The sequence below is a fragment of the Saccopteryx bilineata genome, chromosome 5 (genome assembly GCF_036850765.1).
Source record: "Saccopteryx bilineata isolate mSacBil1 chromosome 5, mSacBil1_pri_phased_curated, whole genome shotgun sequence".
In the NCBI taxonomy this organism is placed as follows: Eukaryota; Metazoa; Chordata; class Mammalia; order Chiroptera; family Emballonuridae; genus Saccopteryx; species Saccopteryx bilineata.
The window spans coordinates 180,488,720-180,560,808 of record NC_089494.1 but is presented as its reverse complement, the minus strand read 5'-3'; positions in this window follow the sequence as shown (position 1 = coordinate 180,560,808).

Genomic DNA, 72,089 nt, shown 5'->3' with positions numbered 1-72,089 from the left:
TCTTCTGAGGATAACTTAGTCTCATTATTAAAGTATGACTATTTTGAGGAAATATCTAATGCCTTGTGTAATATGAGGTCTCTCTACTCTTGCTGGTAGAAACACAAACCAGTCCCACTGTCAACTCAAAAAATTGTTCTACTTCTTTTGGTTGTGTTTCCCCAGCTTTTGGACAATTTTACCCCACACAAATACAGATAAGCACAAAGATTCAGTAAATCCCTTCTGCAGATGCCGAAAACTGTCTATGTAAGTAGCTCTTCGTTTTTGGTACTCTGCCCCATAAATTCCATGTACATTGGTTTCTCCAAACTCTGATTTCTCTTTCTCCAGTTCATTGAGACCACTAGTCTCTTTTTCAAATCTGCCTTCTTGCTCCTGGGCCTGGATGCTGCCTCCAAGACATAAGCTTATGCAGTCACAGGACTCACCTATTTTATTTCTCCTCTCTTTTAGATTACTATCTGGACTGCCCATTATCCAGTATCTGAAAACTCATGTTTCCTAAATTTTATTGATTATTATAGTTGTTATAGCAAGAAGGCAATTCTCATAGCAATTAATCCTTCTCAGAAAAGAGCAAAAGGGGAAATATGCAATTATGCTGTCTTTTGTATTTAGATACATAATAAATGTTATGCTCTTTGTTTTTCCATATAGATTTGAATTACTGTCTGATGTCACTAGCTTTCTGCAGAAGCATTCCCTGTAATATATTTTAAATCAGGTTCTCTAGAAACAAATTCTCAAAGTTTTCACTTATCTGAGAATATCTACTTTGCCTACATTTTTGAAACAAAGTTTTGTTGCAAAAATATTCTTGGTTGACAGTTTTTAGATTTAGCATTTTGAATGTGTCATCCTACTGCTGTCCAGTCTTCACTGTTTCTGATGAAAAGTCAGCAATTGGTTTTATCAGGGTTTCCTGATATGTATTGAGTCATTATTTTTTTTCTTACCTTTTTCACTATTTTCTCTTTATTTTTTGGCTTTCAACATTTTTTACAATGATGTATTGTTGCAGGAGAGCAAAACCTCAGAGGATTGACACTCAGACAACTTATAAGAGGAAAAAAGAGAATTTATTAAGCTGGCATAGCATGCTGGGCTATAGCTCCAAAGACACGAGCTCTCCGAAATTAGATTTCTGACATCGTATATACCCTCTGCAGAACATAAATTCACATTCATGGCTCTCATGATTCCTTTGTTGTTAATTACATGATTTCAGGATGGGAGGGGGCTTACAGGATGCCAGAGGATAATGATTTGTAAATCGCCCATTAAAGAGAAAGAAAGGGGAGAGGAAAGAGCTACTCAAGTCTCCCTCCCCCCTCCTCTATTCCTGGCAGTTTTACCTTCTTTCACCCAGGTGTACAGAAGGGAGGGGGCCAAGCTTCCTTCCTCCTTCCATTCAAAACCTTCTAAGTATGAAAACCTCTTCATTTACATTATAACCACCCTTCCTAAGCAGAAAAATTATCAGCTATCTTGAGATTTTGTAAATTACACACAAAAATCATATTTTCAAAATCTCTCTGAACACTTGGCCTAAATAATAAAATATTCTTGAAGCCTCTTATTTCAAGGAGAGTGGTCTCCTTCCTCGGTATTTGACTATAGATCTCTTTCAGTCTATTCTATTTTAAATTTGTTGAGTTCCTTGGATGCATTGATTAAGGTTTATCATTGAATTTAGCAAGATTTTGTTATTATTTAAATATATATATATTTTTTTCTTTTCCAATTACACATTTGTTGGTGCATTTAATAATGCCCCACATGTCTCTCAATTTGTGTTCATTTTTCTTCATCCTCTTTTTTCTTTGTTTCTCAAATTGTATAATCTTTATTGGTCAGTCTTTAAGATTACTGAATCTTTCTTCTGTCAGTTTACAACTATCATTGAGAGCTTTACCAGTTATTGCACTATTTGACTCCAGAAATTCTACTTAGTTCTTTTTAATAATTATCTCCTTGTTGATATTTTCTATTTGAGGAAACCTTATCATAACTCATTTTAACTCTTATTTTTTTAATTGAGAGGTGAGGAGGCAGAGACAGACTCCCGCATGTGCCCCAACTGGGATCTATCTACCCAACAAGTCCCCTACCAGAAAATGCTCTGCCCATATGGAGCTACTGCTCCGTTGCTTGGCAACTGAACATCTCAGCGCCCAGGGCCAACTTTGTTTAAACTATTTGAGCCATGGCTGCTAGAGGGGAAGAGAAAGGGGGCAAGGGGTAAAAAAAGCAGATGGTTGCGTTTCCTATGTGCTTTGACCAGGAATCAAACCCAGGACTTCCACACACTGGGTCAACGCTTTCCGCTTTACCATTTTAGAAAGTATATTGTAGCAAGTCTAGGTACTAATTCTTCTAAATTTAGGCATTATTACTGTTTGCTTGATGGTTTGTTTAGTGACTTGGTTCAACTAGTTTTGAGGAGTCTGTTTTGCCTGTAGTTTCTGATGTCCTTGCTCAGATTTTTCCACCTGGCTACCTAGGGATGAACTTGGATTGGCTTAAGCCACTTTTTGATCAAAGGTTGTGCTTAAGCCCTTTAATCACTTATATCTTTACCCTTTACCATTGAATATGTGTGTGGCTTGAAGGCTGCTATTATAGTTTAGGGATTTTTATGGGTTTATGGGTTTAAGCAAGGAGTAGAAGACTGGAGGTTTTCTTTCTGATCCATGCTAAGAGGGTACAGCCTTGGGCATGCAACAGTCTTTGAAACTAAATGTTATTAATTATTATAGTTGCTGAGGATAAAAGTAATTTTATTTTTAAATCTGGCTTTCTAGGAGTTGCCCTTAGGTTAAAGTAGTTAATTGTGCAGTTAGCATTTAGTTTGAGGTTCTGTTTAAGCCCCTTGCTTTAGTAAGGCTCTTACTCTGTGTTAATGGGCAGTTACTTTGTGCAGTTTGGGAAGTGTGCTCAAGTCTGCTCCTTACCCCTCTTTGATTGCTTTTGAGTGCAGGTGCATAGTCTTTGCAAGCCCCAGATGTGGCTAGGGTCACAGGACGAATTATTTTAGCTGTCTCTTTCCCTGGTTCTTCTATTAAAGTTTTGGCAGTTCTGCCAATTTGCTTATATCATGAAATTACTAGCTTCCTCTTACTTGTTCTCTGCCAAGATGTCCATTGTTTGCAACAATATCTTAGGCATGTTTTTCTCCGTTTTCCATCTATAGTCAGTTGCTTCAAGCAGAACTTTAGAGTTTTTGTCTTTATGGCATGACTTCCTCACTGGGAAAGACACCTATGCAGCACTGCACAAACCTGTGGGCAAGGACCTGATTTTCCTAAAGTCAGCCCCCTACTCTATGAATGAACACTGGGGGAGTGGCCGCCCCAGGCCTTCTCAGCTTATTCCTCCTGTTGTGGAACCTCCACACCACAAGTGATCTGGTGCAGGGGTGATCTGAGTGTGAGTGCCCGCAGGCTGCCAAACCTAAGGTTAGTAGTTCATCCTAAGAAGAGAAGTTAGGTGGGAGAGAGGAAACCTAGCTGTCTCAGCTGTGCTTACCTAGAATAAAGCTCCAGTAACAGGGGACTAAGGTGAGGGTTGGGGTGGGGGGAACACAGCTACCCTTCCATGGGTAAAACGGTAGCCCAGGAATGGGACTATGAGGAATCTTTCTCTGATACTTTTATATTTTGCACAAGACCTGAAATTGTTTCTCTACCTTCAACTTGTGAAGCTATTTCTCTCTCTCTGTAACTTTAACTCATCTTCTTCCCTTCTTCCTACTTCTTTATATCAGATGATATTTTTATTTCAAGGTAAGTATCTTTATTTTACAATAGTATTTTTAAAAAATATATTAGTATTTAACTTGTCTTTTTTAAATGGTGCTAGTAATTTTATTAGGATTATTATTGTCTGTATTGAAGTTCTTTTTATAAAACTGTAAATCTCTGGAGTAGACTACCTCAATCCTCTTTCTCCCATAAGACCTGTTACTGTCCGTGCATGAAGATGCATAATGTTTATTTCTATTGCACACTTATATGGGACCTTACATTGCCTCTAATCTGTATTTGCTCACATATTCCTTGATATTTATAGGAGTGAATTTTCTGGGAAATACATTATATGAGTATTTAATTTAAGTACACATGAGAGATTTTTTTCCCTTCAGAATCACTGTATCAGTTTGTATTTTCACCACTGTTTTCTCCCTATCATGGTTTTTAACAACTAAATAGTATTCTATCTGATGGAAGGAGGCATTAAAATTTATTTTATAGCCCTAGCTGGATAGCTTGGTTGGTTAGAGCGTCATTCTGGAACATGGAGGTTGCCAGTTCGATCCCCGATCAGAGCTCATATAGGAGCAGCTCAATGTTCCTGTCTCTCTTTCTCTCCCTCTTCCTCTCTCTCTCCCTGCCTCTCTCTCTCAAAAGAAAATATTTCACTATTCCTTGGCTTTTAGACTTCATTGTTATTTTCTACTCTTTGATATATTAAAACTCATAGATATAAATCCTTCTGTATAAATCTTTGTTCAATGTTTTGACTATTTTTTTTTTATACTTTTCTGAAGTTGGAAACAGGGAGACAGTCAGACAGACTCCCGCATGCGCCCGACCGGGATCCACCTGGCATGCCCACCAGGGGGTGATGCTCTGCCCATCTGGCGCATTGCTCTGCTGCAACCAGAGCCATTCTAGTGCCTGAGGCCGAGGCCATGGAGCCGTTCTCAGCACCCAGGCCAACTTTGCTCTAGTGGAGCCTTGGCTGCAGGAGGGGAAGAGAAAGACAGAGAGGAAGGAGAGGGGGAGGGATGGAGAAGCAGATGGATGCTTTTCCTGTGTGCCCTGGCCGGGAATCGAACTCGGAATTCCTGCTCACCAGGACGACGCTCTACCACTGAGCAAAGTTTTGATTATTTTTTAAAGATAATTTCTTAAAAGTATAGAAATAGTGGGGAATAAAAAAATTTATAATTTTTTTAATGCATGTTACCAAATTGCTTTCCAGAAAGTGTACAAATTACAGTTCTTGTTGGAAATCCCACATATGTTCATTCACAAAATATTTTTTTAAGTTCCTGGTATTTTTCAGGTACTGTTGGGCTCACAGAAACTTAAATAAAAAACTGAATCTCAATTTCCTGGGGGGAATGAAAGAGGAAGGAAGTTAAGGAAGAATATGATCTCAGTTGGGAACTAGTTTCAGACTGTCCCTATAGGAAGCTCTGGTACAGAAATTGCAGCAAAGTATTAGTGCCCCTTTCAGGCATGAGGTTAGGCCATCTGTAATCCATGTTTGCTGAGGTAGAAGATAAGGACTAGGGTGATGGGCAAAGAGGCCGCCATTTGTCCAAAAAAAATTTCCATCAAAGGGAGCGTCTGTGCAACATGAACAACCGCCACACACAGAGGTGGGGGCCTCTGCCAGTGAAGGGCAGCTGGGTGAGGTACTACTTTTCTATGAGCAAGAACTTGGCAAAGGCAAAGACCTCAACATTTTTTTAATCTTATTTTTATTAATTTTAATGCAGTGACATTGATAAATCAGGGTACATATGTTCCGAGAAAACATCTCCAGATTATTTTGACCTTTGATTATGCCGCATACCCCTCACCCAAAGTCAAATTGTCTTGGGTCACCTTCTATCTGGTTTTCTTTGTGCCCCTCCCCTCCCCCTACCCACTCCCTCTCCTTCCTCGCCCCCTCCCCACCCCTCCACTCCACTCCCTGTTATCATCACATTCTTGTCCATGTCTCTGAGTCTCATTTTTGTGTCCCATCTATGCATGGCTTCATATAGTTCTTAGTTTTTTCTGATTTACTTATTTCACTTCGTATAATGTTATTAAGGTCCATCCATGTTATTGTAAATGATCTGATGTCATCATTTCTTATGGCTGAGTAGTATTCCATAGTATATATGTACCAAAGCTTTTTAATCCACTTGAACTCTAACGGACACTTGGGCTGTTTCCAGATCTTCACTATTGTGACCAATGCTGCTATAAACATGGGGGGTGCATTTCTCCTTCTGGAACCGTTCTGTGGTGTTCTTGGGGTATATTCCTAAAAGTGGGATGGCTGGGTCAAAAGGCAGTTTGATTTTCAATTTTTTGAGGAATTTCCATACTGTTTTCCACAGAGGCTGCACCACTCTGCATTCCCACCAGCAGTGTAGGAAGATTCCCTTTTCTCCACATCCTCGCCAGCACTTATTCTGTGTTGTTTTGTTGATGAGTGCCATTCTGACTGGTGTGAGATAATATCTCATTGTGGTTTCAATTTGCATTTTTCTAATGATTAGTGATGTTAAGCATTTTTTCATATGCCTATTGGCCATCTGTATATCCTCTTTGGAGAAGTGTCTATTCATTTCTTCTGACCATTTTTGATTGGATTATTTGTCTTTCTGGTGTTGAGATTTACAAGTTCTTTATAAATTTTGGTTATTAACTCCTTATTAGACATACTGTCAAATATGTTCTGCCATTGGGTAGTTTGTCTTTTTATTCTGTTCTTATTGTCTTTGGCTGTGCAAAAGCTTTTTAGTTTGATATAGTCCCATTTGTTTATCCTGTCTTTTATTTCCCTTGCCCGTGGAGATAAATCAGAAAATATATTGCTGCAAGATATGTCGGAGAGCATACTACCTATGTGTTCTTCTAAGATGCTTACGGTTTCATGCCTTACATATAAGTCTTTTATCCATTTTGAGTTTATTTTTGTGAATGGTGTAAGTTGGTGGTCTCGTTTCATTTTTTTTGCAGGTTGCTGTCCAATTTTCTCAATACCATTTGTTGAAGAGGCTGTCTTTACTCCATTGTATGCCCTTACCTCCTTTGTCAAATATTAGTTGTCCATAAAAGTGTGGGTTTATTTCTGGGTTCTCCGTTCTGTTCTATTGATCTATGTGCCTGCTCTTATGCCAGTACCAGGCTGTTTTGAGTACAATGGCCTTGTAGTATAGCTTGATATCAGGAAGTGTGATACCTCCCTTTTATTCTTCTTTTTTAAGATTGCTGAGGCTATTTGTGTTCTTTTTTGGTTCCATATAAATTTTTGGAATATGTGACCTATATCTTTAAAGTATGTCATTAGTATTTTAATTGGTATTGCATTGAATTTATAAATTACTTTGGGTAATATAGACATTTTAATGATGTTTATTCTTCCTAACCATGAGCATGGTATATGCTTCCACTTGTTTGTATCTTGTTTGATTTCTTTTATCAATGTTTTATAATTTTCCAAGTACAAGTGTTTAGTCTCTTTGGTTAATTGTACTCCTAGGTACTTTATTTTTTTGGTTGTAATAGTGAAGGGGATTGTTTCCTTAATTTCTCTTTCTGACTGTTCATTGTTGGTGTATAAAAATGCCTCTGATTTCTGAGTATTGATTTTATATCCTGCCACTTTGCTGAATTCATTTATCAGGTCCAGTAGTTTTTTGACTGAGACTTTAGGATTTTCTTTATACAATATCATATCATCTGCAAATAATGATAGCTTTACTTTTTATTTTCCAACTTGAATGCCTTTTATTTCTTCTTCTTGTCTGATTGCTGTGGCTAGGACTTCCAGGACTTTGTTGAATAAGAGTGGTGAAAGGGGCAACCCTGCCTTGTTCCTGATCTTAAGGGTATTGCTTTTAATTTTTGCCCATTGAGTATGATGTTGGCTGTGGGTTTGTCATAGATGGCATTTATCATGTTGATGTATGTTCCCTGTATTCCCACTTTGTTGTGAGTTTTGATCATGAATGGGTGCTGGATTTTATCAAATGCTTTTTCTGCATCTATTGAAATTATCATGTGGTTTTTCTCCTTCCTTTTGTTTATGTGATGAATCACATTGATAGTTTTGCAAATAGTGTACCAGCCTTGCCTCTCCAGAATAAATCCCACTTGATCATGGTGTATGATTTTTTCCATATATTGTTGGATCCGGTTTGCTAATATTTTGTTGAGGATTTTAGCATCTATATTCAGCAGAGATATTGGCCTATACTTTTCTTTCTTTCTGTTGTCTTTGCCTGGTTTGGGAATCAGAATTATGCTCGCCACATAAAAGGAGCTTGGAAGTCTTCCTTCCTCTTGAATTTTTTGAAATAGCTTGAGAAGGACAAGAGTTAGTTCTTCTTTGAATATTTGGTAGAATTCACTTGTGAAGTCTTCTGGCCCAGGACGTTTCTTTGTTGGGAGTTTTTGATAACTGTTTTGATCTCATTTGTTGTAATCTGTCTGTTTAGGTTTTCTGATTCTTTCAGATTGATTTTTGGAAGATTGTATGTTTCACGGAAATTGTCCATTTCATCTAGGTTGTCTAGTTTTGTGCCATACAGGTCTTCATAGTCTTTTCTTACAATCTTTTGTATTTCTGTTGTGTCAGTTGTTATTTCACCCCCTCTCATTTCTAATTTTATTTATTTGAGTCCTCTCTCTCTTTTTCTTGGTGAGTCTAGTTAAAGGTTCATCAATCTTGTTTACCTTTTCAAAAAACCAGCTCCTAGTTTCATTGATTCTCTGTATTCGTTCTTTAGTCTCTATGTCATTTATTTCTGCTCTGATCTTTATTATTTCCTTCCTTCTACTACATTTAGGCTTTTCTTGCTGTTCTTTTTCTAATTCTTTTAGATGCAGGGTCAAGTTGTTTATTTGAGCTTTTTCTAGATTTTTAAAGTGTGCCTGTAGTGCTATAAACTTCTCTCTCAGTACTGCTTTTGCTGTGTCCCATAAATTTTGAGTTGTTTTATGCTCATTATCATTTGTTTCTAGGAATTTTTTATTTCTTCTTTGATCTCATTCTTTATCCATTTGTTATTTAACAACCTGCTATTTAGTTTCCATGTGTTTGAGAATTTTTGAGCTTTTCTGTTGTGGTTGATTTCTGGTTTCATGCCATTGTGATCAGAGAAAGTGCTTGATATGATTAAAATCTTCTTAAATTTGTTGAGACTGCTTTTGTGTCCTAACATGTAGTCTATCCTAGAGAATGTACCATGAGCACTTGAAAAGAATGTATATTCTGCTGCTTTATGATGAAAGTTTCTGAAGATATATATTAAATCGAGTTGATCTAGTGTGTCCTTTAAGTCTGCTGTTTCTTTGTTAATTTTCTTTCTTGAGGATTTATCTAGTGATGTTAGTGAGGTTTTAAAATCCTCTATTATTATAGTGTTGCTGTTGATCTCGTTCTTTTTTTTTTTTTTTTTTCTGAAGCTGGAAACGGGGATAGACAGTCAGACAGACTCCCGCATGCGCACGACGGGGATCCACCCGGCACGCCCACCGGGGGTGACGCTTTGCCCACCAGGGGGCGATGCTCTGCCCCTCCGGGCATTGCTCTGTTGCGACCAGAGCCACTCTAGCGCCTGGGGCAGAGGCCAAGGAGCCATCCCCAGCGCCCGGGCCATCTTTGCTCCAATGGAGCCTTGGCTGCGGGAGGGAAAGAGAGAGACAGAGAGGAAGGATAGGGGGAGGGGTGGAGAAGCAGATGGGTGCTTCTCCTGTGTGCCCTGGTCGGGAATCAAACCCGGGACTTCTGCACGCCAGGCTGATGCTCTACCACTGAGCCAACTGGCCAGGGCCGATCTCGCTCTTTATATTCATCAAAGTCTGCTTTATATATTTAGGTGCTCCTATATTAGGTGCGTAGATATTTATAATAGTTATATTTTTCTGTTGGATTGTTCCTTTTATCATTTGTAGTGGCCTTCTCTATCTCTTACTATAGTCTTTGTTTTAAAGTCCAGTTTGTGTGATATAAGCATTGCTACTCCAGCTTTTTTTTCATTTCCATTTGCATGAAATGTTTTTTCCATCCTTTTACCTTCAACCTATGTGCATCTTTTGTTTTAAGGTGTGTCTCTTGTAGACAGCATATGTACGGGTCCTGTTTTCTTATCCATGCAGCTACCCTATGTCTTTTGATTGGATCATTTAATCCATTTACATTTAAGGTTATTATTGATATGTAATTGTTTATTGCCATTTTATTCTTTAAAGCTGTATTTCTCTTTTACTATATTCTTTTCCCACTTTGATCTTTTTACACCATGCCCCTTAACATTTCCTGCAGCATTGGTTTGGTTGTAATGAATTCCTTGAGTTTTTTTTTTTTGTCTGAGAAACCTTTTATTTCTTCTTCAATTTTAAATGATAGCCTTGCTGGATAAAGTCATCTTGGTTGTAGGTTCTTGTTCTGCATTACTTTGAATATTTCTTGCCATTCCCTTCTGGCTTCAAGTGTTTCTGTTGAGAAGTTGGATGTCATCCTTATGGGGGCTTCTTTGTAGGTGATAGCCTTTTTTTTCTCACAGATTTTAATATTTTCTCTTTATCACTTAGCTTTGGTATTTTAATTATGATGTGTCTTGGTGCAGATTTCTTTGGGTTTCTTTTTAGTGGAGTTCTCTGTGGTTCTTGAATTTGTCAGAGTTTCTCCTGCATTAATTTAGGGAAGTTTCAGCTATGATATTATTGAACAAAGCCTCTATCCCTTGTTTTTTCTCTTCTTCTTCAGGAACCTCTATGATGCGGATATTATTTCTCTTTATGTTGTCACAGAGCTCTCTAAGAGTTTCCTCAGACTTTTGAGTCTCTTTTCTTTTTTCTTTTCTGCTTTCATGCCTTCATTCCAGCTGTCCTCCAACTTGCTGATTCGATCCTCAGCTCCATCCATCCTGTTTTTAATTCCTTCCATTGTGAAGACCTCAACATTTTTATTTAACTTTTGAGACCCTCTCTTTCAACATGAAATAGGATGAATAGACTTGATTTTCATTTCTTTATCTGAGGTGTCTTCTAACATAGAAGAACCTCCCAACTCTAGAATTGACCCAGGCCACAGTTTTTTGTCAGTGCTATGGCTCTTCATGAAAATCTAGAACTACCAGAAGAAAATTTAGAAGTCCATGTACTCCATCCCTTTCTTCCAGACTTGGTAATATTCACCTCATCCTAGGTGTAGAAAAACCTGTCACGCTCATATTTCACGCCAAAACTTAATCTTATTTCCACCAGGTGTGTTTTAATAAATGGAGGTGGAAAATATCTTTGTTTCTAAGTAAGAAAAGATGAGTGAGACTCTTGGATGAATATGAAGCAGAACCCAGCATCACAACCAGAGTTGCCAACCACCTGGGTTTGCTGGAGACTAAGGGTTTCCCTACAACATGACACAAGACTTTCTGTGTTGATACTGTAATCATTTGAAGCAAATCATAATACTTGGTTGACTCCAGTCTTAATTATAAATTCAAATTCCACTGACATTTATTGTTAACAATGGTAACTTTCTAGTTTTTTCTTAACAGAGTTTGTGATATTCTGTGAATTTATCACACCTATATAATTTATAAAATCAAAAAAAATTAACCTTAAAATTTATACTTTATAAAATTAATACAATAGTTGCAGGTTAATCATTAATCATGGATTAAAATAAATTTTTAGAGCTACAATATTGCCAATGGTAAAAGACATCAAAGATAAATCAAGCTCAAAAGGTCTAAATAACTTAAAATTGGGGGATTTAATTCTAAATAAATAAGAGCAATTCAAATAGCTACTTTAATTCCCAGGCTTTTACAAATATACATTCTCAGACTAAAAGCTGATTGTATAAAGGTGTCCCCACTCTCCCTTGATTCAAGTCTCAGTGTCTACCCCTTTCAATTGTTGGCTTCCCTCACCATACAAATTGCTAAAATATTATGCACAAAGAATTTGTGAGTGAAGAAAAGGCTAGACAGAGTAAAATAAGGATAAGAGAAGCTGGGGAGGAAAGAGAAGCCAAGCAACACTGAGGTGGGCTGGGGAAAACATTTTTAGGAAAAGAAGTGCCAAATAAGGAATACTCAGGTCACGTTATTTCTCATGCTAAGGTTCTCTATGTTCACCTTCAGTAAAGTCTTTCATACGTGCAAATGTTGTGTAGGTTAAATCTTATGGAGTTTAAAAAATAGAATTTTGTTATACTTTAACATTGACACAGTTTGATAGAAGGACAATTGGAATAGTATGGAAAACTGTCCTTAGAGCAGAAAAACTTTAATTGGTACAGAATCTCAGAGCCAGAGATAACCATGAAAACAATACAAAGGAATCTTTGAAATATAGTTTGTGTCATTTATTATAATTTCTGAAATAAGGGTCAGAACATCTTTGCTTGAATATTAAAGGGCAGGGTGATTATGTTAGCTAGCATCAGGATATCAATTGTATATTTTATGGCTCTCTAATACCCAGGTATAATTTATTATAAGTGCTTTATTCAGTCTGTCCAAGATTGACCCTATCAGCAGTAACCAGTGTTTGCTGCAACAAGGTTATCAAATAAGACTGCCCATATATGCATAGTCTTTCTCCCTAAATTGCACCATGGCAACCTGCTATTCCTGACAAGGCACAATCTCATGTTTTATCAATCACATCTTCTCACCCCTCAGTGCCTACATCTGTAATTCCAGGAACTGAAAGGAAAAACAAGGAAAAAGTTCTGCTACAAAGTCTGCTGTGAAATAGAAGCTCTTTTTGTTGACAGGCATAGCCACCTTACATACACAGAGTGAGTTCTCGGAGAAAATATGCCCCCTGTAAACCCACCAGCAGTGTTGTCAATTTGTCCTTCCCTGATAGATCAAGGACAGAATGTTGGCAATTCATTTTGGAGAGGCACTAAAATTATAGATGGGGATATTACTTGATACAGGACCCTTATCAGGAGATACAGGTTGTTACCAGCAATGGATGAAATGACTGGTACACTTGCAAATAATAGGCTTCCTTGTCTGCTTCACTGGGTAACTGTAAAACTCTCAGGGAGCCTTTCTCCAAGCCTAGCTGTGCCTCTGAATCTTCCTGGAAACCTTTATGCGGTAGACAAGTTGAAATCAGTTGAAACACTAATATCAATCTTGAGCATCTTCAAAGATCAAAGTAAATTTATTTTTCTGGGAGAGCTCCATGAGAAAGAGATAATAGTTGCTATTACATCATGTCCTCCAGCCTCTAGGGATAGTCTATTGCAATAGATTTATTTTTTTGTGTCTTATGTTATTAGACTAATGTAAAGAATTATGCTTCCACAACTGTCTAAGGAGAATTCATGTAAATTATATAAGGACAGTTTCTCTATTGGTCTAATTTTCTCTTTTACTAATTATCACAACAGTAGCTTTTTCTTCTTTCAGACATTAAATTGCCTCTGAAGAGAAAAAAGACAAAATATATATACCAATTTTTTTTCTTGTATCAAGATGCCTATCACTAGCTTTAGAAGATACATAATTCTTAAAATAAAAGATATTACTCTTCCTCTACTTATCTAATTAATGCCTTTAATGTTAAATGAAAATAAGAATTTTTTCTTTTCTTCAAAATTTTTTTCTATTTGGTGAAAACATTCTAGAAATCAGATTTTCAATTTCTTAATATTTTTCCCAAATAGGTTCATTTTGTTATTTTGAATATATTATATCATAAAGTGGTTATGCATTCACTCACTTGCTCCACTACCTCTAACTCCTGGATCAACCTTTTTGTAATAAAGCAAACTGTTTCTTGTAATTACAATATATATCACTATCCATCTATATTTGGACCACATTGTTACTTCTAGATATTAGGAAGAACCAGAAAGAATAAAGAATAAGGAACTATTATTTTAAATAACACTGACTTCCAAAGGCTTGACAAATTTTGGTAGTTTGAAATAAATGTTGAAGACTTAAAAGAATAAAACCATGTATCCATTCACAAAACCTTATCAAGGACCTACAATGTGCACTAGATGTTGGAGACAGAAAAATAAACAAGAGATAGGAGACCTTGAAAACCATGTGCACTGTAATGGTGTTAATAGTTGCCATTAAGTACTGTCAAAGCACTAAAGCCAGAGGTCTCAATTCTGGCTTTGGGCTTGGGATCAAAAGAGTTTTTTTAGGAGTTTCCCAAATTGGGATTTGACAGTAAGTAAATTTTTGCCAGGGAGACAGGAAGAGAGGAAGAAAAAGCAGAAGAGGAAAACAGAAGCCCTCTTCCCACTAGGACCACAGCACACAGTGAGTAATGAAATATTAAGTGAACCATTATCTAAGCATCATACACATGCTCTTCTACATCAGTGTTATTTGTCTTCAGAATTTAAGTTTGAAGCCTTAGGTCAATAAGGGTGTTATTTTTTTGTTTTATAAGACCATGAAAAAAATAGATACATAAAGACTTCTTAATTATGAAAAAGTGAAGCAAAGGACTGTAATTTGACTTTTTTACAAATCACAAAGCTCTGGCGTTCTTCTTCAACCAAGTTAGATAATGGAAAGAGCATTGAGGTAACTTCTATCAGGGGCAAAATAACAAAGTGACATTTGCCCGTTATCTGGACTGAGTTTCTTCCAACTTCAATGGACTGTGTTGTTATTTATCCCTTAAATCTAGCAGGAATGAAGAACATGGGTGTTCTTTCCTGATGGAATTTATGCTTTTCATCTTCATAAATTTTTAGTGAAGAAAAGTAAAGACAGCTGTCAGAGCACAGCTGCTGTGCAAGGGATGACTTAGGTGGTGAGATCCCCAAGGATGAAGAAAATCACGAGGATCTGAAGGCATAGTGGTATATTTTTCATATATATATATATATATTCATATATATATATTAGTGAGAGGTGAGGAGGCAGTGAGACAGACTCCTACATGTGCCCCGACCGGGATCCACCCAGCAAGCTCCCTACTGGGCGATGCTCTGCCCATCTAGGGCCACAGCTCTGTTGCTTGGCAAGTGAGTTATTTTAGTGCCTTAGGCGAGGCCATAGTGCCATCCTCAGCACCTGGGGCCAACTTGCTCAAACCATTCAAGCCATGGCTGCGAAGAGAAAGAAGGGAGAGGAGGAGGGGTGAAGAAGCAGATGGTTGCTTCTCCTCTGTGTCCTGACTGGGACTTGAACTGGGGACTTCCACATGCCAGGTCATGCTCTACCACTGAGCCAACCAGCCAGGGCTGTATATTTCTCAATGCTTTATTCTTGCTTTATCTCAGCTGCCACTGATGCTCCTGTTGCTGCTGCTACTACTTCTGTTTCTGATACCCCTGCACCCTGCCCTGGTCTCCTTAGTTTCAAGTCTCCTGAATTCTTAGTCCTGAAGTTTCCTCAGTCTCCTGACTTCCGATGTCTCTCATTTTCTTCCCTGGCAGTGCCGGTGCAGGCAGTTACAGGGCTTAGGGACAATAGCAGCATGGAACCAACATCATGTCAACTATTACATCAGTGTGATATCAACTGCTGAACCAGCTAGCAGCCTATACCCAAAAAGGTAGTCTTCCGGGCTGCTGACCTAGGATTGCCTGGGAAGCAAGGCTAAGTGAGTTAGCTTAAATATCATATATGTAGGAGCTAGTACAAGGGCATGTAGCCTAGAGAGTCGGGGGAGCTGGTGGTGCTTGCAGTTTCTTATAAGAACTAGAGCTCACTCCCTAACTTTCACTATTAGGGTCCTCACAACAGCTATTTGCTGCTATGAAAATAATCTTCAGCTTCCCAAAAATGATCAGCTAAAAGAAAAAGCTTTTTGCGATTTCTGCCTTTCGCGTTTCCCCTAGTTTCTAAGGAGTGTTCTCTGTCTTCTGCTTACAAGGATTACTTTGGTTTTTATGATGCTACAGTAGAGACAGGGAATTGTGAAGGTATTGTAGTAAGTAGAAAAAGAAGAATTAACCAAAGCTGCTGTGTTGTTCTATATGACCAGATGGTGAGAGAGAGTTGGGAGAACGGGCCTGACCAGATGGTGGTGCAGTGAATAGAGCGTCGGACTGGGATGTGGAGAACCCAGGTTTGAAACCTCGAGGTCACCAGCTTGAGCATGGGCTCATCTGGTTTGAGCAAGGCTCACCAGCTTGAGCCCAAAAGTCACTAGCTTGAGTAAGGGGTCCCTCAGTCTGCTGTAGCCCCCCACATATGAGAAAGCAATCAATGAACAACTAAGGTGCCACAACAAAGAATTGATTCTTCTCATCTCTCTCTCCCTTCTTGTCTGTCCCTATCTGTCCTTCTCTGTCTCTCCCTGTCTCTGTCACCAAAAAACCCCCAAAAAACAAACAAAAAACCCCCAAAACTGGAACAACGAGGAGAGAAAAAACTATCTGTATTAGGAGTGGATAAGAAAGTATTTCAAAAGTAAGGGGGTGAAGCGAGGTGGTGGAGGAGTGGAGGGTAAAGGCAAAATAGCCAAAGAAAGAGAATTAGAACAAGTACATTCTAACCTAAGTGTTGAGATACCCTGCACATCTTTCATGAAATACTAGTAAAACATTTGAAAATTTTAAGACGTACTTTAACTTTAATTTCTTTACTCCTAGCTGTGCTCTAAAAGTGAACCCTATAGCTCCAGTGTAATAAGAAAATGTTTCTTTGACATGTATGCTTACCAGTCAGTCAGCAAAAATATGAATCCTACTCTGTCCAACACAGTAACTACCAACTATATATAGCTATCAAATGCTTGAAGTGTGGCTATGGAGGCTAGACCTCTAGGTATTTTGGATTTAGAGTTCTTGGTCTGGGAAAAGGGATGACTCTTGGTCAATGAAACAGACTGAGCGTAAGTGTGGAGGTTGAAATCCAAAGGCAGATTTGGAGGCTCTAAAATTGATCTTTCTGCCTAGTTAATGTAAACTTATTAATAGGATTTAGGTGGAAATAAACTCAGAGTTAGATCTTAAGCTCTGAATAAAGAAATGCCAGGGTGAGGAATTAGAAAAGTATTAAGCAAATAGTAAGATATTCCATTTTTCCCCCTCAAGACATAATAGTAATGTGTAAGAAAAACAGGAGAGGGATAGTGGAGGTGGGAAAATAATTAAGAAAACTACTGCAAAACCAAGCCATCTGGTAAGTAAAGAAAAGAATTAAAGATTTGGCAGTAGGAATGAAAAGAAAAGGAGTATTATTGTAAGACATGCTACAGAAAATGTTCTGGCTTCAAGGACCTAATTTGGATGATTAGTCACTAAGAGTGAAATATGTGATCTAATGAAGGGAAAATTAAGTCTCAACATTTTTGCTATGAGTAAAATGGGGTTTTGATCCTCTTTATTTTTCTGTATTTTTTTTGTATTTTTCTGAAGCTGGAAATAGGGAGGAAGTCAGACAGACCCCCGCATGCACCCGACTGGGATCCACCTTGATTTATCTTGCAAAAAGCTCTTATCTAGTTTGTCAAAAGTTCCAACCAAAAAATAAAAAGTTCCAGCCATTCTACTCAGAAATTCTTAATAAACTACATCCCTTCATTTATTCCTATGCTGTAACACAAACTCTTGTGTTATTTATATTATTTTTTTCTTGTTGGAGTTATTTTAAGAGCTCCTGTTTGGGGATAAGAGTATTTGTTCACAATTCTGTCTTTTCTTTCCATTCTTGTCTTGACTTTCTATGAGTAGTATACCACTTCTTGTCCTCCAGCCCAGAAATCCCTACCTCTAGATCTAACATCCAACCTGTGTTCTAAAAAAAGACTAGCTCCTAGTGAAATTTCTCATAATTCATTAAAGAATTTTAATAAAAAGAATTTTCTTTTATTAAATATATCCACTCAGATACTGAATACTCTGTGAAACCCATTTGGACATTCTAAGGCTATGCTCTTTTATCTAATTTTACAATCAGTCTTTTAAGAATTTAACTTTGTAAATTGTGTATATTTGATGTCACCCTCATTGGTCTGCAACCTCTTTGAGAGTAATGACCATGTTTTAGTTATTTTTTACACCCAATTTTTGGGAACATTTCTTCTTTTAAGTCAATAAATATCAAAATAATGGATGGCTAAAACTGAGATATCTTTCTCAACACTGGTTTTGCTATTTTTGGTTTTTTTGATTTTTCATATAAATTTTTGCAGCAATTTATCAATTTCTAGCAAAACAAATTATTGTAATTTGACACAGATTGGATTGAATCCATATATCAGATTAGGGAAAATTGACATATTCACCATATTGGATTTTCCAATCTGTAACTATATTTTGGCCCCATTTCCCTCAAGAATGTTATATAATTTTCAATGTAGAGGTTTGGTATATGTTTTGTTAAGTTTATGCTTAAATATTTTTGGTGTTATTGTTTTTAATAATTTTTTAATTTCAAGTTTTATTTGTTTGTGATGGTTTATTAAAATAGAATTGATTTTTCTGTTATCCATGTTTCTTACAATCTTACTAAATTCATTTATTAGTTCTAATACTGTTATAGTTATGTATACAATCAAGACAGATTTAAATCGTTATTTATATTCTTTCTGTTTTAATTATTTTTCTTTTGTCAGTGCAATGACTAAGTCCTTTAGCACAATGGTAAGTAGAAGTGGTAAGAGTGGACATCCTTGCCTTGCTCCAAAACATAAGAATGTGTGTAGTATTTTTTCACTATGATGTTACCTATTAAATACATCTTCTGCACATATTGAGATAAGCAACTTTTTTCTTTTATTCTTTTAATGTGCTAAATTATATTGATTTTTAAATGTTAAAGTCACCCTCTGGCCTGAAATGAACTCCTATTAGTTTTGGTTATTATTCTTTTATTTTATCCCTGACTTTAATTTCATTTCCCACTAGTGTGAAGAGAAGGCTATTCCAGAGTCCAGTAGCTTCATCGTGGCAGGATGCAGACGTGGCCAGAACAAGATCTCTAAAACCTACAGAGACTTGACAACCTCAGTGCAATGCTCGAGAAAATGTTCTTTGTAACAAGTTGAAGGTTTAATTTAAATTGCAGAGTGTGCCGTGAGGTGTTGAATGCACTTTGTATTAGAATTCCTAGGGCTGCCATAACAAAGAACTGTAAACTGGGTGATTTAAAATAATAGAAACTTATTCTTTCACAATTTTTGGAAGCTAGAGGTTTCAAATCAAGGTATTGACAAGGTTAGTATCTTTTGAAGGCTCCAAGTTGTGAATGTGTTTTATGCCTCTCTCCTGGTTTCTGGTGGTTGCTGGCAAACTTTGGCATTCTTGGGCTTTTAGACACATTATTCACATCTCTGCCTTCATTGTCTCATGGCATTCTCTGAGTGTGTTCTCATGTCCAAAATTTCCTCTTCTTTTAAGGACACGGATCACTGGATTAAGACCACATCTTGACTTGCTGACATTCACAGGACCCTATTTTGAAATGAGGTCATATTCACTGGTTCCAGGTGAACTTCAACTTTGGGGAGACATTATTAAATCCGGTGAATTCCACATTTTATTATACCAATATAAAACAAAGCCCATTACTGAAGAAAAGCTTTGGATAAATTGTGTTATAAGGAGTTAAATTACTCTGGATGTGAAGGCAGTGTGTCATGGCACAAGTAGCCTTAGTGCCACCTTTGCCAAATATCTTTGTGGACACTCAGGGACTCACAATTCTTGATTGTTCTCTCAAAGATATGCATATATTCAAGCAGTGGTTCACAGACCAGGACCTAAAACTTAGAAGAGTTGCAAAACTACCTCATCTGGGAGAAATGTACTTGGCCTGACAAAGCATACTCAGTCTGGATAGTTGCTATCTCACTGTCTACATGTACTATTGAAGACTAGATAACTCAGACCTTGAGAAGTGTAGTCATGTACAGAGATCAAGATAGAGATAGAGAAAAACGTAGACATAAAGCTAGACATAGACATAAACATAGAGCTAGACATAGACACAGATATAAAGATGTATACATATGTATTTGTGTATATATGTATGTGAATATTATTGAATATAATTTTATTTTGAGTAGAGTGCAAGGCCATATTCCTTAAGTAGACAGTTCCTTTACGGAATTACACATCCCCATTGTCATTCATCCTGAGAACAGACAGATACTAGAAAAAGAAACAGGAATTAAATTTATACTAAAGATAGAAGTCAAACTCAAATCAGTGCCCAAAGCCTGAACACTAACTTTTAGAGAATCTTGAGTGCATCCTTAATGGTAGGGATGAACAGGCCACTGCTAGGTGGAAACAGATCGAGAGGAGGCGAGACAGTGCTCTGCAGCCAGGCAGAGAAGAACTACATGAGGAATTCCAGTCACAGGAGCCACAGTCTCTGAGCCAAGACCTATAAGACATGATTTAATTTATTCTGTCTTATGATTCCTTTCTGTTTTTCCCAGACCCTTCTGCAAAGTCCTAACAAAAATTACAACTTGATATCAGCTGTGGAGAATTGATGGTTGTGACCATGGTCATCTGAGAAAGCAGCACTCCTCACATCCAACCAAAGTGAATGTGGTGCATGGGAAATATTTAAGCAACAAAAGTGAGCCTGGAGGAAGCGAGTGTCACTGCATTAATAGTGGCCTTCAGGTAGAGCAGAAATCAGGAGACCAGAGTTAAGTGACCACAGAGGTACAGTAATGGTGAAGATAAAGGAACATAGAGGAGAGACCTCAGTCCCCCTACCTACCATCACAAATTTCAGTGTGTGTGCACACTCGTGCATGCACACATGTATACACACACCACACAAAAGAATTGATTTAGATAAATAGAATAAAGCCTGATAACATGGATTATCAAGGATGTTAAAAAGTTTGGGGGGTTAACTGTTTATATGATTGATCTAACTTGCAGCAACTAGCCAAACACCTAGAAAAGCTTGCCTGAGTATTTTGAAGTACCACATTGATAAAAGAAATTCAAAAAGTGGGTTGGGGAAATATACTTATCAATCTAGTCAGTTTCATTAATACTGGTTTATAATAACATAGAATACCCCATTTGACCTGCCAAGGATGGGATGTTAGATGATGTTAAAAAGGCCAACTTAGACCACAGGCAGACGAGTGGTCTTCCACAAGCCTGTTTTAAAATTCTGTCTTTTAATGGTTCAGGGTCATAACCCATCTTACTTTCTCCTCTGTCTGAAAAATGAGTCTTTCAAGGGTCCTACTATTTCTCTTTCCTTAACATAAACAAAGTAATTCACATATACCATCTTCTCCTTAAAAGATTTTTTTCATAATTCTAAAGATTTTAATAGAATATAAAGGTATGATTAAGGCTCAGCCACTCAGGTTGAAAAGCTTAATTCTTCTCAAAAAGTTCAAGAACAGTATTTGTGTTTGTTTTTCATTTTTATTTTTTATTTTTGCTGCCTTCTTCTGGTTTAAAAGTTTAAATCAAGTTTTCTCAAAAATGCCTCTGTTATATGCATTGAAATTTTACATATTTTCCTGTTTTTGCTACACCAGGCTACAGATACAATGGTTTCTTAGAATTTCTCTGATTTTATAGCACTGTCAGATTATTAAAATACCATCTAACCTATGAAAACTATCATTACCTTACACAATACTAAAATGCAGCCCTCTGCACAATTAGGGTCTCCAGTCATAAATTTTTTTAACTCTTTACCCTGTTTAAGTGCTTTATCATTGGCAAAATTATGTTTTCTCTTTCCCGAATATGATTTTGCTACTTTAGTTTATTTTTTTCACTATCTAAATTCTCTAAACTAATTCATCAGACCAAAGTCAAGTCTCCCTCCATCACCATGCATCCTCCCTCTACCCTCCTTCACTTCCTCCATCCCCCTTTCCCTCCTGAAAAGCGCACACTATTGTCAGTGTCTATGATTGTTTTCTTTGCTTAATCCCATCCCCTTTGACAGCTGTTAGTCTGTTCTCCATATCTATGAGTTTGTTTTTATTTTGTTTGTTAGTTTATTTTGCTCATTAAATTCCACATATAACTGAAATTATATGGTATTTGTCTTTTTCTGACTGATTTATTTCACTTAGCAGGATAATCTCTCGGTCCATCCATAAAGTTGCAAAAACATAAGATTCTATTAGGCGCCATTAAATCAGGGGTCTCAAACTCAACTCAGCATGTGGGCCGCAGAGCAAGATCACAGCCGTTCGGGGGGCCGCACTAGGTCTACAAAAGGCAACTGTTATGCAACACTTTTCAGTGTCACAAAACAACCAGAAACTGTAGTTTGTGGATTAGTCTGTGGGCCGCACAAAATTATTCAGCAGGCCGCATGCGGCCCGCGGCCCACGAGTTTGAGACCTCTGCATTAAATCATTTTGTCCTTATGTTCTTGAGCAACTATTTCTATATCAACTCTAGCTACCAGCCATTTTACTGGAGCCCTTAGAATGAAAATGAAGTAGAGAGTATGATTCCTACTCCAGCCCTCTTAGACACTTATTAGTAAGATGATTAAGATATCAAACAATGTGTGTCAAGGTAATAGGAAATAAAGTACCATACTCATGATTTAGAATCATGAAGACTTGGTAAAATTTGAATACAAAGACTGTAGGGAAGAGAATTAAACTGGGTAAATTGATATGATAGATAAAATTGGACATACTTATGTAAGGCACTGAATGTCATCAGGAGGAGATTAGATTTGGGAATAAAATTATTAAATAAGCTTAATCATTCTTGGTTTCATTTCCACTTTCAAACAGAAAAATTAGAAGTCTGAGGTGACTTTAATTGGTTAATGGAAAAATGGTAGGTTCTGAGGGTTGCTAAGTAAGTTATATAAGTTGGAATAGTTTCTATTCTCTTAGGTGAACTGATTTTTGAAAGCAGTTCAGAAAGGCAGTGAATAATAGCCAGGGGAAGTAAAGGAAAAACAGGGGATAAGAAGGAAAACCAACCAAACAAAAACAATTTCCATAAATGTTTGGAAATAGAAAGTTGGTGGACCCATTTAATTCTAGAAATAAGTAGCAAGACAGGGTTGTGGATGTAGTTCTCTCAAATGTTAAATAGAAGCTTAATGTAAAATGTAAAAAATGCTATGAAAATAAGTCTTTCAATGGAGGGAGAAAGCTTTTTTAAAAAAGAATAATTACTTAAAAATTCAGAAGTCTAAAAGAAGTTAATGAGAAGGTAATTAGTACTTAAGAGGTATTGCTTCTAATCCTCTTACTATTCTAGAATATTCTAGTTAAATGGCTTTTGAGCTATCTTAAGTAATTTATGGTAGCCTTTTGCATTTTTCTTACCAACTCACAAGTTTTATTATAAACCGGGAATGAGGACACTTATTAAAGTGCTGTAGATAAAATAAAAGCAAGATATTGAAAATGGTGCCAATCACTGTCATCCCAGCAGTAGTCCACTCCAGGCTACATGTCAGGACTGAGCAGTAGCTATGAGGATGAGATGAGTTACTGACTCTTGAACACAGATATAGCTGTATAAAACATTTTTCTGTTTCTTGGATTCTTTGTACACTAGTAGCCAAAAGAGGTTAAGTCATGTCTCAGGGCATCATCAAGGCAAAGGAAGTCTGTATTTTAGTAGTCCCTGCCCTATGGCTTCTTTGCCACAGAAATCACTCTGCTGCTTACTGATCAATACACCCTGAGGCTTTTATTTTAGAAGACTAGGATAGGGCAAAGGAATGAGGAGCTAATTAGAATTTATTTAAGTGCTAAGTGGAAAATAATATTAATAAGAAAGGGTACCTATTAAGATACAGGTAAAATAAGGCAGCAGCAGAGAAAGCAATTAAAAGTCATTCTGGCCTTCTCTGTGTCTCAGAATGAGTTCATAGGTAACCTATGAACAAATTATCTCTATTTAGAGAATAGTTACTTGAATGCCCTCTCTTTTCTTTATGTAATGTACAGTTGGGGTAATTTATTGGGTAAACTGAAAGTAAGGATAGAGCAGACTGGGGTATACCAAGGTTTTATAGTATCCAGGTCAAAATTAATGAACTGGTGAGTTGATTTACCTCAGAATCTCATTACTCATAGGAGGAAAGAAGTCACAACACAGTCTCTTGAGAATAGAAATTAGGTAGAGCAATTAGAATGAATCAGAAAGGTTCTAATGAACTCTTTATGGAAGAGAATGACAAAAAAAAACCCTGAAATAAGAATTTCTTCAGTTAAAAAAAATTATTGAGAGTAGATATTCCACTCATGATGAGGTTTGATTGCTCAAGGTCATGCACAAGTATTAATTTTATCACTGTTAGAATGCAGTCTTCTCTAAGTCAGAGGTTTCTGCTGGCTTTGTATTTGTTAGTTGGCTTCTCTCCAGCACCTAGAAGTGTTTTTCAAGTTGCTGATGTGGGAAATTACCTTCATCCAATGGTAGCATCCAACTATACAATGAGACAGATTGTCTCAAATAATTATTATATGCATATATCTTCTGTCTCTCTCTGTGCTGTATCAGTTTTTTTTTTTTCTGATTATATGCTTATGAGGACCAGAATTGAGGGAGATGAAAACAGAAACTACCTGAAGCTTGCTTTATCAGGAAAATCTAAAGTTAATGTACCTGAACACAGCTGTAAGTTACCTGATTACCTGATGAATAACAATGAGTTTTATTTGTATGTATCAGATGGAAAACAAGGGTTAAAAGTGGATGCCACCAATGGATAGCCAATTATATTTGGTATGAATATTGAATTGTTTAAGAGCATTGGGTGACTCAAGTATATTTAGTAGACTGCTTGGTCTTTATATATATTATTTTTATGAATTATCAATACATACTCTTTTTTATCAATTTCTAACAATTTACAAAAGTTACTTCTTTATTTAGTTTCATCTATCATCCTTATACATCTGTATCTTTTTTATTTTCTTTAGCAGAATGTAATTTCTTAAATAATACAGCAAACACATCACATACAAAATAGACACTCAGTAAACATTGCTTGAATGAACAAATAAATGAATGAACGAATACATTGTGGGTGGAGTGCAGAGCACATTCCTAGCAGCTATGCCTGATGCAATGCTGTGAGAATACTCCAGCTCCCAGAACCCTCCTGGGCATACTCAGGAAGGGAGCTCGCCTGATATAAGGAAGTGACTTAGTGCCAACCACACAGCTCCCTGATCTTTTCAGCCATTGGCTTTGAGGAACACGCTGTAACACCCTATAGGCTGAATCTGTGTATATAAGCTAGCTTACTTCCTGAATAAAGTGGATCTGCGTCACTGAACCTGGTCCCCGGAGTCGGGTCTTTGCATCTCCATCGTCCTCACCTCAGGCAAGACTTGTCCACAATACATGAAGATATATACTTATGGCATAGCATGTGCATTCAACAGAAGATTCTTTGGACCCGGTCATTCTGACTGTGATTGGACATGAGCACAATGGCTGAGCATGGAAACTTAAAAAGAGCTGAGCCATACAATAAAGGATGTCCTTGTCACCTCAGTTCATCAAGGTCTTTCTAGTTGCAGTTCACAAGCTTGCAAATCTGTAACATCACTTCAAAAGCAGTACTGTGAAAAGAAGCACAATATTGGAGGACTGATAAGATTTCTATTATATTTCTAAAGGACTATTGAAAGAAAATTGTTCTGAATGTAAATTGCTGAGGTATAGATAATGGGGGTGAAAAATGAAGGCCTCAAGAAGACACTGAGGCCCTGGCCAGTTGGCTCAGTGATAGTGTCAGCCTGGTGTGCAGGAGTCCTGGGTTTGATTCCCAGCCAGGGCACACAGGAGAAGCACCCATCTGCTTTTCCACCCCTCCCTCTCTCCTTCCTCTCTGTCTCTCTCTTCCCCTCCTGCAGCCGAGACTCCATTGGAGCAAAGTTGGCCAGGGCGCTAGGGATGGCTCTTGGCCTCTGCCTCAGGCACTAGAATGGCTCTGGTTGCAACAAAGCAATGCCCCAGATGGGCAGAGCATCGCCCCCTGGTGGGCATGCCAGGTGGATCCCGGTCGAGCACATGCAGGAGTCTGTCTGACTGCCTCCCCGTTTCCAACTTCAGAAAAATAAAAAATAAAAATAAAAAAGACACTGAATTTCCTGCAGTCATGGCAGGTGGAATTTAAATAATTAATTAGAAGTATTAGTTCTGTGTCTGTATTTGTACTCTAAAATGGGGGACTGTGTTATAACAACTGCAGTAGTAAATCAAACATTTCTTTGGTCAGTTCTTACTAATCAGTTTAATGTTATTTCTGATCTACTGTGTATTTTAGAATTAAAATATATTCATTCTTGGAACCAAGAAACATAAATTGATAACTTTTTTTGGCCAATTCTTAGTTTAAATAAGCATAACATAAAGAAATATCTAATACAGATACTTTATTGATTAGATATGCATTTATAGATACCTTATTTAGATATGTACTTATTTGCCAAAGTAAATCCATCCATTAACATAGGTGCATATGGAACAGCAATGAGCAGTATATTCATGTTATTTTCATATATGGTTATACTTAAAGCAACCTGAGCTTAAATACTTGTGTTATCCTAATGTGGCAGCCATGTGAGGAGTAGACATAATAATTTGGAATCTGTAAGACTTTCCTAAAACTTCAACAGTTTTTTACTAAACTCACAACACCTGATTTGAAAGTCTGTAAAGGATTATTTTAATTATTGTTGAAAAAAATTTGTAGAATGTAGAAAGCTTTTTTAGGACATTCTATGAAGAATGGGAGATTGACGTTTATAAGCAAAATATTTATTGTTGCTGGAGAAAAAGTGGCTGGAGGGAAGAAGCAGGGTGGAGAGGAGAGGGCCTCCTGGAGACTGTCTAAGGGGAAACCCTAGCACTGGAGCCAGGCTGGGGATGGGGGAAAGGGAAAACAGGACTGAGTACCGACCAAAAGAAAAGAAAAAAAAGAAAAAGAAAAAAAGGACAACTTTTTGAGGAAAAAAAAAAAGGGAGGTTTGTTCAAATAATTTTGTTATTTTTTGTGAGCTCTTTCCATTTTTCCCTTTAGGTTTAATAATAAACTTCAACAACGATAGTGTTGGCATAAGCTGGAGCAATGGTTAGAAACAAAGATGCTGAGCCCTGGAGTTCTGGCATACTTGAATCCTGCTACCCATTTCGTTCTTAGGCTTGTTAGTTTTAACTGTGCCGTATTGTTGATAGGTCTTTTTAACTTCTGTTGTTCCTATCAATCCTTGTCAATTCTGAAGAACTTCTCCATTTGCAGAGACTTGACTGTGATAAAAAGAAAAACAAAAGCAACTGACAAGCACCTAGTACATTGCACCCTGTAGGCACACAATGGTTACTTGTTTCCTAACAGCCTGGATGAATGTGTTTTTGGGAACATAGGCAATAAAGCCAACTGCCTTAAAAATAACAGATGGTGGTATCTGGTATTCCCCTGAGGCTTTGTTAAATACATAACTGATGTCAGGACACCTGCATCTTGTTATCTATTCAAAGCAAGTGGGTGCTACTTCAGTCATTTGTCATCATAGGAGTATATGTGTGAGAAATTGAACTAAAATCTCATTGATACCTAAGCACCTGAGACTCCTACAAAGATTAGGAAAAGCAAGTCACAACAAGGGAAGTAGTTGATGATTTCAAAATTGATGAAGCCAAGGAGATGAGATATTGTGGGGTAATAAACCTGGATGATGTTTGAATTGATGAGTTAGTCACCTAGTCTTTTGGAATATGTGGGGAGAAAATGAGGAAAGTTGGGGTGGGGACAGATGAGAACATGTACATATTAAATAGTATCATTCATACTTCTGCCACTGTCATCTTTCTAAAGAGCAAGTTTGAGCATGCTATTCCTTCTTTGGTCAAAGCCTTACAAATAACAAGGAAAGAAGTTTAATGTGAATATTAAGTTCTGGGATGGGTGAGGCTTTCCAAACAATAAAAGAAATAAAGAACAGTAGATTTAACTACACAGATCTTTAAAATATTCTACATTTTGTTTTTAGTAAGGTAAATAAAAAATGAATAACATATTTTCAGACACTTGGTATTAAATTGTTTTGAAAAGTACCCTTAGTGAAAAAAAAATCACAAAATGCCAACATAGAAATGAGTAAATGCTACGAAGATGATTTACTAAGTAAAAAATGTGTGCAACTAACAAGCTTTTTTTATTAACAAAAAGTTTGACGTTTCTAATTAAAAGAATACAAATTAAAACATTTTAACCTATCAAATTAAAACAGATTTAACCTATCAAATTAGCAAAGATATTTTAAAACAGAGTGCAGAATATTAGTCATACTTTATCATGAAAAAAAAGATGAACCGCTATCTTTAGAATAAGAATAAGGTTTTAAAAATTCAGTCCTTCACCCTTGCCTCAGAGTAAGTCATCTAAATTATTCCATAATGTGGCCTCTGCCCAATGTTCCTGATTTTTTCACAGCCACCTTTCTTCCAAGTTAGTGTCCAGCCAAATTGGAATTTGCAGCTTCCCAAAAGTGCCATGTTTTTTCACATATCTATGTTTGGAGGCACCTAACCTAGAATGTTTTCTACTTTTGTTCACCTGGCACATTCTTATTCACTCTTTAAGAATCTACCATTAACATCTTCTGTAAAGCTTTCCCAGCACACTCCCATCATCCCTTTCTCCCCACCACCTCAACAGAAAAGCTCTCTTCTTTATCTTGAGTACATTTTATTCCATCTTTTATACAATATTTTATTAATTTATTTACATATCTTTTCTATTAATTAATTTATAGATTGCTTGAGTACATGATGGTATTTTAATCTCCTCTGTATTCCAAATTTCTGCCACTGAACTTGACAGAAGAAATTAAGTATTGGCTGATCTGAGTTGAATTAATGCTTCAGCGCAACATCAGTATATACAGTGTGTCCATAAAGTCATGGTGCACTTTCGACCGGTCACAGGAAAGCAACAAAAGACAATAGAAATGTGAAATCTGCACCAAATAAAAGGAAAGCCCTCCCAGTTTCTGTAGGATGATGTGGCAGCATGTGCGCATGCGCAGATGATGACGTAACACCATGTATACAGCAGAGCAGCCCACAGCCATGCCAGTTGAGATGTGGATGATACAGAGGAAAGTTCAGTGTGTTCTGTAGCTTGCTAAATTCTAATCCGTGACCAAAGTGCAACATGAATATTGGCGCGTTTATAACGAAGCACCACAACATAGGAATAACATTACTCGGTGGGATAAGCAATTGAAGGAAACTGGCAGTTTGGTGGAGAAACCCCGTTCTGGTAGGCCATCAGTCAATGATGAGTCTGTAGAGGCTATATGGGATAGCTACCTGAGGAGCCCTAAAAAAATCTGTGCATGAGCCCACATCAAACTGCACTGAATAGGTATGAAACTGGGAGAGTTTTCCTTTTATGTGGTGCAAATTTCACATTTCTATCATCTTTTGTTGCTTTCCTGTGACCGGTCAAAAGTGTACCATGACTTTACGGACACACTGTATGAAGCAAAAGCATAACCTTAAGCCAGATCATTGCACACACACATGTGCACTTGCATACACACACACACACACACAACTTCTCTATAGGTGCCTAGTTTAAAGTTTCTGTTAAACTGAAGGCTTTATAGATGCAATTTCATCAAAGTATTTGAAAATATAAAAACTATATTAGTTAATTACCAAATAACCATAAAACTATACCCTCCAAGCTACAAAAATCTTAATGATTTCATTTCTTTCACTCTGGAACTAGCATCAGGGAAGCATATTATAAACAGACTTAATAGCTAACTAGATTGAGCTGTAATAAGAACCCAATACTTAGTGCCCCAGTGAGCTTCCCTTAGCCCTGGGATTTGCTCAAATGTCAGGGATGCATGCTCAGTTATTTCCACTCACACTTTCTTTCACTTATCCCAGTGTACGGCTGGTGGCCATGGCCATGCAGGTTCACATTGGATTCGGTCAGACTGTAAAGAAGCTGTGGAACCAGAAAATAGTGGGCCGTTCTCTTTATTAGAGTCTCACAATGGCAGACGAGCAAACAGGCAGTGTAAAACCGCTCCTTTCTCTCTCAGGGCTGATGAGTAAAACAGACTAGGGAAGAAAAACCTTCACAGGCAAACAATAGCAAGAACTGGCCCCTCCCAATGGCGGCAGGCAATCTGCAATCTACAATCTGCCAGCCTGAGGGCCAGCACCGGCAGCCTTACGTAGACCAGACCGTAGACCGTACACACAAGGTGCTGCCTGCCCCATGCTCATGCACCCTCTGGCAAAGTACAAGCAATCAAGCTTAACACACTTGTTTGCTCAACATTCAGAAAAGAAGTGTGTGTGTGTGTGTGTGTTTTGCTGCCATAAAAACAAAGGCCAAAATAATTTTTGATCACAGGTTTTATTTCATGTAGGCCACCAAGGGATTCTCACAAGTTGGTGACAGTTGTTAGAACTTCAGACTGATTAGTCTATTACTGCCTAAATGATATACATTTTAAGATGTGCTTGTAAAGAAGATGTGGTACAACAAAATACTTCACTTAGCCGTGGTGGATGAATTTACTTTAATTCACATGCTGTTGGTGGAATGCGGCTCTGCAACTCGTGTCTTTTAACATTTTACAGGGGAAAAATCTTCCAAAATATAGTTTATGCTTTTTTGTGTACATAAAGAGTAAATCAATTAACTAAAATTTTCTTGATCATTCAGGGACATAGAATATACATTGTTGTTTTGTGTCCAATGACTTAAAATCAGTCTTTTAGGCATAAAGCTGTCCATGGGCATTTTATAATTTGACTCTCCATTAATGGATTCCAGATTATTGTGCTTGTAGGCCTCTTGAACTCTCCTTGTTTTGAGTTGAAACTTATTTCATGGCTGTTACTAAATCAGCCTCTTGCCCTTATCATTACAAGCTTGTTAAATTGCAATTGTATTTTACTATATTCCTAACTCAGTCAACTCGGGAGGACTGAGGGTGGCTTTATTTGTGACTATGGGTACAGGCGTTTCTGGGTTTATTTACAAGATTAAGGTTTCTAGATTGGCTGATGCTGGCCCATGCATGGTCAATTGGGTTTTTCAGGAATTGACTGAGATACAGTTAGGAGGGCGAGGGATTTATTGGGGATAAGTCTTAGGAAAGGAGAGAAGGGAAGAATGAAGGTCAGTTAAGGAAGCATCAGAGTATGATGCAGATCTGACAAATTCTTGGCCAACCCAACAGGGAGCTCTGAAGCAAACCACACCAATTAGAAAAGTTCCATGTTGGGCAGAAATGGCTGGACCCGACAGCCCAGACAATAAGGCTGAGGACTTCCTGGAATGAGTGTGGCCTCAGTTTGAATGCTGAGCTGGATTATGAAGGCAGAGACTGCTGAAAGCTAGCAACTGACTGCTTGCTGTCCTTGCAGCTGAAGAGAAAGATTTTTTATTAAAGAAAGATGCAAACAGATGCACCTACTTGGCTACAGGAGCACACATACCACCTAGAAATATATCTAAAAAGAGATGCAAATTCATAGGATGGTAGGAAAAAGTTATTGTTTTCTGAACCTTTATGGGTTTCTGTTTAAGGCAAGTGGGTGCAGAAAGGCAGAGGGAGGGATTGATGGGGAACAATCAGTGAATCTTAGGCCTGGGAAGGGAGAAGTCAGAGAAGCAAGGGGGTTCTGGCTAATGAGCATAACAGTTAAATAACCACGTGATCAAAATCCTAATTTTCTTAGCAAAAAATTTACCTTTCTTGGAAGGACCCAATTTGGAAGGTGTATAGACAAACAAGATATCTGGGATAGAAGATAATACTTGGGTTACCTGCCCATATTTGTTTTACTTTGCAATTTTGCATATTGAGCACTTTAATTATTTCAAGTGTTTATTTTTATATGAAATTTTAGAATTAGTTTTTCTATTTTCAAAAAAGTTTGTATTTTTATTGTAACTGCATTTATATATAAATTAATTTAGGAGGAAATGACATCTTTATAATATTTAATCTTATCCTGGGAACATGATATGTGTTTGTTTGTTTCATACAATCCTTGTATGTTTAATAAAAGATATTTTCCCATATATATCTTACATATTTCCTATCAAGCTAATTACTAGATATTTTGTGTTCATTTCATGTATATAGTTTTCTAAGTCATTAGATCTTGTATTTGGTGGCTTAATATATATGAAAGCAATATGTATATGAATATTAATTTTAACATATGCTATGCTATTGGATTCTCTTGTTTTTGTTTATCTTACATTTATAGTTAGTATTTTTTCTTAAAATAGTAATAAATTCACTTCCTTCTTTAGTTCTAATATCTTTTCCTTTCCTAATTGCATTGACTTATAACTCCAATACAATGTTAATAGGGCTGTTACATTAATTACAGTAACAAGTTATAGCTAATATCCTTGTATTTTTTGTTACTTTAGCAGGAATTGCTCCAATGAGTATAATACTGGCTCTGGGACTATTTATACATTCACACACAAAAAACTACTGAATACGTATCTTTTAATTCCTTTTACTCTTACACTGGAAACTTTTCTCACCTCTTCTATCCCCCCCCCATTTTTACTATCTTAAAACTCCACTTCTAACACAAGCTCTCACATTTTATCTTCTCTATTTCTTCTGATTTTTATTTCTCTGACATACCTCATGGTGCCTGTGTGTTGGCAGTGTGTATCACAATGTTGTGTCAGAGATATAGAACATGATTTGTTAAAACTCTTTTAAGAAAAAAAAAAAAACAAATGTATTCATTGGTTTATTAATCCCATCACAAATATTTAAGGTAATCCTTAAATTCCAGCTAGTCTTTAAGAAAATAGAGACAGCATGTTGAAAGCTCAGATAAATACCTGCTTTCCTGGAATAATCAGTGAATCATTGCATTAAGTAACAATTATTGGACACCTAACATGTTGCAGGAATTTTGTTAAGTTTTTTTTCATATCAAGACCTATTGCACCCTCTCCCTTTCCTCAAAGATTTTTAGTCTTTAAAGAGAAAAATATATAAATGAATTATTAAAGTACAACTTAGTAAGTACTGTTATAGAATTATGACAAAAGTACTCTGGGTGTTCAGAGCAAGGAATTCTGACTCTGGCTGAAGTAGTGAGAAAGATTTTACAAACATACCTCTAAGCTGAGTTCTAAGAATAAGACTGCTGCGTGGAGCAAATCCGTGAACATGCTGTTAGTTGGAAAGTACGTGGAAGGCACAGAGAGAAGAGTAACTAGGGAGTGCTAGAGAACATTGAGGAATATGGCATGACTGCACAGCTCGGTGATTGAACATAAAAACGTAAGCTGCAAAGTCATTTTTTGCTTCAGATTATAAAGTTCTTTCATACTTTTATAAGGCTTCTGAGTCTCATAATTTAGGAATAGAGTCAACAGGAATTTTTAAGAAGTAATTGGCAGGATAGATTTGTCTCCTAAAAAAAGAGAACATGGGCTGGAGTAATGAGTTCCACAAACAGACGAGCAGTAAAGATTCTGTTGCAATAGGTCAAAAAGTAGTTGAAGAGAATTTGAAGGATGAGGAGAGTGATCAGTTTGGAGAAAATAATTCAGGTTGAGTTAAAAGGATCTGGTCACTAAAAATCATGTAGTAGGGCTCTGGCATGGGGGAAAAAATGGAAATTAATTCTCTGTTCCACTCTATTAAAAATAAGAAAACATTTATTTAAAATTCTGTTTATCACAAAAAATGACTAGCAACTGCTAACTCTCTCTGTTATATCTATAGTCAGTACACCTGCAGAGGCTAATGGAGAATTAATTCAGGACTGACAACCTCCTCTAAGATAAGAGATAAAGGGCCCCCCTTCAATGGGATGACACAGGCATTATTAATACTTTTCTAGGCATTTCCCATCCTAATGAAGAGTTAACACAAGAGCTCCACATCCTGCCAGGTAGTCCAACCTGGAGTCGCTATTTTTGTTCAGTCAAAATCCTTGAAAGTTAACCGTAGCAGGTTGTTAATCTTCATGTTGACTTCAAGTATAGCATCGGAATTGTGACAGGGCTGGGGCATGGGCGGGGGTGGGTGGGCTTGGTAGGAGTTGGCAGGGAGAGTATGAGAGGTTGTCAGGAAAGATTGTTTTCTGAGATAGCAGATGGTTTGGAAATCATCTGTCATGACAGGCCTAACTGACTAGAATTTCAAATCTCTGTTCCTGAAGTAGTGACAAAAAAAGGCACATGAGGGAAATTAACTTGCCCGGTTTAACTGAAAATGACAACACATTGCAAGTCAAAGCACAAACTGGTAACAGCAAAGAAGGATAAATATGAGGCAAGTGGGAAGTTCCTAATTAACTCCAATCTACTTCAAGTAAATTTCCCTAACTCAATATTATTGCACATATGAGGAAAGTCGATTTATGCATTTCAAGGCTTGATTTTATAATTTTGCTCTTGAAGAATGAAATAATCAAACAACAGAAGGAATATATTAACCAGGGACCTGGATTACAGTGAGTCAGAATGAGGTTATCAGGTAATTGAGTCTAGTCAGTTTATTCAGAACAGGATGCAAATAAGTAATTTAGACATGTTGAATGAGCCCTGCCAAGTTAAAAGCCTCATGAAAATTTTGTAAATATGCCATGCACTTTAATCTGAGAGTAGAAGGTGATTTACAATGATTTCAGACTTTTATTTGGCCATTATTATCATTATGGTTTTTAAATGTTTCCCCTGATATCCTTCCTGTGTAAATGAATAAGTCCCAGGGACACTTCAGTAAATGAAATGAACTAATGTAAAATGTTAAATAATTCATGCTTTTAGAAGCCATTGTGACTTTGCTTATGTTTTTATAGAAACTAAACCGTTGTTGTGATGCAGGAAAAAAAAGACATCTGCATATGAAAATATCTCAAGTATTATCTTTTCAGCTTAAATGTGTGATCAGTAAGAAAAAAGAAGAAAGGGGAGCATGTTAAAAGAACACAGTACATACCATTTTATAACAGTAGAGATGACTAATAGGATTTTGATTTCATATTGTTTTGTTTTGTTTCATTTGGAGCTCATTTTGCTAACTTTGTCATCATTTCTATGGTTGTGAATTAGACAAGAGTGAGATTAACAGATGAAGTAGTCAAGTGGGATGTGAAGGTGAGACTGAGACAGCAGAGGCAGCGTTGAGGGGGAGAAAATAAAATTAAATAACTAAGGACCCGGGGTATTTGTGTTCCAAGTTCTGCCCCTATAAGGTCTGATCTGGGGTTTATTATATAACCTCTCAGGGCCAGTACTTTCTTATCAGTAAAATGTTATGATAAAATCAGCCTCACAGGGCTGTTGTGAAAATTAAATGAGATAATATTTATAAGAAGAGTAAAATGGCCCTGGCCGGTTGGCTCAGCGGTAGAGCGTCGGCCTGGCGTGCAGAAGTCCCGGGTTCGATTCCCGGCCAGGGCACATAGGAGAAGCGCCCATTTGCTTCTCCACCCCGCCCCCTCCTTCCTCTCTGTCTCTCTCTTCCCCTCCTGCAGCCAAGGCTCCATTGGAGCAAAGATGGCCCAGGCGCTGGGGATGGCTCCTTGGCCTCTGCCCCAGGCGCTAGAGTGGCTCTTGTCGCGGCAGAGTGACGCCCTGGAGGGGCAGAGCATCGCCCCCTGGTGGGCAGAGCATCGCCCCTGGTGGGCGTGCCGGGTGGATCCCGGTCGGGCGCATGCGGGAGTCTGTCTGTCTCTCCCCATTTCCAGCTTCAGAAAAATTAAAAAATAAAAAAAAAGAAGAAGAAGAGTAAAATGTCTGCTTTAAGAAGGCACACAAAACTTGGAACCTACTTCACTCTACTGTTTCAGGAAAAGACCTCACACTGCCAGCTTCCCCTGAAAGGGAATTTCCAGATGTCTCCTCACTTTTAGCAGCAAGACAGTAAACCAAATAGGTTGTGAGTTCATTTTAAATACAAAGATTTTGGTCTTAAATTTCAAATCTACCACTTATCAATAGTGTCATAACCAGTTATTTAGCCTTGATTTCCTCATCAATAAAATAAATATAACGTTAATATTTGACTGGAAGTTTGCAAGGATTCAATGAAATAATCTGCATTTAGTAATTTTAGTACCATTTTAAACACATGGCAAAGACTCTCTAAGTGTTACTTTGAATATCTGTTGATTAGCCCCACAGAGTTATAGCCATGAAAATTCAATCTTAAATCAGGGACAGAGAGAATGGTTTTCCTGTCTAACACAGTACCTTGCTATGAAAATGTGACAAAACTAGAACGTTCAATTTAAATGTTAAGCATGGTTTGTTCCAAAAGGAATTCTTGCCCATTTAGCAAATAATTCTGAGCTATTTTAAGCACTGTTTCAGAGGAAAGATTTAAAGCTATTAGTAGTTCCACTTCCAATATTTGAAGGCATTGGACAGTGGTCAAAAATGATAAAAAAAAATATTCAAGGATAAGCAATCAACTTTTGAAACAAGGAAACCATACTAGGTGAGTTTGCATTTGTTCAACTTTTCCCCTGTAGGCACACCCAGTACATGCTCTGTGGGATGGCTGAAACTCAAACAGAGACCATAGTTTTACTGGCTTGATGAGTCAGGAGACAGAATTTGGAACTGCCAGAGTGGCTACAAAGTAGGGGGAGAAACGAGAAGGCACTCACAATACTGTGTAAATTCTGCCCCCGTGCCAGGCTGAAGCTTGAACTGCAAATACTCGAGAGAGACATCAAGGACACTGGCTGAAGGACTATAACTAGAAGACTGAAATGAAGGAAGTGAGCCGCAGTCTCAGCCCCTATTTATAGCAGGCGTTGCCTGATTCAGAGTTTGTTTGTAGCCAAAGTTAGCTGCTTGCTAAAATAAAAATCACCATTTTTCAGAGAAAGTACCTATAATGCATCTTAAATAATACTCAATATGTAATTAAAAATTACTAATCATGGGGAAGCAAAAGCAGAAAACGGTGACACATTAAAAAAAAAAAGCAGCCAGTAAAATGTAACCCTGACATATTAGAATATGTAGGTAAAGTGTTTAAAGTAGCTGTTATAAATTTGTTCAAAAACTAACTTAAAGATTATTAAGTAGTCAAAATGAATGACAGACAGATGAAAAATCTGAGTATATATAAAAGAAATCTAAAAATGAGTCAACTGGAAACTCTAGAACTGAAAAATAATACATTTTAAATGAAAATGTTGGTGAACTTAAAGACATATAAAAAAATCTGAATAATAAAGATCAAAGCTTAAGAGTAAAAGCTCAGTGATTATAGGACTAAACAAGCTGAGATATATATTAAAGTTGTACAGAAAGAAAAGGAAAGTAATAGGACAGAAAAATATTTGAAAAATAATTATCAAAACTTTATCAAATCTGATGATAAAGAACAACAGGATCCAAAAATGCCAGTAAATCCCAAACAAGTTAAAATAAAGAAAACAACAATTAGATATGGGATGGTTAACTTCAGGTGTCAACTTGATTTTGTACCACAAGGTGGCCAGATTAAACATTATTTTTGAGTGTGTCTGTGAGGGTGTTTTTAAGTAAGATTAGCATTTGAATTGGTGGACCCAATGAAATAAACTGACCTCCCAAAGAGTGTTGGCTCATTCAAAATCCCTTAAGGGCCTAAACAGAACAAAAAGCAGAAGAAAGAAGAATGCATCTTATTTTCTTCCTGACTGCTTACTTGAGCTGTTTGACCTGAGACATCAATTTTATCCTGCTCTTGGGCTGAGACTTACAATACCCATTCCCCTGATTTTCAGGCCTTCAGAATCAGACTGAATTTATACCACTGGCCCTCCCAAATCTCCAGCTTGCAGAGAGCAAGTCAAGGGACTTCTCAACCTTCATAATCACATGACCAAATCCTAATAAATCTCCTTTCATAGATATATAGAGAGATCTATCCATCTATCTATCTATCTATCTATCTATCTATCTATCTACTATCTATATATCTATATTTATATGTAGGTAGGTATTTATATAGATAAATATATAATATATAATATATATATATTAGATAGATAGATGATAGAGATAGATAGATAATAGATTGATAGATATATCCTGTTTGTTCTGTTTCTCTGAAGAACCGTGACTAATACAAGCCATATCATAGACTTGTTGAAAACCAATGCAAAAAAATATTGAAAGTAGCCAGACTCAATACTTACAGGGGAAAAACTATGAATATGATGGTTCAATTATCAGAAAACAAAGGCTTCAAGATACTAAGAGAAAAGAAAAAATAACTGCCAATCCAGAATTCTATATTCAGCAAAAATATATTTTGGAAATGGTATCAAAATAAAGACAGTTCTCACTCAGCTAAACAAAGCTGAGAGAATGTGTTGTTAAGTAAATTACTTCAGAATGAATAGAAATGACACCAGATAAAAACATAGATCTATATGAGGTAGAACAACAGATATGGTGGTACATTTTATAATGATAAAAGAATCTAAAGAGCAAAATGGGTGTGAGCCTGAATACAAAGCTTCAAAATTTAAATAAGAAACTGAAAATCTTGAGGGAAAAATAAATCAGGTTTCATTATTTTGGATTTTAACAATCCTCTCTCAGTAATTGATAGAAATAGTCATTGGCTGATACAACAGTAATTGACAGGAAAAAAATATTAAAAATCTGATCATGTACTCTAAAGATGTACACCTGAAACCTATATGATCTTATTAACCAATATTACCCCATTAAATTTAATAAAAATATTATATACAAAAACAAAAATAAAATATACAAAGACAAGAAAAAATCAGTTAAGATATCTGCAGAACGTAAAAAAAAAACTGTTAGCCACTTTGATCAAACTTGATGTCTATGAAACCTTACATACCACAAATGTACAAAGCAATTCTTTAAATTGTTTTAAGCACAGAGCATGTTTACAAATATGATATGCTGCATCTATTCCAAGTCTTTAATAAAGGTTAAAAAGTGAAATATTACAGAATATATAGATTTTGAAAAAATTAGATATTAATAACAATATCCAGAAAAATTCCAAATGTGTGGAAATACAATAACTAGTGGGGCAAAAAGGAAATCATAGAAAGAATTTAGAGAAGTCTAAAATTCAATGTATTGCAATTAGTGTGATTCAGCTAAAGCAGAGTTTAGAGGGCAATGTATAAACAGTCATATAACCAATATTGTCTTAAGTTAAAAATAAAGGAATAAAATTAAAGTAAAAAAGTAGAAGAAAAAAATAAAGATAATATCAGAAATCAGTGAAATAAAAATAAAATTAGAAAATTGACAAAACCAATACTTTGAAAAATTAATAAAAGCAATAGAGCCAAGCAGCAAAAATAATAATAAAGGCCCTGGTCAGTGGCTCAGTTGATAGAGCATTGACTCTGTGTGTGGAAGTCCCAGGTTTGATTTCTGGTCAGGGCACACAGAAGAAGCAACCATCTGTTCTTTACCTCTCCCCCTTCCTCTTCTTCCTCTCTCTCTCTCTCTCTCTCTCTCTCTTTCTCTCATTCTGTCCCCTCCTGCAGCCATGGCTTGATTGCTTTGAGTGCATCAGCTTCTGGTTCTGAGAATAGCTCTGTGGAGCCTCCACCATAGAAGCTAAAAATAGCTTGGCACGGCCCCAGATGGGCAGAGCATCCCTCAGATGGGGGTTGCTGGTGTATCTCGGTTGGGGTGCATGCAGGAGTCTGTCTCTTTATCTCCCTTCCTCTCACTTGGAAAACAAGGAAAGAAAAATAATAGTAACAATAATAAAGAGAAAAAACATGAATTGCCATTATTTGAAATACACTAACATCTGTTTCATTAAACAGATTTTTTAAAGATAATACCATAATAAATGAACAACTTTATAACAAATGACAGATAATTTTCTTAAGAAACATGTTTCCAAGACTGATCTAAGATGAAATTATAAAAATTAAATAACTGCCTGACCTGTGGTGGCACAGTGGATAAAGTGTCAACCTGGATACACTGAGGTTGCTAGTTCAAAACCCTGGGCTTGCCTGACCTGTGGTGGCACAGTGGATAAAGCGTCAACCTGGAAATGCTAAGGTCGCCGGTTCGAAACCCTGGGCTTGCCTGGTCAAGGCACATGTGGGAGTTGATGCTGCCAGCTCCTCCCCCCTTCTCTCTCTCTGTCTCTCTCTCCTCTCTGTCTCTCCTCTCTAAAATAAATAAAACAACAACAACAACAACAAAAAACCCCTGGGCTTGCCTGGTCAAGGCACATATGGGAGTTGATGCTTCCTGCTCCTCCTTTCTGTCTGTCTGTCTGTCTGTCTGTCTGTCTCTCTCCTCTCTAAAAAAAATGAATAAATAAAATGTATTTTAAAAAAATAAAAAGTAAATAACTTATATTTAATAGAAAGGTTATTTTGTTATCAAATAATTTTACTCAAAGAAATTCCTAGCCCAGATTGTTTTACTGTGAATTTTCTGGCATATTTCAGAAACACATAATGCCAATCAATGTTACCAAAACTTCTTCAAGAATTCGAAGAAGAGAAAATACTTCCAACTTCTTTAAGGAGACCTTAAAACACTGATATAAAATTGTCAGACATTATAAAGACCTAAAATTAATGCCCAGTATCATTTAACATAGATGCAAAAATCTATAATAAATTATTTGCAAATTTAATCAAGCAATTTGTAAAAAGTAAATATATCATGACCAATAGTCCCTATGTAAAGATTAACCATTCAAGTAACTCAAATAATATGTTTCCATATTAACTTAATAAAAGAAGTGAACCATATGGTTAACTCATTTAGAATAGAAAGATATAGAATAAGAATTTAACAAAATTCAACACCCATTCTTGTTAAAAAAAAACTTTTATTCAATTATAAATGAGAGACAACTTCTTTAATCCTGTAAAGACATTTGTGAAAAACAAAGCAACTAAGTTAAAATAAAATCCTACATGCGGAATATTCAAACACTAAAAATTTCCCCTTTAGGATCAGGAAAAAGAAAAGGAAATCTGTTTTTACTTCTGCAGTTCATTTTACTAGCAAACATAGCAACAGAGCAAGACAAATAAAAGGAATAAAAACTGGGAAAGTAGAAATAGAACTCCATTATGCATAGGTGGCATGATTATTTATATTTACAATCTTAAGGAATCCCCAAAACAATGACTAGAACAAATACCATATTTCCCCATGTATAAGACGCACCCATGTATAAGATACACCTTAATTTTGGGGCCAGAATTTTGAAAAAAAAATGTATTATATGAAGTTATTAAACTCAAGTTTTATTCATAATATTCATACAACTCCTCATCATTGTGAAAACTCCCATCGATTAGCTTGTCTCTATCTGTCTGATGATGAATCAGTCTTCAACAATGAGCGCAAAAACAAGTGCAAAAAAATGGGAAATGCAAGTAAAAAAAATCTACATCCACCGTATAAGATGCACCCAGTTTTTAGACCCCAAAATTTTCAAAAACAATGTGTCTTATACATGGGGAAATATAGTAAGTGAATTTAGTAAGGCCACAGAATACAAAACTGATACCAAATTCTATTGAATGTCTGTCTTCTAATAGAAAACACTGGGTAAAGTAAAATAAAAATTTCTAAAACTTCTTTAAAATTATGGAACACCTCAAAGAAATTTGTGAGTTTTATCTATTGATATTTATAGTATTATAAATTAAAATAGGAAGTTTTAAATAAATATTTAGTAATTTAAAATAAAAATAAATCTATTACATTATAATATGTCTGATTATAAAAATAACTACATTTTCAAAAAAATTTAGAAGATTGACACTATTTTACATTTTTTGCAAAACTATCTGGTGCAATAAAAAATACTAGACTTTCATATATCAAAGACAACAGCTTTTACATTTAGTCTAGTGAGATGTGTCATTTTATTAGAAGTATATGAAGAAATGCTGGCCTCACACTGATATGTAGCTAGAGAAGGCAGAAGTCCTTAAAGAACCTTTTCAGATAATTGTGGATACCCTTCTTTGATACTATACCTAAACTTGTCAAGAAAATAGAGGAAGCAATTGCAATTCATACTGTTTAAGGCCATGATAAAGGAAATGATCCTACAGAAGCACACACAGAGGGCCACTGATGAGGCCTTGAATATCAGAGAAGACTTTCTGCAAGAAACGATAGCTACTATGCATATGTGTAAAGAAATGTAGGCTAATGAGGGTCAAAGAAAGAGTGTCCCAGGAAGGGAAATGTAGTCAGCAAAGATATGTTTACAGAATCAAAAAAAAAGCTCATTGTGGCCTCTGTTTAGTGGTGGGATAGTATTGGGATAGGATAAGGGAATGTTAGTGAGAGGGACAGCTAACGAGATTGAAGAGATAATCAAGAGTTTGAATCTGATGGTCACCTCAAAGTAGTGCTAATAACTTTGGACTTTTCAATAAAGATAGTAAAAATTAAATGAAAGGTTTAAACAGAAGAGTGACAGTTCATGAAAGCCAAAAGTTTAAATATAAATTGACTGGTCAGCTATATGAGATAACAGCAGAAAGAGCCAATAATAACAAGTCTTAAATGCATACATTAATTATAACCATAACAATATCATTTGTGACTTAACTAAAAAGTAAAAATAAAAGAAAGATGAGGCTATGTTGCAATGAGTTATAAAATGATTGGGAAGTGAAGATAGTGAAAGTAGGCTCAGCTTTCTATAAGCTCATCTGGGAACAAAAAGTTAGGGTAGTAATTAGAGGCAATAGACAATAGGAAGGGGCTGAGGGACAGAAACAAATTACTGAGAAACATCAAAGCTATAGATCTAGAAAAGGATACAAAATGTACCTTGCTTGTAGAGGTATACTAGACCTACTCCAAAAAAGGTAAAAGTTGATTGATATTTATGCCTTAATTATTTTTAAAATAGTTTTTCTTATGATTATTAAAAACTCTGCAATATCACTTTTTTTCTCATTTTGCTTAGTCAACATTTATCTCCCAGAATATGCAAATATGTTTCAAATTTTAAATAAATCATTTAAAAAGTCCAAATCAATGTTGTCTTAATTAATGAACTTTATTTTATGTCAAAATTGAGGAGCATTACACGACTATCAATTAATTTGAAGAATAAAGTACAAAACTCACAAATGTATATCTTATCTGTTTACCGGTTCTGTGCAGAAGGGGCTTGGACTTCTTATACCTATGGATTTGTAATGTATAAATTTAGTTGTTACAAGTTTCAGAGTAGTGATTTTCAGTGTAGTTTAAATGAATTAAACTTATTTGGAATAAGTTTATCAAATAGAATCAAGAGATCTTTAATACAATTAACCTACCTAAAACCCATGTGAAGTTTGGTCCGTGATCTGTTTACCCACAATCAGGAACTGTTGTAAAGAAGTCTGTCATTTATAAATCTTCCTGCTAGAACAGTTAGGTGAGGAATACAACTGTACTGGCTGAATGATTCTTGATAACCACATGTGGCTGATGAAAGCCAGTTGGTTTTATCTGTTGGTAACTTTGGGGCCTGAAGATGACTTGAGTTTATGGCAGTCATTTTTCTTCTGCACTTCTCTGATGTAAACTGATAAATTTTTTTCAGAGAGCTTGAAGTTGTAATAACTGAAAGCATTGCCATAGAAACAAGGTAAGGCCACCAGTAAATCAGATATAAGAAAAATATTCCACAAAGTATAAATTGCTGATGAAACCACTCAAATCTCATAAAATTATATATATTTTGATTCATGTGTATGTAAGACTATATGCTGAGATATTTTAAGTGGAAAACAATTATATTATATTCAAGTGTTGGAAAATAGAGGATGTTGTTTGGTATGTGTAAAATTCTATTTGCAAATGTGAATATAGCCCAAGGACAATGTTAATCTAGTATAAACCAAAGCAGTGCTGATTTACAATGTATACTAGAGCCTACATTGGGGTCATTTGTTCTTAGCAATAAGTGACTTCAAGCTGACAGATTCAAGCTGATAACCTTGGTAAATGAAGACCTACATGTACAAAAACAAGCAAGAAACACATGACTGGTATATGAGTTTTCAAGATTTGGTGAAATGGATCATGTACATGAGTCAATGGTTGTTACACATTGTATTTAGTAGGCATGTAATTTGGGTACCAATATCCATTTGTAATTGGATGTTTCAGTATTTGTTTTTAAAAACTTGAGTTTCTAATGAACTCATCATTTAGTGCCTGAAGATGTTTCTCTAGTTATTCATAAACAAAGGGGGAAGAAAAGATCATCATGGTGTTACTATATTAACTATAAAGTTCTACATATTAATTCTGTATCTAAAATTCTCAAATAACAATGATGGAAATACCTATCTGTGCATGTATTGCTGAAAAAAATTATTTCCCAAACTTCCATGTTTTAGGAGATAACTGCTATATTCTGATCTCTGTGTTTTTTTTTAATTTTTTAAATTCTTTTTTTTTTTGAAAAATTTTCTATTGATCGAGTGAGAAAAGGGAAGGCAGAGAGAGAGAGAGATAGAGAGAGAGAGAGAGATCAACTCATTCCACTTAGTTGTGTGTTCATTGGTTCCTTCTCTATGTGCCCTGTCCAGGGATGAACCCACCACCTGGGCATGCCAGGACAATGCTATGTGCCACATGGCCAGGGCCTGTAATTCTTATATTCATTAGTGCAAAGGATCCTAAGCCCTTTCTGAAGATATATATTTTATTGGTTCAAGCCCTCACCCAGGCTCTAAAAACTTCAATTTACTGGTCAATCTATGCCTTCCCACTTTCAAGGATCCTATTCCCAAAGAAATAATAGAAAGATTTTAGTGACAACAAGAGAGTATTATAGCCCCAATATGACCAGGCCTAAAAAGCATAATCTCACAGCAACTTTGGAGCATAACTCAGTGTTCCTCTCCATTCTCCAAAAGAAAGTATTTTCTAAAAAGGTATTAGTAAGAAACAGAAATATTTTACATTCAATTTGGAAACAAAGAGGGAGGGATATTTTTATATCATGTAAAACCCAGTAAAATTCCAAGCAGATGTCTCTATTTCTCTATATTCCATCATTCCATACATTTTCCTTTCTTTTCTATTTTTCTTTCTTTTTCCTTAGCTTCTACCTTGTCCTTCCCATTGCCAAAAACTGCATTGTTCACTAGCCATATGTGGTTATTTAGATTTAAGTTAATTTAAATAAAATTATGAATTTAATTTCTTAGGTATACTAGTCACATTTTAAGTGCTCACTAGCCAGGTATGACCAGAGACTATCCTATTCCACAGCATAAATAAAGAGTATTTTTATTATTACAGAGCCATTTAATGGACAATGCTGAAGTAAAGCAATTAAACTCTGTCTCTTTCAAAGGGAAAAATAAAATAGAAGAATACTGCAGAGGAAGAGGAAGAGGAGGGTAGAAAAGGAGGAGGAAAGACACATGTTAGAGTTCACCCTACTTCTGGTAGAAAGCCATTCAAGAGCTTCCTGTTCCATCAAAGCAACCATGTCCCTGATCCACTTGCTTCTTCTCTAAAAAAGCCAACAGAACCACATAAAGGGCAGGCAGGAAAAGCCTACCAGTTAGATCTTCAATGAAACCAGGAGATAGAGAACACTCGGAAACACCCAATTCTTCGGGTGGGCAAAAGCAAGTAAATTAAGCAAAATCTGCCTGGCAAGTTATAGCAGCATGATAGGGAAAAACAGGGAGAAGAAGGATGGGCTAGAGGGGAAAAATCTCAGCAATGACCAGCAAATACTAACTCCTAGAAAAGACAGCCTCTTTTTAAGTAGAAAGTACTGATTTCTAATGGACTACAATCACTGTGGTCACAGTGACATGAGATACTGAAAGTCCCCAGAGATCCTTCTAGTGGCAGATCTAAGAAAACACCATTTCTCAGAAGAGAAAAGGGCACTTTGAATGATGAGGTATGTGGTCCTGGTAGCAGTGTTTCATAAAGGAACAGTGGTCTGAGGCTAGGTCTCAGAGGCAGGAGAGGAGTGGCTGGCTGCACAGAGGGGTCAAAGTATAATCAAAAATGAGACTCAGGGACATGGACAAGAATGTGATGGTAACGGGGAGTGGGATGGGGGTGGGGAGGGGGCGAGGAAGGAGAGGAGGGGTGAGGGGAGGGGCACAAAGAAAACCAGGTGACAGAAGACAATTTGACTTTGGGTGAGGGGTATGCAACATAATCAAATGTCAAAATAATCTGGAGATGTTTTCTCTGAACATATGTACCCTGATTTATCAATGTCACTGCATTAAAATTAATAAAAATAAGATTAAAAAAAATCCACCTCTTTAGCCCCACTCTCCTGGAAAATTCCTAGCCTACTAAAGTTTCCTGCTATATCTTGTTCAGAAAATTTAATTCATTCAAACCTGAGTAACAAAAACAATGACAAAAAACGTAGTGTTCTGCTAGGGGTTGAATTGTGTCCCCCCTTCAAAAGATATATTGAAATATTAACCCTCAGACTCTCAGAGCATGAACTTATTTGGAAATAGGGTCATTGCAGATGCAATTAGTTAAGATGAGGTCAAACTGAAGTAGGGTACATCCTTAATCTAATGTGACTTGTGTCCTTATGAGAGAAAAAAAGAGACACAGAGGAAGAATGCCATGTGACTATGGAGGAAACTGAAGTGCTAGAGCTGCCAGTCAAGGAATGCTAATGATTGCTACCAAACACCAGAAGCAAAAGTTTCTATCCCACAGGTTTCACAGGCTATGCTGACATTTTGATTCTGGACTTTTAGGCTCCAGAAGATTGAGACAATAAACATGTGTTGTTTCAAATCATCCACTTTGTAATAATATATATTTTAATGGCATCCCTAGGAAACTAATAACATTTTCAAAGTTACCATAAAGATAAGAAATTGCAACAAAAATTTTATATTTTCAAAGATAATTCTCCAGAAAAAAAAGTGTTAGCTTAAAAAAATAAGATTATAATATAACCTTTCATCATGAAATACATAAAGAAATTACAGCTATAAATGCAGCTATAAATGAAATATAAGGACTCAGGGAGCTGTGATGGGATAAGAGAAACTAGTTGTCTAGACATATGGCAGTCAAGTGGAATCTGAAAGAAATCAGGAAGAGCATGTAAAAAAAGAATCACTTTAGGAAATTACAGGATCACAAAAGATAGTGACAATATAGAAAGCACAATAAGACATGTATATGAAAAATGAAATAAAATAACCATAAATAAAGGGATAAAGAAGATTAAAAAATATGATACACAGAAGACTGCAAAATATACCTAATAGTCACATAACTGGAACTCAAAGAAAATCAGAATAAGGGAAGAAAAGCAGTATCTTAGATTATAATTCAAGAAAACTTTTTTAAATAATTGAAGATTTGAATCTAACTCTTTTTTTTTTTTTTTTTATTTATTCATTTTTTTTTTTTTTATAATTTTATTTTTTTAATGGGGTGACATCAATAAATCAGGATACATATATTCAAAGATAACAAGTCCAGGTTATCTTGTCGTTCAATTATGTTGCATACCCACCACCCAAAGTCAGATTGTCCTCTGTCACCTTCTATCTTGTTTTCTTTGTGCCCCTCCCACCCCCTATCCCTCTCCCATTCCCCCCTCCTCCCCGTAACCACCACACTCTTATCAATGTCTCTTAGTTTCACTATTATGTCCCACCTACGTATGGAATAATACAGTTCCTGTTTTTTTCTGATTTACTTATTTCGCTTCGTATCATGTTATCAAGATCCCACCATTTTGCTGTAAATGTTCCGATGTCATCATTTCTTATGGCTGAGTAGTATTCCATAGTGTATATGTGCCACATCTTCTTTATCCAGTCATCTATTGATGGGCTTTTTGGTTGTTTCCATGTCCTGGCCACTGTGAACAATGCTGCAATAAACATGGGGCTGCATGTGTCTTTACGTGTCAATGTTTCTGAGTTTTGGGGATATATACCCAGTAGAGGGATTGCTGGGTCATAAGGTAGTTCTATTTTCAGTTTTTTGAGGAACCACCATACTTTCTTCCATAATGGTTGTACTACTTTACATTCCCACCAACAGTGTATGAGGGTTCCTTTTTCTCCACAGCCTCTCCAACATTTGCTATTACCTGACTTGCTAATAACAGCTAATCGAACAGGTGTGAGGTGGTATCTCATTGCCGTTTTGATTTGCATTTCTCTAATAGCTAAAGAAGATGAGCATCTTTTCATATATCTGTTGGCCATTTGTATTTCTTCCTGGGAGAAGTGTCTATTCATATCCTCTTCCCATTTTTTTATTGGATTGTTTGTTTGTTTGTTGTTGAGTTTTATGAGTTCTTTGTATATTTTGGATATTAGGCCCTTATCTGAGCTGTTGTTTGAAAATATCATTTCCCATTTAGTTGGCTTTCTGTTTATTTTGTTATCAGTTTCCCTTGCTGAGCAAAAACTTCTTAGTCTGATGTAGTCCCATTCATTAATTTTTGCCTTCACTTCTCTTGCCATTGGAGTCAAATTCATAAAATGCTCTTTAAAACCCAGGTCCATGAGTTGAGTACCTATGTCTTCTTCTATGTACTTAATTGTTTCAGGTCTTATGTTTAGATCTTTGATCCATTTTGAGTTAATTTTTGTACAGGGGGAGAGACTGTAGTCCAGTTTCATTCTTTTGCATGTGGCTTTCCAGTTTTCCCAGCACCATTTATTGAAGAGGCTTTCTTTTCTCCATTGTGTGTTGTTGGCCCCTTTATCAAAAATTATTTGACTATATATATGTGGTTTTATTTCTGGACTTTCTATTCTGTTCCATTGGTCTGAGTGTCTATTTTTCTGCCAATACCATGCTGTTTTGATTGTCGTGGCCCTATAATAGAGTTTGAAGTCAGGTATTGTTATGCCCCCAGCTTCATTCTTTTTCTTTAGGATTGCTTTGGCTATTCGGGGTTTTTTATAGTTCCATATAAATCTGATGATTTTTTGCTCTATTTCTTTAAAAAATGTCATTGGAATTTTGATGGGAATTGCATTAAATTTGTATATTGCTTTGGGTAATATAGCCATCTTGATTATATTTATTCTTCCTAGCCAAGAACAAGGTATATTCTTCCATCTCATTATATCTTTTTCGATTTCCCTTAACAATGGGTTATAGTTTTCATTATATAAGTCCTTTACATTCTTTGTTATGTTTATTCCTAAGTATTTTATTTTTTTTGTTGCAATCGTGAAGGGGATTATTCTGTTGAGTTCCTTCTCAGTTGTTTCATTGTTGGCATATAGAAAGGCTATTGACTTCTGTATGTTAATTTTGTATCCTGCGACCTTACTGTATTGGCTTATTGTTTCTAGTAGTCTTTTTGTGGATTCTTTGGGGTTTTCGATGTATAGGATCATATCATCTGCAAAAAGTGATACCTTTACTTCTTCTTTTCCGATATGGATGCCTTTTATTTCTTTGTCTTGTCTGATTGCTCTGGCTAGAACCTCAAGTACCACATTAAATAAGAGTGGAGAGAGTGGACAACCCTGTCTTGTTCCTGATTTAAGGGGGAAAGCCTTCAGTTTAGTGCCATTTAATATGATGTTAGCTGATGGTTTATCATATATGGCCTTTATCATGTTGAGATATTTTCCTTCTATACCCATTTTGTTGAGAGTCTTAAACATAAAATTGTGTTGTATTTTATCGAAAGCCTTTTCTGCGTCTATTGATAAGATCATGTGGTTTTTGTTCTTTGTTTTGTTGATATGGTGTATTACATTAACCGTTTTACGTATGTTGAACCATCCTTGAGATTCTGGGATGAATCCCACTTGATCATGATGTATTATTTTTTTAATATGTTGTTGTATTCGATTTGCTAGTATTTTGTTTAGTATTTTAGCATCTGTATTCATTAGAGATATTGGTCTGTAGTTTTCTTTTTTTGTGCCATCCTTGCCTGGTTTTGGTATGAGGGTTATGTTGGCCTCATAAAATGTGTTTGGAAGTATTGCTTCTTCTTCAATTTTTTGGAAGACTTTGAGTAGAATAGGAACCAAGTCTTCTTTGAATGTTTGATAAAATTCGCTGGTATAGCCGTCAGGGCCTGGACTTTTATTTTTGGGGAGGTTTTTAATGGTTTTTTCTATTTCTTCTCTACTGATAGGTCTGTTTAGGCTTTCTGCTTCTTCTTGACTCAGTCTAGGAAGGTTGTATTTTTCTAGGAATTTATCCATTTCTTCTAGGTTGTTGAATTTAGTGGCATAAAGTTTTTTATAGTATTCTACAATAATTCTTTGTATATCTACGGTGTCCGTGGTGATTTCTCCTCTTTCATTTTGGATTTTGTTTATATGAGTTCTTTCTCTTTTTTCCTTGGTAAGTCTTGCCAAGGGTTTGTCAATTTTGTTGATCTTTTCAAAGAACCAGCTCCTTGTTCTATTAATTTTTTCTATAGTTTTTCTGTTCTCTAATTCATTTATTTCTGCTCTGATTTTTATTATCTCCTTTCTTCGGCTGGTTTTGGGTTGTCTTTGTTCTTCTTTTTCTAGTTCCTTAAGGTGGGAAGTTAAGTGGTTCACTTGGGCTCTCTCTTGTTTGTTCATATATGCCTGAAGCGATACGAACTTCCCTCTTATCACTGCTTTTGCTGCATCCCATAGATTCTGATATGTCGTATTGTCATTTTCATTAGTCTGTATATATCTTTTGATCTCTGCACTTATTTCTTCTTTGACCCATTCATTTTTTAAAAGTATGTTGTTTAGTTTCCACATTTTTGTGGGATTTTTTTCCTCTTTTTTGCAGTTGAATTCTAGTTTCAAGGCTTTATGATCAGAAAATATGCTTGGTACAACTTCAATTTTTCTGAATTTGCTGATATTGTTTTTGTGGCCCAACATATGGTCAATTCTCAAGAATGATCCATGTACACTGGAGAAAAATGTATACTCAGTCACTTTGGGATGAAATGTCCTGTAGATGTCTATCATATCCAGGTGCTCTAGTGTTTTGTTTAAGGCCACTATGTCTTTGTTGATTCTCTGTTTGGATGACCGATCTAGAGCCGTCAGCGGTGTATTGAGGTCTCCAAGTATGATTGTATTTTTGTCAGTTTTTGTTTTAAGATCAATAAGTAGCTGTCTTATATATTTTGGTGCTCCTTGGTTTGGTGCATATATATTAAGAATTGTTATGTCTTCTTGATTCAGTGTCCCCTTAGCCATTATGAAATGGCCATTTTTGTCTCTAAGTACTTTTCCTGTCTTGTAGTCAGCATTATCCGATATGAGTATTGCTACACCTGCTTTTTTTTGGATGTTATTTGCTTGGAGTATTGTTTTCCAGCCTTTCACTTTGAATTTGTTTTTATCCTTGTTACTTAGATGAGTTTCCTGTAGGCAGCATACAGTTGGATTTTCTTTTTTAATCCATTCTGCTACTCTGTGCCTTTTTATTGGTGAGTTTAATCCATTTACATTTAGTGTAATTATTGATACTTGTGAGTTCCCTATTGCCATTTTATATCTTGCTTTATGTTAGTTTTGCGTCTTGTTTGATCCTTCTCTTTCGTTTTTCTATCTTTTGTTTTTATTTGGTTGTATTCCATACATCTTTCCTCTGTTGCTATCTTTTTTATCTCATGTGCTTCTGTGGTGGTTTTTTCAATGGTGGTTACCTTTGAGTAATGAAAAGGGTCCCTACCCTGTTCATTGTAGCGAACTATTTTGTGAGTACTTTTGCACTCCATCGTCCTTTGCTACTGTTAAACTCCGTCTTCTCCCCCTCTTTCTTTTTGTTGTTGTCACAGTTTAAATTTGGTTTTATTGTGTTCTTCTTGGAGCTTTTACTTGTGGCTTTGTTTTTTTTTGTTCTTTGTATCTGATTGGAGAACCCCCTTTAGTAATTCCTGGAGTGGGGGTTTTCTGATGATAAATTCCCTCATCTTTTCTGTATCTGTGAATGTTTTTATTTCTCCTTCGTATTTGAAGGATAGCTTTGATGGGTATAGTATTCGTGGCTGAAAGTTCCTCTCTTTCAGGACTTTAAATATTGGGGTCCACTCTCTTCTAGCTTGTAGAGTTTCTGCTGAGAAATCTGATGATAATCTAATGGGCCTTCCTTTATATGTTGTATTCTTCTTTTCCCTGGCTGCCTTGAGAATTTTTTCTTTGCTGTTGGTTTGTGTCAATTTCATTATGATATGCCTTGGAGTAGGTTTGTTGGGGTTAAGAAAACTCGGAGTTCTGTTTGCTTCTTGAACTTGAGGCTTTAGTTCTTTCCACAGGCTTGGGAAGTTCTCATCTATTATTTGTTTGAGTATGTTCTCCATTCCATTTTCTCTCTCTTCTCCCTCTGATATACCTATTATTCTTATGTTATTCTTTTTGATGGAGTCAGATAATTCTTGTAGGGCTATCTCATTTTTTTTAATTTTTGAGTCTCTTTCTTCTCTCTGTTGTGCCTCAAGTTGCTTGTCTTCTATTTCACTAATCCTCTCTTCTATCTGACCTGTTCTATTAGCTAAGCTTGTTATTTTGTTTTTCAGCTCGTTAATTGAGTTTTTCATCTCTGTTTGATTTGTTTTTATAGTTTCAATTTCCTTGGACATATATTCTTTGTGTTCATGGAGTTGTTTTCTGAGCTCCCTATATTGCCTTTCTGTGTTTTCTTGTATATCTCGGAGGATTTTTAGGATTTCTATCTTGAATTCTCTGTCATTTAGCTCCAAGGTTTCCAATATATTAAATTTTTTCTCCATAGATTTTTCCTCATCTAGCTGTGTTACCTCTCTTTCTTTTGTATCCATGATATTCGATTTTCTCTTCCTTAATGGCATCTGAGGGTGGTTTTGTTGATAGTATTAATGAGATTTAATAAAGAATAAAAAGTTAAAAAAAATAAAAAAATAACAAATCGAAAAGAGTTGTTTTTTTAAAAAAAATTAATAATGAAATAAAGAAAAATAAAATAAAATAAAAATTTTTTTAAAAAAAGAAAATTATTCCCCCCCTCTTTTTTTTCCTCTCCTCTCCTCTCCCCTCTTTCTTGAGAAAATCTTGTGGTGGACTGTGAGTTATAACAAACAATGCCTGTGATGGAGGGCCTGAATTGGGGAAAAGTAATAAAGGGGCAAAAAAGAGAGAAAGAAAGAAAAAAAAAAAAAAAAAAAAAAAAAGGAAAAAAAAAAAAAAGAAAAAAGAAAAAAAAAAAGAGCGTATGGACCCACAAAAAGCAAATAAGGAAAAAATTTGGGTCAAGAATAAAATGATTTGCTTTTAGGTGTTGGTTTTCTAAGAGTTATGATGAGAGGAATAAGAGGAAAATGGAAAAATGGGGGGACAAATTAAAAACTTACTATTGTATTTAGTGGAACAAGAACTAGATAATATGGAGAGCCAGGGATGGGAGCACTGCTAGTGAGTTAAAAAGGTGAAGTAAAACCCCTCAAAATGCCACAAACATAGGTTTGAGTCCCAGATAAGATAATTTGTTTGTTATTGAGGTTTGAATGAGAGGAGATGTAAAGGAGAAAGGAAGAAACTAATATAGAGGGAGAAAAGAAAGAGAGAGAGAGAAAAAAAGAGGGAACCACTTAAAGAAGAAAAAAGAAAGGAGAGAGAGAGAGAGTTAAGGGTTTTGGAGTGCAACCCTCATAGAGAGAAAGGAAGAGAAGAGAAATGATAATGGGAGATGTAACACTTATGGGTAGTGTAGTTCAAGGAGAGGAGAGAGTAAGACCGGTAGAGAGTTAATCGGCCAAATTGGAGGAGGAAAAAAAAGTATCAAGAATGAAGATAAGAGAAACAAACGAACAAATATAATAAAATGGGATAGGTTATAAAGTCTGTAGATTATTCTTGATTTTGAGAGGTTATCTTCTTGCTTTTTCTTTTCTCTCCCTCTTCCTGGTCGGTGACTCTGTACCCCGGGTTCTGCCCCTTTGGCACGCTCAGGTAGAGGTTTGCAGTTGATAAGTCTCTATGGCAATGTCATGTATTGTGCTTTATTCTCGTTGGGAGTTGAGGCTCATTAGCATTTATAGGCTCCGACAGTGAGAGAGTCCGTGTTCCTGGAGCCTTTCTCCTAGTCTTTCCTTCCTCAATTAGTAGCCTGATAGTCCAGGTATGGGGTTGCTGCTGCCTCTGCCTGGATAGTAAGAGGCTCAAATTGCTGGCAACTCCCCACTCTATTTCCACTCAGCACAGGGCTCTGGGTAAGGCTCAGTTAGTCAGAGCTGCTAGCATAATCAGGTGGGTTTTCCGCCCACTCAAAGACCACTGGCTCTGCCACTCTGTCCGGTAACACAAGCGGGCGCCCACTTCCGGGGCGCTTGGAGGAAACTCTCACTCACTGTCTGCAACCAGGATATCCGGCCAGCAGTCTCACGCTCTGAGTGAAACCCCCAACCGCAAGGAAAAGTTGCAGCGTTGGAATTGAGTCTCGCTCCGTCCCCGTGTGCGGCTTTTGCAAGGCGCTGGGGCGGCCCGAGATTCCGCTTTGGCCCACACAAAGGCCCCTGACTCTGCCCCTCTGTGCGATAACACGGGCGCGCACTGCCGAGGCACTCGGAGGAATCGCTCACTCCTTATCTGCGCACGCACACCAGGATATGAGGCCGGCCGCCGTTCCCTCTGAGTGAAACAGCCTCCAGCACGGAAAATCTCCACCGTTGGGATTAGTTCTCACTCCCTCCCGTGCGTGGCTTTCCCAAGGCGCTGGGGCTGCCCAGAGACTCCGCCCTCAGCCCACAGAAAGGCCTCTGACCCTGCCTCTCCGTGGGGCAACACGGGCACCCACTTCCGCGGCTTAGGAAGAAATCTCTCTTCCACTAACTGCGCACCGACCAGGAGACCGGGTAAAATGGCCGCTCCGCTTGTCTTTCTTTGTTTGGGTTTGGCGCGAGTGTTAGCTTGTATTGCCCGGGTTGCCACAGGATCAGATTTTCCTCGGCTTGGATCTCTGAGCCACAGCCTGGTTCGGCCGTTTTTGCTGCGGCGGCCTGGCTCTATTCACCCCCTTTGCCTGCCTCAGTTTCTATATTCACAGTTACCAGAGAAAGCCGCCCTGTTTAGGTTAGTGAGGAAGGCGGAGCATTTCTTACTCCCTATTTCCTTCGGGGTTTGGTTATATATTTAGCCAATTTTTCACTCAATCATACCTTTGGGTGTATTGCGAAGAATCTGGAAGCTCCAAGTATAGGTTTTTCTGTTTCTGGTTGAAGATCTTGTTGAGTTTTGGGGGAGATTTATCGGTATCGCTTCCTACTCCGCCATTACTCTGACGTCATCTCCTGAATCTAACTCTTAAAGAACAAACTATAACCTAGAGAGAGGATACACTATAACACAGAATGGTCACTATTGAGACAGAGCCTGAAATGAATTATTTAATTTTAAAGATAAAAAGCTGGGGGGCAGCAGGAAGAAATATGAAGATAATTTTAGGTGAAAAAAAATCAACCTGATATCAAACTTCTTCAATTATATACCAAGAGACAGTGGGAGGAGGAACAACCATTTCCAAGAAAAGAAAGGAAATGACTCAAAAAAAGAAAGTATGTCAAGCTTTTATACCTAGTTAGACCATCATTCAAGTATGAAGGCTATAAACAAATATTATTTTTAAGACATCTTCAAGAACTCAAGGAATATCAGTCATACTAGCATTTTAAAAGAATACCATTGGCCCTGGCTGGTTGGCTCAGTGGCAGAGCATTGGCTCAGTGTGTGGATGTCCTGGGTTCGATTCCTGACCAGGAGAAGTGCCCATCTGCTCCTCCACCCTTCCCCCTCTCCTTCCTCTCTCTCTCTTCCTCTCCCACAGCCAAGACTCCATTGGAGCAAAGTTAGCCCAAGCACTGAGGATGGCACAATGGCTTCCACCTCAGGTGCTAGAATGGCTCCAATTGCAATGGAGCAATGCCCTCAGATGGGCAGAGCATTGCTCCCAGTGGGCATGCCAGGTAGGTCCTGGTCAGGTGCATGAGGGAGTCTATCTCTCTGCCTCCCAGCTTCTCACTTCAGAAAAATAATAAATAAATAAATAAATAAATAAATAAATAAATAAATAAATAAATGCATACCATTAAAAGATAAAATTTAACTAACTAAAATATGTTAGGAAAATAGCAGGGAAAGAATTGGTGGTAATATTTAACATTCAATATTAAATATATTTAATATATTTAAGGCACATTTAAGATAAAAGCAGCCAAAAATGATAAAATGAAAAAGTATATAATGTAGTAGGAAAAGTATAAATAATATTAAAAAGTATAATAAAAGGATGAGAAATGTGTAAGTAAACTAAGTTCACCATTGCTTTACCTGGAATAGCTAAAAATCAAATTATACTATTTAAAACTGGCAAATCTCATAAATCTTAAGCATTTGCCTCTGATTGTCTATCCAGTTAAACTCCGTTGGTTTTGTAAGATGATGGAGTCACTTGAAGATGTTTATGTAGGGCCTGTGATAAATAAGTACTGAACAGAACAAGCAATAAAATGGGACAGATTATATATCAGAAATGGCACAGTATTTCATTTATTTAATCTCATTTAAGTCTATTGGTCCTAGAATAACTGGCTTCCTAATCTTATTTTTCCTCTATATCTGTGCTTTCTTCCTCTCCATCTTTTATTTTTAATTTTCTCTCCCTCTCCTTTCAGATCTCCTCCTGTCCCCCCTCCTCTTCCTTCCTTATTTCTCTCTCTTCAATCCTCATCTCTTCATCCCTCCTAGTCAAACCACTAAAGACTGACACTGTGTACATCAGCCCAAGATCAGAATATTTCAAATAAAATGCACTTTGGCTACAAAAAATGGCTGTCTAGAAAGATAATGCAATCCTCTAAGTGATCACAGCAGCAGAAGTTGACAATAGAAAAGGAATGCACTGGAATAGCTCCCAGAATCATAAGGAAAATAAAGAACCTTGGCTATGAAAGGACAAAATGAGCTCTGGGAGAAGCCTAGGTAGCAGGAACTGATAAACAGTCTTTCCAGATACTGCCCTTGAGGGGAATGAATTCTAACTTTTTGAAGTATTTCTGATGCTCTGCCCAAAAGTAAAAATCCAAAAAGTGTGCAAATCACATGTTATAACACCAGATGGTATCCACTAAGTAAAATATAGTGGACTCCAACAGAAGGAAATTAACCAGGGAGAAGTAGAGTAAATGCTGCTGAGTGACAAAAGCAGCAAACGTCCACTAGACACGTCGTGATGTTTGCTCTACACTGGCAGGTTGGAAGAAAGGGGTCAGAACAACTCATTCAAATCTCAGAGGTGTTAGAGGAACTAAGAAGTAGAAATGAGTTGAAGAAGGCACAATTAGAAGCTGTTTATGAAAGGTCTTCCTGCTCGTGTCCGCCTCCTGTTCACCATCTCTTCTCCCAAACTTATTCTTATGCAACTTATTCTGTACTCACATCACTCTTGCTTGTGCATGTCTTCCTCCCTTTGGATTGGCATGCCTCCCACCCAGGGATATAAAACTTTTCCAGTTGTTTCTACGTTTCTGGTACTGAGAGACAGCCCCTTGAAGAGAATGTGCCTAAAATTTCCCTTCTTTTTCATGGTACAAATTGAATTATTAGTACATGTCTATTGACATAATTTCTGGTACCCTGCTATGGTATCTGTGCCCACTTAGTTAAAGCTGCCTTGGAGCTTTCAGACTTTCAGCTCAAGGGGATGTTCTAGTATTCAATCCCCTTAAGTCAGGTCTGTTGCTCAGAACAACTGGCAGTTGGGAAGATGTTATCAAACCCAGAAAGACTCTGTCCAAGGCCAGTAAGTTGGCAACAGTCTTTTCCTAAGTTTCACAATTCCGTACAAAGTTTTATTTTCTGATTTGATATTATAAACGTTCCATCTGCCTCCACTTTAGGGCAATTTTGGGAAGCACTGGAAGAAAATGTAGGGAGCAATCAAATCTTTCTCAGGTGGATTTTTATCTTCACTATGGCACCATCTGGATTTTAAAATCAAAAACAAAAACAGAACAAAATGACAAAGAACATGAGAGTCGCTACATAAGCCATCTGCTACTAAAGGCCTTCAGCTATTCCTTTCCATACCCATTGCCAAGGAAGGTCCCCAGCACATTACGATTCCAAATCGAGGGTTCCAAATCCCAGCCTTTTCAATAGCAGCAATGCAGTAACAGTGGAAACACAGTAACAGATACTTGTCATTTTTGTATGTTTGAATATTTTTATATTCATAATAAGTTCACGTGGAGATAAACAAGAAGATGAAAAAGCAGGGTGGCATTTTAATCATTCTTAAACAGGAAAAAGAGAACTACTTTTTGGCATGGGAACTTTCCACTTTTAGTAAGAGAAGAGTGAGAGAAGGCAGAGGACACTGTCAGTTCCACCAGGTTCAATTAATTGTTGAAATCAAACAAAAATAGCCTCTCACGATTTCCATTGTTCTGCAGCTGTTGGCTTCGGAATGTTTGTTGTCTCCTTCCTTCTGACTAATCACCTCGGTTGCCCAGTTTCCTTTCTTGATTTCCTACCAGAAGTTGTGATGTGTCATAGGAAGAGAGGGCAACCCTCCAAGCATTTCTTTCCAGGCCTTTTGAACATATCCATCCTGGAGCACTTTCTTTTTTTTTCAGATTCCTGAATTTCTTGACCTGTCTGGACTCAGGCTGTGTTTGTGAGCATGCATGCTTTAGCTGGTTGATAAGGGAGCTGAAATGGCTTCCTGTTTTAAAGAGGTGAAAAAAAAAATGTGAATCTTGAGTGGAATGTGTACACAGGGCTTAGCATTTCTTTTTTGAAAACTCCCACTTTGCTTCTTGCTGCTTTGTTGAAAGTTCTAGATTGCTAAAAGTATAATCAGCCGTCCGAGGTTAGCAATTACTGAAAAGGTTATATCATGTGGATATAGAATCCCATTTAGTTTAATGTCAAACTTCTAGCAGCTTAGATCTTCAGAACATAGAAATCAACTCCAAAGTGAAAGGAAAAGACTACTAATGTAATTGCAAAAACTCTATGCACTAAGACCCAAACACTTTACATAGAAAAGTTTTAAAACCTAGAAGACTACCTGGTATATATTAAACACTACATAATTGTTTATGGTTATTATCAGAACTAATTAGCTGTTGGGGTTTTTTTTTGTTTGTTTGTGTATTTTTCTGAAGCTAGAAACCGGGAGAGACAGTCAGACAGACTCCCGCATGCGCCCGACCAGGATCCACGTGGCACACCCACCAGGGGGCGACGCTCTGCCCACCAGGGGGCGATGCTCTGCCCCTCCGCGGCGTCGCTCTGCCGCGACCAGAGCCAGTCGCTCTGCTGCGACCAGAGCCACTCTAGCACCTGGGGCAGAGGCCAAGGAGCCATCCCCAGCGCCCGGGTCATCTTTGCTCCAATGGAGCCTTGGCTGCGGGAGGGGAAGGGAGAGACAGAGAGGAAGGAGGGGGGGTGGAGAAGCAAATGGGCGCTTCTCCTGTGTGCCCTGGCCGGGAATCGAACCCGGGACTTCTACACGCCAGGCCGACGCTCTACCACTGAGCAAACCGGCCAGGGCCTAATTAGCTGTTTTTACATGTAAATCTAGTAAACTTAGTTTTCATGTTTCTCAGAGAAAAAAATTACCAAAAACATATATGAGTGATAGGAAAAGATAAAATGAAAATATTGTGAAAATCTGCAACTGACATCTAGCTATAATAAGACAGAGAGTTAAAAAAATTTACAATTGTAGTAATTGGCCCATTTAAAGTGCCAAAGGATCAGGAGTAGGTTACATTATTCTTTACAAATACAACCTTAATGATCATAGTGCCCCCTTAAGTCCTTAAGAAAAAGCAAATTAAATTTCATCTATTCTAAGAATGTAGTGCAAGATAATATTTAAAAAAATAATGATTAAAAAGTGGACTGAAACACTAAATACGATTTTTATAAACTATTTTGGAAAACCTACTTGAATAGGGCTGCTCATTCATCAGCAATTACAGTGAAGCCTTGCTGAGTATGTTGATGCTGTCAGATCTGAACACAGCCCATCACAGGACCCAGTGCTCTCCATGGGCATGGCTTAGAAACTGGGGTGAATGCCACAGTTCTCTCCCTGGTCTGACCACATCTGGATCTCCTTAGAAAATAGCTGTCTGATGGTTAGGAAGCCTCCAGCTTGCCTTCTAGGAGAATACATCTTCTTTGCTAGAATGAGTCACCACAATCTATTTACAACCCACCTAACTGGTGTGTACACTGACATTGGTTCCCCACAGTTATCCTAGGCAGTGTGGCTCAAACTTATGATTCAGAGCATCCTTTAATTGTGTCTCGGCCCACTTGTGTTTGTTACAGCTCTCTCCAGGTCACTACACATTTTTTTTTCCTTTGCCATCATCAAAACCACTCGCCACCACACTGCACCTCACACATCCGGTTTTTTTACTTCATACCTTTGTTCCCAATGTGGCCTGTCTCTGACAGGCCTCTCTCCCTCACCACTCTCCCCATGCACTTACCACCTCATTTCTCCCCAGTTCACAAGGTCTCGACTTGGGCCAACACTGTCCCCCAGGGGACATCCAGTGTTTTTCAACCAGTGTGCCACGGCACACTAGTGTGCCATGAGACATGGTCAGGTGTGAGTATAAATACATTTAGAAACTATATTATTAACTATATGTATAATATGTACTGTGTTAGAGTGTCATTTTGTATCATTTTGTGTCATTTTGGTAGGTGGTGTGCCCCAGGATTTTGTAAATGTAAAAAATGTGCCGTGGCTCAAAAAAGGTTGAAAATCACTGCCAATGTCTCAAGACATTTTTCCTTGTCATAACCTGGGGTAAGGTACTAACCAGCATGTAGCAGACAGAGGCCAGAGAAGCTGCTAAACACCTCACAGTGCACACATAGTCCCCCGGCACAAAGGATTCCTCAGTCCAAAGTGCCAATAGTGCAGAGGTTGGAGATCCTACAGGGAGATTTCACTGGTCCCCATTCTGTGTGTCTCAGTTCAAATCTCATCTCTCCTGAAAACTTCCTGCCCTGTACTTACTGTGTGAGCCAAGTTAGATCTCTCTATTCTTCCCTTTTATTCCTTGAAATGGTATTCTTTCTTTGAGATTTCAGTACCGTAGCAAAATTGCCTTTGTGTATTTCCCTTTTCCCTAATTGAGTTGAAGCTCTTTTTTCATTCATGTGTGACCAGCACTTGGACTAATACCTGGCTCACTGTAAGTTTTAAAAAACTGTTTGAATGAGTCAATGAAAAAGGAACGCTTTTCTTTCAAGCTTTACACCCTTGCTTTTCTGCTGATTATTTGGCAGCATTACTGATACTCTTGAGAATTTTAAAGTAGGGAGAAAGTGATCCTTATCATCTTACATTTCATTAGGTCTGTGTTCTAGAGTGTCTCAGCATCTTTGATGATAATTTTTGGATGTTGATTACAGTACATTATAGTTAACAATGAGCCTATCTTTCACTGCTAATAATCCACTGCATTGGAATTATTTTCTTTTTTTTTTTTTTTTGTATTTTTCTGAAGCTGGAAACGGGGATAGACAGTCAGACAGACTCCCGCATGCACCCGACCTGGATCCACCCAGCACGCCCACCAGAGGGTGACGCTCTGCCCACCAGGGGGTGATGATCTGCCCCTCCGGGCCTCACTCTGTCACAACCAGAGCCACTCTAGCGCCTGGGGCAGAGGCTAAGGAGCCATCCCCAGCGCCCGGGCCATCTTTGCTCCAATGGAGCCTTGGCTGCGGCAGGGGAAGAGAGAGAGACAGAGAGGAAGGAGAGGGGGAGGGGTGGAGAAGCAGATGGGCGCTTCTCCTGTGTGCCCTGGCCGGGAATCGAACCCAGGACTTCTGCATGCCAGGCCGACGCTCTACCACTGAGCCAACCGGCCAGGACCTGGAATTATTTTCTATTTAAAGGAGCAGTCACCAAAGTTAGAATGCCTGTGTTCAACTCTCAGATCTGCCACCTACCTCTTTGTGACTTTGAGCAAATTACTTAAGCTTCTCTGTGCCTCAATTTTGCATCTGAAAAATGTGGGTGATCATGGAACAAAACTCATATATCTGTTATGAGAGTTAATTGAGAGTTAATTCAAAATGCTTAAGATAGAACTGGGTATTTAACAAGTTTGTGAGAGTAGTTATTAAACAAGGACAATCAGATATCAAGCCCCTGTTGCTTGTCATGGCTGCATCAGCCAGGTAAATAAATTTCATTTTATCCTGTTACTCTTATAATGCATTTCTGGAGAGAAAGGGATAGAACCGTGTTAAAAGACAAGAACATCCATGATTTGCCCATTATGTATACTGCTCAGACCAAAATGAGCCTCCAGAACTCATCAAGCTCTTTTGCAGGCAGGTGATGGAGTGTCGCATACTCTTGGCACAGATGTAAAATCCACCGATCATCTACGGTTACTACTGCTGCTGCATTCTAATTTTTCTGCTTCAAACAGTGGCATTCTAATCATTCTGCCCATAGCAACTAATGTCCTTTAAATTAACATTAAAAATTCATTCTTTTGGCTTATCCTTCCTGAATCAAGCTAATTAACTATAAGCTGAAGACCCTTTACATTATAACCTGAATAGGTTATATTTTCTAATTTATAATGCTTCATCTAGGCAAATTGAAAACCCAAAAAGGAGTGAATTAATTAATGTTAATTAAAGAGTACAGCCTGGAACAAATGACAGGTCAATCTCTGGAGTTCACTTGGGAAGTCATTGTTTTGACTAAATTGACCCTTTGCACATACGGGTTTGGGCAAATGACTTTGCCATGGTGACTTTGTAGAGAATGGGAAAAGGAAGCCAGAGAAAAGACTCAAAGCAGCACTGAAAACAGATTGCAAATATCTGTGCATTACATAGACTACATATACAATTTACAAGTCCTCTGTAATAAGAAACCAAATACCAAATAAACCCCCAAAGGTTTTTACATTTTTTTGAAAATATTTCTTTTATAGTTTTAATCAAATATTTTCTGAATGCTTCCTACATACAAGACACTGAGGGAAATGCAAAGATAAGATGGTCATACTGAAAGAACTTACAGTGTGGCACAGAGCTGTCCAATGGGACTTTCTGTGATGATGAATGTTCTCTAGCTGCATCATCCAAGTAGCTATCTATATGTAGATAGTCAACACTGGAAATGTGGCTCTTGTGATTAAAAAATTGAATTTTTAACATTGCTTAAATTGAAATACATATAGCCACATATGGGTACCATATTGGATATCTCAGATCTAAAAGGTGAGAGATAAAGCATACTACTGATTTTTATTACTTTAAGATTTCTGAAGTTTGTCAATCAATGCTTCTCTCATCTCATATTATTGTACTGTTGTATCTGTGTCTTGTGTTTTTTTCTCTCTCTTTCTCACATACACACAACTCTGTTTTGTATTCATTGTACTATTCATCAATTTTTTTTCTTCTTATCCAAGTGAAAGGAGGGGTGATAGTGAGACAGACTCCCACATGAGCCCTGACCAGATCCACCTGGTGACCTCGATCTGGGGCTCATCCTCTGCCCAAGTAGGCCCATGCTCATAACCTAGCTATTTTTTAGCACCTGAGGCAGGGGCTCCACAGAGCCATCCTCAGTGCCCAGGCCAATGCACTTGAACAAATTGAGCCATGGCTGCATTAGGGGAAGAGAAAGAGAGAGAGAAAAATATGTGAGGAGAAGGAGTAGAGAAGCAAATGGTCACTTCTCCTGTGTGCCCTGACTGGAAGTGAACTCGGGATATCCACACACCAGGCAATGCTCTACCACTGAGCCATCAAATTAAACTGATTTTTCTCAGAGCTGTGATGATTCACTTGGAGAGATGGAGCATATCAGAGTTTTTGGAATAAAGAAAATAGCTACACATGAAATGATATAATTTTATAAAGATAACATGAAAAAATACTTTTACCCAAACTATAGAAAAGTCAATTGGAGGGAGCATTTAAAGGACACTAATAGTTCTCAACAGAAACCTATACCATCAGATCCCAACAGGGAGTATCAGAGTTTAGGGAGGAAAAGGAGAGAGACTATGAGATTTTAATGTTAAGCTAATTTGATGCATGGGTTTTTCAAACTTTAAGAAGTACGATGATAACTTAAAAATAGTTAAAACACTTTTGTTCTAAAGTGCTGACAGGTGTTTTCCACTGCATAAACAATGATCACTCATCATTATCCCAGTGGACATCAGAAATTTGCTGACTATTCTGGGGACCAAAAGACTGGGTAGTCGTGGGGTTCTCCCCAGAGTTGCTGATACAATTACTAATTATGTATATTGGACAATTTATTTGGACTTTACCTTTATACACTTAAATAAAAACAAAGGTATTAAGAATACAGTTGTGAAAAACTAGTTGAATTTATTTATAGTTTACCAAGCTACTATGAGTGGGATTTATTATCCAGGACAAATAATTAAGAAGGTTTCTTTCCCCAAAATTTACATCTGTAATTCATTTAAGGTATTTTACAAGTAAGGACTAATTCCATGATTTTGGTAACTTATTATTTTTCTTTTTCAAGTTATTTTATGTTCAGCAGTGATAAATTTTTAATTCAATCATTTTCTTTGTTGAGTTATTAAATTATGCTCCCTTATTCACCCCATCTTTTTGTGCTTGACTTGAGCCATACCAATATTGCCACCTATAGGTCAAAATGACTTTTTGGTTTGTTTCTCAAGAACAAGAGAAGGAAGAACTAAAAATCCCTGGAGAATGGATCATTCTGAATGCTTGAGTATGACAGCCTCTTATAATCCATGCTTTACTCATCTTTTTAACTTTTTTAGTAGTTTTGGATGGAAAACTTTTTTAAAGATACTGTGTAAGTCTCAACTTTTCAGCTAGTACACTGATAATAATAAATATTTTTTGATGACAGAAGAATCATCATCAATATGAATTATTGTGCTAGCTTACTTAGCTTTAAGCAAAATCATCTCAAACTGTTGCATTTTTTGAATATGTCAGTCAATAGATTATTTATTCACTCACTTGTCTGGACCCTACATTCACTTTTTATAGCCGATAGCATATATTCCTTTTTGATAATTCCCAATTAGAAAACAAATAATTACCCTAGAGTTATTTGCAAAATAAGAGTAATTTGGAAGTGAGTTTGTAACTAAAGAATTCATAAGTCTTACTTTAGGAATGTGTGACTCTCATTACGTCTCCTCAGATAAATTTCTGTAACTTGCTTGCTAATGCACAGCTCTCTTTCAAAAAGTGAGATTACTGAATAAGAGATCTGGATAGTTGACTCATTAATGGCCTCTAATTATTTCTAAGCCTTCTTCCAATATTTAACTTTATTTTCATTTTAATGTGTGATAATTCTTTATGTGTGAAATAAAATAATATTTTATAATAAAAAGTGTTTGATATTAAAAATATTTTAAAATCTGTTATCTTCCCTAAATCTTCCAATTCTAGTGTCAATAAACCATATAACAGTTATTAAAAGCATTATATTTTCCTCCAAATTAGCAACTTGTGTTGTTCTGAGCAAGAATTAATAAACCTTAAACAAGCAGGTAGCATATAGAACATTATTTACTTTTTTTTTATTGAGAGGTGGGGAGGCAAAGAGGCAGAGAGATAGACTACTGTATGTGCCCTGATTGGGATCCACCTGGCAAACTCCCTAAGGGTGATGCTCTGCTCAGCTTGGGCCACTGATCCGTTGCTTGGCAACCAAGCTATTTCAGCACCTGAGGCAAAGTCATGGAGCCATCCTTAGCACCCAGGGCCAAGTTGCTCGAACCATTTGAGTCATGGTTGTGGGAGAAGGAGAGAGAGAGAGACTGAGAGAGAGAGAGAAAGGGGAGGGGTAGAGAAGCAGATGGTTGCTTCTCTTCTGTGCCCTGACTGGAAATCAATGCTCTACTGCTAAGTCAACTGGTCAGGGTTTATTTATTAATTTTTAACTCTTTGCATTAATAGATAAATCACACCTTGATATCTAGATGGCTTTTAAAAACTAAATAACTTTCAAACTTTTAACTTGGTATTTTTTATGTGATTTTTATAAAACTTTAGTGCATCAGAGAAATTTGAAATAGACCTCATAGTCTACCTTCTGCTATAGATTTTAACATTAATCATTCACATTCTAATATAGAACTATTCTGGAGGGAAATAGAGCTAGACATCTATGATTCTTATTTGGAAAAGCTGTTTATTACTTTTCTATATCAAACTTAATTTTTATTATATTTCAAATGAATGTTAAGTAAGCAGTCCATAGAGAGAAGTTAAAAAATTGGGAAAGGGCTCAGAAAGTACACCACCCAGTGCATTCTCTATGCTCTGTGAAGAAAAATATCACCAAATTTAATGAATTTGGGAATCACTTTATATCATAACTCCTAATTAGGTATTCATAACTCACTTTACATATTACATACTAATAATCCCACAATGAAGAAATATATGCCACTTTGATCCAAAATTCCCTAATTTATTAGTCCAGAGAATCCTTTCTCCTCAAAAAAACCTTTCAATGTTCTACCCAAGCACCTCATTTAGGCACACCTTCTAGTCATGATAGATGTGGGACATCACCAAATCACTTGCATTTGTCTAGATAAGTGTGGCAGTTGTGACCTGGGGCACTTCTCAGCAGAACTCTACAGACCACTGTGCAATATGCCATGCTCCTTTCCCTGCAAAATGAAATGAAAATTATGTGTCAAGGTGGCTTGGGTGAGCCCAGATCAGAGGATGACTATGAGCAACAGAGCCCTCTCCTGCCTATAGGCGGTAAAGAATGAGCAAAAATAACCCTGTGTTTGTTTCTAAGCCTAAGATCAGAGGGCTATTTGTTATGGAAGTATTACTCATACTCAATGGTACACTGGACTATGCAGCAAAAAACTTAAAAGCATCAAAGGATTTCTGGGATTCTCAAGATAAAGCACAGCACCAGAAACAAATTTTAATGGCATCCTATAGCAGCTTTGCCTTCTTTAAAAATCTTAGACATTTCAATAAAAAAATACAGACACACTAAGAACGTTTACTTGGTGAATTTATGATCAGACAGAGAACCTCAGTTCATGGTTGGACTGCAAACGCAGAAAATTTTCAGGCACACAAAAGCAATAGTGTTCAGTAATTACCTACTCTGTTGGTTCAATTCCCTGGTAGCATTTCTTTTTTGCACACCATCCCCAACATAGCAATTTCATATTGTTCTTGCTATTCTCACAGGATTAAAAGTTCTTACAGTATAAGTCAGTCTATCAATTCGATGAAGAGGTTAACTTATGCTGTTAACTTACTGTTTTTCCCAAAACTAGATCTCAAATTTGCTTTCTGAGCATAAATGAAAAGACTGAATTAAAAAAAAAAAATTGTGCTCCAGTCCCAAGTGGGAGTTCAGATTTCTCTACTGAGTAAGCTGGAAGCAAATGGACTTCATTAATCACAGACTGAAGACGGGACAATTGATGTTATGCCTGAGGATATAAAACAGGTCCTCTTTCCTGCTAGGAATTATGTTTCTAAATAAAGAAACTGTACAACATCAGTTTACACTTATATTTGGTACTGACCTTTTCTAACACCGTAATAAGAGAAAATTGAACATAATCTCTCAGTTGTCAGAACCACATTTCTGTGAACTTTCTCTTTAATCCCTGTACATTTTCCCCCTCACAACCATGGAAAAACTGAATCAATGACATAGTTTAGATCAAACTAAAAGAGAGAGAGAGAGAGAGAGAGAGAGAGAGAGAGAAAGAGCTTATTTTCTTTAAAGTAGTAAACTAAGAAGAGCTAATTTTCTGGTGAGATGGTATGCAGAAATAAAATTATGTGCCCTTGATTTGTTCAGCCACTCTGCAGAAACATTAATTTTCCAGTCTTCTAGAATTTGCTTGGGAAAATTAGATAACTGTAGAGATTATGTGGAAGATGGCCAGAAGGACAAAGGAAAGTCCTTCTAGACCAAACTGTCAATGTATGCCAAGGACCAAGTGCTTGAAATAATGGTTGTTTTAGAAGTAGGACTCAGTGTGGCTAGAATGAAACATGGATAAAAGGAGATGGTATGAAATGAGGCTGCAAGCTTCACCAGGGGTCAGATACTAGAGAGTTTTGTGTATCATATTGAAAGTTATCAACATGAATCTCAGGAAAAGCCAAAAATATATGTTAATAAGAGATGTAGCAGTCACATAATTTTTAGCATTATTATTCAAAATCTACTACAGATAGATTAACAAACTGAGGCAAACTTCTACTTCAAATACGTGGAAATTATAGAAAAGAAAAGACCAAACAAAACCAAAACAAAAGGCTGAATTCTGAAAGAATATACACAATTTTGTAAGAAATAAGTTTAAAAAAAAATGGAGATCATAGCTGAAGCCATTGATCTATGAGGCTTCACAAAAGTGCTTCAAGTCAGATGAGGACCAGATCTAGACTTACTGCCTGATGCTAGGACCAATTTTTATGTTTGTTTGCTTGTTTGTTTGTTTAACCCTTTGAGTATTACAAATGTTCATGTACTTCGTCATACCTCCTGACCATCCAGAGTACAATCGTAATTTGTAAGGCAACATTAAAAATAGGCAAATGTATGTTCTTCTTGTTTTCATAAATTGGTTATCAAACAAACATGATTTTAAGTTAATAAAACTGTAACTGGAATGAATTACATTTTTTGAAAAAAAACTCACTCCCGCGGGTCAGTGAGCATGAAAAAAACTCACTACTCAAACGGTTAATCAAGACTTCTTCTTTTTTTTTTTTTTTCTTTTTGCTTCCAGGAGTTTTGAAATATCCCTAATGTCATACAAAGAATAAATAGCTAGAAAATGGTGAAATTCAATTTCTGGTAAAAAAAATAACTATCATCCTAGAATTATAAACCCAATTTTACTGTCATTCAAAAATCAAGGACATACAACTCAGCAGTTGATCATTCAGTCATGGGTCAGTGAAATCACACCAGCTGTGAGAATTAATGTAAATTACAGGACACACTGATCATCAAGACTTCAAACATACTTGCAGTCCTGGGTTCTTCCCAGAACTACACCAATAAAAATAAAATCTAGGAAAATAAAGATATTTTTAGATAATAAATAAATAAAGAGATTTACCACCCAGAGTCTTTTACTTTAAAAATAATTAATTAAGAAATGTACTTAAGGAAAAAAAAATTAAATCCAGAAGGAGATAATGAAATACAAAAAAGAATATTGATCATGGAAATGTAAAAATAGGTTAGTAAGCTTAATTAACTATTAACTAGAAAAAATAAACTGTAAGAAAAGTATAAAACTTATTTTATTAACTGTAAAACATAATATCCAATATTTTGTATCAAAAATAAAATGAAGGACTTAAAGTTTGCTGTCCAGTACATAAAGAGCTTGGAAGTCATCCCTCTATCTTAACAATAAGTAAAAAGATGAACAGTGAACATACTGAAAGTCAACAATTATTCTTAGATACATCAGAAAATTGAGGTCAGAGTGCAAACCATTGCCTACAAAATTGAAGAGACAGACAGGCAGATATAGAGAATCACAAGTTACTGTTGCAGAAACCTGAGAGCATCAGGTCACACTGGAACCAGTGCTGGGGTAAGAAAAAATCTAAACTGTGAGATGAGGAATTCTATCAAATATTAAGAAGACATTCTACCAATTCTCTATCATCTCTTTCAGAACATAGAAGCAGGAGTATTTCCTAACTTATTCAATTAAACCAGCTTTACCCTAACACCAAAACCAGACAAGACATTATGAGAAAATAAAACTAAATATTAATAAACATAGATGCAAGAACCCTCAATAAAATATTATCAAATTAATTCTAACAATATATAGAAAGAATTATTACACAATGATCAAATGGGATTTATTCCAAGTATGCAAGTCCACTTCAATGTTTGAATATAAATTAATGTGAGCCATCACATCATTAGGTTAAAGAAAAAATACCTGTAATATATATATTATATATATATTATATATATATAATTATGATATATTATATATATAATATATATATATTATATCAGCCAACTAGGAATAGAAGGAAACTGCCTCACATTGAGAAAAAAAATTTTTTTAAATACATCATACTTAAGGTTAAGAAACTAGAAGATTTCTGATTAAGATCAGGTATTAGGCAAGGATGTTCTCTCTCTCACCAAATCCTGACAAAGATGTAGAACAACAGGATCTTGCATTTACTGCTGGTGTGAATGTAAAAAGTTACGGACACTTTAGAAATCTCTAAGACTATAGTATTCAAGACAGTGTGATCTTGGCCGAAAACTGATAAAATAATGTGCAAATTCCAGAAATAAACTTGTGAATAGGAAATGTGATGTATGAAAAAGAAGGTATTAAATTAATAAAGAATGGATAGATCATATAATAAATGATGCTAGAAAGACTGATTATACAAAAATAAATAAAATTAGATCATTACTCTATGTGCTAAAATTAATTCTAGTTATTCTTGTGAATTTACAGTAAGACAGAATTTCTTAATCAAGACATAAAAGTATAAACCCAGAATTAATGGTTAATAAAGCTAACCACATTAAAATGACAAACAAACACCTATAAAAAAGATGTTTTCATAAACAAATATCAAAGACAAACCACAGGTTGACAGAAGATACTTGCAAAACACATAACTGGCAAAGGATGATGAGAATTCCTACAAATTCTACAAAGAAAACAATTCCTACAAATCAATAATCTGACAAGAAAAAATGGCAGAGAATATAAATAGCCTCTTGACAGAAGATAAAATACAAATGTCTGATAAATACGTGTAATAATTGTAAATTTAACCTCAACAGTAATCAGAGAAATGCAAATATGATAGTAGTGGCAAAAATTTTCAAGTGAGACCATGCCAAGATATTGGTGAATATATAAAGAGACAAATTAGTACAGCCACATCAAAGAACAAATTTTCACTAAATCTATTGCTACTATATGTCTGTGTAGCCTAGCAATAACACTTTCAGTGTTAGTCTTAAGAAATTCTTACATGTGTGCACAAAGAGATATTCACAACAATGTCTATTACAATATACAATAGTGAATATCTTAAAACAATTTTAATGTTTATCAATACAATGGCTAAATATATACTGCTCACAAAAATTAGGGGATATTTTTATTGTTTCATATTAATTTTGAAATATCCCCTAATATTTGTGAGCAGTATAGTATAGTACATTCATAGAGTGATATAAAGGGGACTTGTATATGCTCAATGTGTAGAGTAGATGTTAGAAATCAAAAAGAATAAGTAATTCTGTCTCTTGGCAGCTAAAACTGAGATGGAAAATAACAGGTAAGTCAAAACCTAAATTGCTGATTACATCAGCATTTGTGATATTTAAAATGTGCTTTTCCAAGGGCACCTGTCAACAATCACAATGAATAAAACAAATGTCAGGTCAGCACTTCTGATCTCTGGTATAAATGTTCTAGCAATAGCTTGAGGCATGGTTGCTAATTAGAGCTCAGTTCTTGCATTACCTTCTTTTTTTTTTTTCTTAAGTGAAAGGTTAGGAGGCAGAGACAGACTCCTACATGTGCTCCAACTGGGATCGACCTGGTAAGCCCCCTATGGGGCCGATTCTCTGCTCATCTGGGGCTGTTGCTTTGTTGTTCTGCAACCAAGCTATTTTAGCACCTGAGGCGAAGCCATGCAGTCATCCTCAGCGCCCGGGGCCAACTCACTAAAACCAAGCTATGGCTGTGGGAGAAGAAGAGAGAGATAAAGGGAGAGAAGGGAGGAGGGGAGGGTTAAAAAAGCAGATAGTCACTTCTCCAATGTGCCTTGACTGAGTATCGATGTGCCTTGACCAGGACATTCATATGCCAGGCCAGTGCTCTACTGCTGAACCAACTGGCCAGGGCACATTGCTTTCTTTAAACTATAACTTCATTGTCCTTTTAAGTTCCAAGTCATTATGTCCCTGTGCCACCAAATGTCCTCTTTCTTAATACAATTAAGCATAGACAATACAACTCCTGTTCACTGCACTATTGCCCTATAAAGGTCTGTTGATGCTATTGTTGATTCTAATATTGGAATAAAGAAATGCACTCATGAAGAGATATAAAAGACTTTTTTTCTCTTATAGCCATTTCTTTGACTGGGAGAGAACTTACATCACACAATTGATTTGCATTCATTCCTTAATTTAGATATAGATAAACTTTTATCCTAGTGATGAAAAGAAAATTAACTTGTTCTTTCCATTGAGAATAAATCATCTTAAGAAAATACTAAAGAACTGTTAAGTAGAATATTTTACAGGAAACTTTCTCTTTCCTTCTCTTTCTCTCATCTTAATACTTCTGACCTCCTGTGATGACTTTGTTAAACATTTCTTA